Raw genomic sequence first — 72089 nt, forward strand, 5'->3', positions numbered from 1 at the left:
AATCGGCCCGTCCTCCTGCAGTAGTGCAGGAGGTCCAGAACCAGGAAGATGTTGTCAAATATCGTCCGGTTCAGGACCGTGTAGGACTGGTCGGAGAGGATCACGTCTCCCAGCATAGAATTGATCCTCAGGGAGGCGGCCTTGGCCATGATTTTGTAGTATGTGCATAGCAGAGAGACAGAGTGCCAGATCTTGAGGCAGCGCAGATCCCATTTCTTGGGCAACAGCATGATGACCTCCTGTCTCATCAAAAGGGGCATCTCCCCGGTCTCATAGGCTTCCTCCAGGACCCGCGCAAAGGCGGACCCCAGTAAGTCCCAAAACTTTTTGAAGAACTTTGGCCCTCTCGTTCACGCTCTCAGGATCCGTCAGAAGGGAGCCGTCCTCCGTCGGGAGGCAGGTAATGTTCTTACCGTCTCCCCTTTTTCTCTAATGCATAGAAGAAGGGTGTGCCATGGTCCATCTCCCGAATGAACTGGACCCGCGCGTGCACAAACGCCCCCCGGGACCGCTGGAGCGGCAGGTCCCGCAAGGTGCTCTTCTCCTCGTATACGAGCTGCTCGAGTTGGTCCCCATGAGACTGTCGACTCCTTTTCCATCCGCTCGATCCGTGAGTCATAAGAACATAAGAACATAAAGAACATAAGAAAGTTTACAAACAAGAGGAGGCCATTTGGCCCATCTTACTCGTTTGGTTGTTAGTAGCTTATTGATCCCAAAATCTCATCAAGCAGCTTCTTGAAGGATCCCAGGGTGTCAGCTTCAACAACATTACTGGGGAGTTGATTCCAGACCCTCACAATTCTCTGTGTAAAAAAGTGCCTCCTATTTTCTGTTCTGAATGCCCCTTTGTCTAAACTCCATTTGTGACCCCTGGTCCTTGTTTCTTTTTTCAGGCTGAAAAAGTCCCTTGGGTCGACACTGTCAATACCTTTTAGAATTTTGAATGCTTGAATTAGGTCGCCGCATAGTCTTCTTTGTTCAAGACTGAACAGATTCAATTCTTTTAGCCTGTCTGCATATGACATGCCTTTTAAGCCCGGAATAATTCTGGTCGCTCTTCTGTGCACTCTTTCTAGAGCAGCAATATCTTTTTATAGCGAGGTGACCAGAACTGCACACAATATTCAAGATGAGGTCTTACTAGTGCATTGTACAGTTTTAACATTACTTCCCTTGATTTAAATTCAACACTTTTCACAATGTATCTGAGCATCTTGTTAGCCTTTTTTATAGCTTCCCCACATTGTCTAGATGAAGACATTTCTGAGTCAACGAAAACTCCTAGGTCTTTTTCATAGATTCCTTCTCCAATTTCAATATCTCCCATATGATATTTATAATGTACATTTTAATTTCCTGCGTGCAGTACCTTACACTTTTCTCTATTAAATGTCATTTGCCATGTGTCTGCCCAGTTCTGAATCTTGTCTAGATCATTTTGAATGACCTTTGCTGCTGCAACAGTGTTTGCCACTCCTCCTATTTTTGTGTCGTCTGCAAATTTAACAAGTTTGCTTACTATACCAGAATCTAAATCATTAATGTAGATTAGGAATAGCAGAGGACCTAATACTGATCCCTGTGGTACACCACTGGTTACCACACTCCATTCTGAGGTTTTTCCTCTAATCAGTACTTTCTGTTTTCTACATGTTAACCACTCCCTAATCCATGTACATGCGTTTCCTTGAATCCCAACTGCGTTCAGTTTGAGAATTAATCTTTTGTGCGGGACTTTGTCAAAAGCTTTCTGGAAATCTAAATAAACCATGTCATGTGCTTTGCAATTATCCATTATCGATGTTGCATCCTCAAAAAAATCAAGCAAGTTAGTTAGACACGATCTCCCTTTCCTAAAACCATGCTGACCCTGGACCCTGTTACCATATAGGTAATTTTCCATTTTGGATCTTATTATAGTTTCCATAAGTTTGCATATAATAGAAGTCAGGCTTACAGGTCTGTAGTTACCTGGTTCAGTTTTGTTTCCCTTTTTGTGGATCGGTATTACATTTGCAATTTTCCAGTCTGTCGGTACCACCCCTGTGTCAAGAGACTGCTGCATGATCTTGGTTAGCGGTTTGTAAATTTACTTCTTTCATTTATTTGAGTACTACTGGGAGGATCTCATCCGGCCCTGGGGATTTGTTTATTTTAAGAGCTCCTAGTCCCTTTAACACTTCTGCCTCAGTTATGCTAAAGTTATTTAAAACTGGATAGGAACTGGATGACATGTGGGGCATGTTGTTAGTATCGTCCTTTGTAAAAACTTGTGAAAAGTAATCATTTAATATATTTGCTATTTTTTTTCTTCATCTACGATTTTGCCATTTGTATCTCTTAAACATTTAATCTCCTCTTTAAATGTTCGTTTGCTGTTGTTATATTTGAAAAACATTTTGGAATTGGTTTTAGCCGCCTTAGCAATATTCATTTCTATTTCTCTCTTGGCGTTTCTAACTTCCTTTTTGACTTGCGTTTGCAGTTCCGTGTACTCTTTTTAGGTCCTTTTTTAATGCTCTATAAAGTGCCTTTTTTCGCTGAATATTTTTTTTAATTGATCTATTAAACCATTTTGGCCATTTAGTTTTACATTTAGATTTGTCTACTTTAGGGATGTAATTTAGCGGTCTATAGCATGCTCCTATTGTTATGCCCTTTGATTTTTTGTCTGTTATTCTGACCCATACTGATTCGGTTTTATTTTCTTTGTCCAGGTTTAACACCTGGGCTTCAAGACTGTTTCTTATGTATAGCGCTACCCCTCCTCCTCTTCTGTCCTGCCTGTCTTTCCTATACAGTGTATACCCACAAATATTATATTCATCCCCATCACTCTCAGACAACCACGTTTCAGTAACACCTATCACAACATAGTTACTTGTTAGTGCAGTAGCTTCAAGTTCTAGAATTGTTTCTGATGCTTCTAGCATTTAGATAAATACATTTAATGGTTGTCTTACCTGAGTTGTTGTTCTTGTTTTGATCCGGTCTCCCCCTCTTCCTTTCTAGTTTAAATACTTCAGGACCAGTATGCACAGGACCAGTATTTCACGCTGGCAGATGGACAGTCCCACCAGGCCAAAGGTCAAGTTCGTCTCACTTACCTTCTACAAGCAGAGGTATGGTTTATAGGCACCTATGTTCTGGAGGATCGTCATCTAACATTCCCTCTTGTCCTAGGCTTGGATTTCCTGGGGAAAACTCATACCCAGATTGACATTGTCAATAGGCATTATGGTGTTAAACACCAGAAGGATTTCTCCTACCATCCTTTTTTGCCACAGTACGAGTGGGAATCTTCGTGGCACAGGTTTTCACCAAGGGTCTGTCTCTACTTCCATATGGCTGGCCACCCACCTACTACCTCTCATCCTAAGCCAACCCAACCTCCGAAGGAGACCATGAACATCACTTCATCTGAACCATCTCTTGATGAGCTACAACTCCAGAAGCTCCAGCAGAAGTGGTCATTGGTCTGCAGTGATCATCTAGGAATGACCACAGTCACCCATCACTCTATCCCCACGGAGGATGAAGTCCCTGCCTGAGGTCCACCATATCGAGTGTCGCTGCTGAAAAAGGCTTTGATCAAGGAACTCCGTCCAAGACATGCTTCTGGACGGAGTTATCAAACCATCTACCTCCCAATGGTCCTCTCCGGTAGTGCGCACACAGAAGAAAGATGGAGGATACAGGTTCTGTGTGGACTACAGGAAATTGAATGCCAAGACCATCTTTGACGCATACCCCATGCCCCTCATTCATGACATCCTGGAGTCCCTGAGTGGTGCCGCAGTATTCAGCTCCCTTGATCTACGATCAGGTTACTGACAATTGGCGATGGATGCAGGAAGTAGAGCGAAGATTGCATTTACCACACCCTTTGGTTTATATCAGTTTAAAGTAATGTCATTTGGGTTAAAAAATGCCACAGCCACTTTTCAACGGCTGATGGAGAGGGAGTTAGGAGACCTTCGAGGGAAGATCTGTTTTGTCTACATTGATGACATAATTGTCTATTCGTCAAACCCAGCACAGCATCTTTAAGACCTTGAAGCTGTCTTCCACAAACTTCATCTGGCCCGCCTGACTCTCAATCTCAAAAAATGCCACTTCCTCAAACACACTCTCCATTTCCTCGGTCATGTGGTTTCAGGTGAGGGTGTAGCTGTTGATCCCCACAAGCTCCAAGCCATCAAAGAATATCCCATACCTACCAACTTGAAGGAGGTTCAACAGTTCCTAGGTTTGGCCGGGTGGTACCACAAGTACATTCACAGGTTTGTGGATATCACTGCACCCTAAACAACTTGAAAAAGAAGGATGTCCCCTGGAAATGGACAGGAGAGTGCCAGAAAAGTTTCAAACTCCTACAAGAAGCTTTGATCAGTCCTCCAGTCCTTGCTCACCCAGACATCAATAAGACATTCCGAGTCTTCATTGATGCCAGCGATGTAGGACTAGGAGCAGTTCTGACCCAGCTAGAAGGAGAGGATGAAAAAGTAATAGCCTATGCCTCAAAATTATTGATTTCTGCCGAAAAGAACTACTTCACTTCTGAAAAGGAGTGTCTCGCTGTTGTGTGAGCAGTAGAGAAATGGCGGCATTATCTGGAGGGGTGGAGTTTGAGGTAGTCGCAGACCACGCTGCACTCTCCTGGGCATTCAATAACCCAAAAACCTCTTCCAGACTGACCCGCTGGACACTGTCTACAACAATTCACTTTTACCGTTATTTACAGGAAAGGTAGTCTTAACCTGGTACCTGATGCACTCTCCTGAGCTCCTCTTGTACCGCCTTCAACTCCCTCTGCAACAGTATGTGTCAGCAATGCCTCTACAAGTAGCATGGACCTTCCTACCACCATGGACCAGATTTCAGCCGCTCAGTCCAAAGACCCAACTATCTCTGATATCATCTGTGACATTGGTTCAAAGACTGACAGTTATATCACATCACCTTCATCCAACAGCAGGGACTGGTGTATCGCCGGGTGTCCATCCCTAAACAAGGATTCCGATACCAGTTGGTTATTCTGGAACAGCTGACGGATTCCTTTCTCCTACATTAACATGAAAACCCTTTGGGAAGTCACCTGGGCAGGATGAAGACCTTGTTGCACATATTGGAGGTTGCATGGTGGCCATCCATTCGTAAAGATACATGGCGCCACATAAAGGAGTGTCACACCTGCCAGAGGTACAAACCTTCCAACACCAAACCAGCAGCTCAACTCCAGTCCACTACCGTGAAGGAGCCCGGAGAGATGTTGCATCTGGACCTTATGGGACCTTTGCTGAGAAGTAAAAAAGATAACGCTTACATCCTGGTAATTGTTGATTACTTCACAAAGTGGGTTGAGCTGTTTCCATTGCGGGACAGTAAGACCACCAAGATTGTGAACATTTTGACGCAGGAAATCTTCACCCGATGGGGAACCCCGCGACATATTCTTTCAGACCGTGGACCTCAGTTACTTGCAGAGGTGTGCAAAACCTGGGGAGTCATACAAAAACTCACCACAAGCTACCACCCCACAGACCAACCTGATGGAACGGGTGAACTGCACCTTAAAAACCATGGTGGTATCCTTCGTTGGAAAAAACACATCAGCTGTGGGATCAGTGGCTACCTGAGTTCCATTTCGCCCTCAACACCGCCAAACATGAAACCACTGGCTTCTCTCCTGCAGTATTAGTACTCGGAAGGACCATCAGAGGCCCATTGGATCAATTAATCGCTGTTGCTCCTGCTCCATCCACTGATCCCTACCAACTGCTAGATCGCCAGCAGCAAATTGCCAAAGAGTTATGGGATCATGTTTCCAAAGCTCAGAAACGGCAAGCTCGGAATTAACGCCCGGAGAGCACACTATCAGTATGAAGAAAGTGAGTTAGTCTGGATAAGATCTCACCCCTTATCTGATGACTCTGGAAAGTATTCTGCTAAACTTGCCCCTAAATGGTTTGGGCCGGCTCTTGTAAACAAGAGACTTGGACCCAACAACTACAAAGTCAAGTGGGGGGACTCCAATTCTATTAAAGAGGATACAGTCAATATTGTTAATCTAAAACGCTATTATGGCGTTCGTCCCTTGCACCTCCAGTGTGGAGGGGGGGAATATGTAGCAATTCACTTGCTCCATAATGTGGGTGTAAGTTTCACCCACTTGTCCCTTTTATTAGGGTCAGCCAGGTTAAAACTCAGTTTCCCATAGTTCCTTTCTATGACCATCTGTTCATCCTCTCCCCCCATTGGCTCATTCAGATATCCACTCCTCCAATCTCAGAGCACCTTGGAAGCCAGTACTGGTATTAAAGCTGGCTGGCTAGGCCAAGGAGGACTCCATTTTCTCTTGAGGAATCCATTTACAAACAAACAGCATATTACTTAATTACAGTGTAACTTTAACTTTTAGATAAATACGGGTGCATCTATTTACTCTTCTGATAATCTTGTACTTTGTCTAAACCTTTCTTTTTTGTTTACACTGTTACTGTTTAAGTTTAGTTGCTGTTCAAGGTCTGTTTAGGGTTTGTTTTTCTTAGTGTGTTCAGTCTCCTTTTTGTTCCTGATTCTCCTGATATTTTCCAAATGGCTGTTCACCACTCAACCCGGTTCTACTCAACAGACTCAACATTTTCTACAATCATTATTTTTTCATCAATATTCATCCATCATCATCAGTACAGGACTCTATCCGGGACTTCATTATTTGTTGGTGAGATTATTCCTTTTCTGTCTGCTGGTTTTATTCTACTTTGATACTTTGGTTCTTGTAATTTTGGTTTTGTTCTTTTTGTTACTTTGGATTTCATGTGCATTGCTTCACTGGACTTGTTAGGCCTAAATTTCATTTATCATCCATTGCCATCAAGACTGGCTTTTTGTTTGGTTCCCCATATAATTATTCATTCACCTTCGTCTCTTTTGTATTGGTGTGTGTGGGGGGGTTTATTGGAGGCCCACCAGACACCACATTCATTTTGCTTTAGTGTTAGTTTGTTTGGATGTTTGTTTAGTTCATATTACTTTCTTACTCACTTGTACCTTCCATAAATGTTCTCTGCAATAAGTTGTTGTCCTTATATTTCATTTATTACATTATAGTTTACAACAATAAACCATTTGTTCATGAAATTGACACCTCTGACGTCCCTGATTTTACTGTCTGTCACTCTTGCTGGCTTAGTTATAGATATTGGGCCAGTAGTATCTCCTTAGGGAGGACAGTACAACTGCTTCTCAGTTGTGCAGAGTGGTCATTACAAGGTAGAGAGTAGAGACTAATCTGATTACAGCTAAACACATTGCGGACTTGTAAATAAAAATAATAAAGTAGAATACTGTTCTTTATAATCAAAATACAACTGGTTTCTGTGTGGTCGTAAAATGTGACTGCTCCTGGGGCTTTTAGGTATAATGTAATATATATAATTTATTTCTGCACCTGTGTTTCATGCTCTGTGAGAATATTTAATACATATGGACAGAAAGGTATATGAACGTGCAACCCCATATGTGTTTCGCGACTGGGGAAAATTACACTTTAAAACCAAAAATCACCAAAATGACTGCCGCGTGGACTTCTAGTGTTAATCATAACAACAATACCTTCATGAGTTTTTATGCATCTTTATTGTTTCGCCATCTTGAACACATTGCCTAACTAACATAAAATCACCACCCCCAGCTCTCTAGGGGCCAACTACCAATAATAACAGGGAGTGTCTGCTAATATGTTACATTCCTACAAAATCACATCTCCCTCACTTAAAAGAAAAGTTCTGTATTACTTTCAAAACAGTCTGAAAGTTGAAAGTAAATTGAGTTTCTCACAGGCGCTTAAGCCTAGATTTGGTTGCACCTCTTTCTCTACAATTAACAGAGACATCTTGAACTGCTGGCCTTTGTGCTTCAGAGCTTCCATGCAGCTCCCTTTTAACTGGAATATTATCTCCTATATAATCAGTTACTTTGATCTTGGCTGGAGAATTTTAGGTTTTAGATTTTATAATCTTGCAATGAAATCAGGATCACCTGTGCTCCTGTATCAAGCTTGAATGTTATGAACACTGTTGCTGTGTCAGATTTATTGGCAATTCAAATGTTTGCAGTTTGAACTTTGTATACTACAGATAGCGCAGTCAGTCACACACTGTACTGTAATACAGGCCTTAATGGCTTCAGATCTGTTTACTTATCAAGTCCATTAATGACACATCACACACTGAGTAAATAATGTTCAGTGCTATTTCCGTTTGTTTTCTTTCAGGTTAAGCAAAGCCTAGCGCATTGTATCATTGTATCTTGCGCTAGCCTGACACTGCAAGGTGAGGTGCGACCACTGTGTTCAAGGTGTAAACGGAATTGCATAAGCATTATTTCAAGATTGCTCTCATGTGTTTATTTTGACAGGATTCTTTTGAATTTGCATTCAAGCTTGAGAGATGCATTTAACTCAAAAGGTTTATCAATCAACTCACAGTGGTAATATTGACTGATTATTATTTCTATTTAAAACTCTTTATTCCAGGATGAATCACACTGAAGCTATACAGTTGAGGATAATAAAAAGGGTTACATTCAGCCACCTCTCACCCTCAGAGAATGTATATCAACATGAGTTGCATGTTTCTAACCCACCATGCAACTCATTTTAAATTCCATCATGTCTAAGTTACTGTGTTGTTTTTTTACCAGTTTTTCACTTTGACTCACATGAAGCACATGACCCTACATGATGCCTTGGGGTTTACAAATCATGAATATGAAATAAATACCCTAGCACTGTCTAGTTATAGTACATTATAGTATACAGTTATAGTATAGGTATACAGTGTCAGGTTATTGATATCATATTCAGGATTTATTCACAGGCTATGCCATATACACCAGTGTTGTACATATTATACTACAACACTAGCCTGCACTAATCAGTTATTGGGCAAATTAACCAACAACATCGTTTGGGCATGAATACAATTAAAGCCCAATAAATCAAAGAGCATCTCTATAATTAAAGGTAAAGTAGTAGATAAAAGGTTCTACATTAATGGTGAGGTAATGCCAACAGTGCCTGAGAAGTCAGTGAAAAGTCTTGGGAGATGGTACGATGGGGATCTAAAGGACACAGTTTGTGTGGGAGAAGTTAGACAACAAGCAGTGAAAGGGTTGAAAAGCATAGACAGCAACGCTTTCCCGGGAAAACTGAAAATCTTGTGCTTTCAGTTTGGTCTAATGCCAAGGCTGCTGTGGCCACTGACTGTGTACAAGTTTTCCTTGACAACAGTTGAGAAGCTGGAAGCTTTAATCAGTTCATACGTCAGGAAATGGTTGGGAGTTCCACGCTGCCTCAGCAGAGTGGGACTTTATGGTAAAGAAATACTGCAGCTACCAATCTCTGCTCTAACCGAGGAGTTTAAGTGCGCCAAAGTTCGACTGGAAATAACGTTAGTACATTCAAGCGACAAATGTGTTAGAGAGACAGCACCTATGTTAAAAACTGGAAGAAAGTGGGTGGCATTGAAAGCCGTGGAAGATGCTAAGGCTGCTCTTCAAATCAGTGATGGGGCAAGTTCAGCATGGAAGAGGGGGTATTGGTCTCAATTCAGCTTCTCCTACATGGCACAAGGCAATCCCAGCTCAACGGAGGAAGGTGGTAGTCAACGAGGTGCAAAAGCAGGAGGAGAGGATGAGGTGAGAAAAGGCCATTTCCCAGGCCAAGCAGGGAGAATGGATGAGATGGGAGAGTGTGGAACAACGTAAGATCGGCTGGCAAGACCTATGGACAATGGAACAAAGCAGGATCAGTTTCCTCATCAGATCAACATATGATGTTCTCCCATCACCACAGAACCTAAACCTCTGGGTGGGTGAGGATCACTCATGTCTTTTGTTTTCATCACCTGCAACATTAAGGCACATTGACAGGATATAAGGTGGGTCTTAGCTAAGGATAGTTTACTTGGCACCATGTTGTTTGTGATGTTTGGCCTTAGCATTGGAAGACAAGCGTAACCTGACGAATAAGTTGCCACCAGTTCCATCAAAGCATTACACACAAAAGACAACATTCCTCCATCCAGGAGAGCAACCACAAAGAAAAGGTGTTAAAACCAAGCCTCACCCAGGACAACTGGAAGCTGCTAGAGACTGGAAAATGCTGGCAGATGTTGGTCAACGGCTTATTTTTCCACCTGAGATTGCCACCACTAACCTTCGACCAGACATTGTCTTGTGATCTGGATCAGCATGTCTTGTTCATATGGTAGAGTTAACAGTGCCACTGGAGGATGCTGTGAATGAGGCATATGAGAGGAAGAAACTTCTGTATGCTCAACTAGCTGCTGAACCGGAACAGCGAGGATGGAGAGTCCGGGTTTACCCAGTGGAGATAAGAACATAAGAAAGTTTACAAACGAGAGGAGGCCATTTGGCCCATCTTGCTCGTTTGGTTGTTAGTAGCTTATTGATCCCAGAATCTCATCAAGCAGCTTCTTGAAGGATCCCAAGGTGTCAGCTTCAACAACATTACTAGGGAGTTGATTCTAGACCCTCACGATTCTCTGTGTAAAAAAGTGCCTCCTATTTTCTGTTCTGAATGCCCCTTTGTCTAATTTCCATTTGTGACCCTTGGTCCTTGTTTCTTTTTTCAGGTCAAAAAAGTCCCTTGAGTCGACATTGTCAATACCTTAAATTTTGAATGCTTGAATTAGGTCGCCGCATAGTCTTCTTTGTTCAAGACTGAATAGATTCAATTCTTTTAGCCTGTCTGCATATGACATGCCTTTTAAGCCCGGAATAATTCTGGTCGCTCTTCTTTGCACTCTTTCTAGAGTAGCAATATCCTTTTTGTAGCGAGGTGACCAGAACTGAACACAATATTCAAGATGAGGTCTTAATAGTGCATTGTACAGTTTTAACATTACTTCCCATGATTTAAATTCAACACTTTTCACAATGTATCCAAGCATCTTGTTGGTCTTTTTTTTATAGCTTCCCCACATTGTCTAGATGAAGACATTTCTGAGTCAACAAAAACTCCTAGGTCTTTTTCAGATTCCTTCTCCAATTTCAATATCTCCCATATGATATTTATAATGTACATTTTTATTTCCTGCGTGCAGTACCTTACACTTTTCTCTATTAAATGTCATTTCCCATGTGTCTGCCCAGTTCTGAATCTTGTCTAGATCATTTTGAATGACCTTTGCTGCTGCAACAGTGTATGCCACTCCTCCTATTTTTGTGTCATCTGTGAATTTAACAAGTTTGCTTACTATACCAGAATCTAAATCATTAATGTAGATTAGGAATAGCAGAGGACCTAATACTGATCCCTGTGGTACTCCACTGGTTAGAGATTCTGGTAGTGGAAGCCCTTTCAGGATTAGAGAAATGTGCGAGTTGCCGAGTGTAGATCTGGGATGCCGGAAATGAGTTTGTAGAAAAACTGGATGCCGGAAATTGAAATATTGATGGAGGAAACTGTTATAGCTCCATTCTTAAGGGACATAATATAGGGTGATACTACAGGCATTGAAAATGAAGGGAACAGAATGCAATTCCAAGATGACCAGTATATTTGCAGTGAGTAGGGAGTGATGGTGAGAAGAGTTGTTTCTTGAGCCTGCAGAATTAGGGAATGCAGCAGGTGGCTCACATGAATATCCGGTCTGAAAAGGGAGGAAACTGAGTTGGCAAGAGGTCGTCTTCAGGAGCTAATGCTCTGAATCTCTGCATTTGGAAACGAGAGAATCAGCAATTACATTCAGGTGGCTGAGAATGTGTTGAACTAATTAATTAACAAATTAACTGATGAGTAACAGGTAACCAAATAATCCTTCTGAATATTTTCATTATATGGTGGGAGGATGAACGACCTTTGTTAATTTGGACTGTAGCTGAATTATCTGAGTGGAGCAAAATAGATTTTTTTGGGCCCAGGAGACCCCCATACCCAGCAACTGGATACATTTCGTACAATGACGAGGAGTGATCGGGGATAGGAATATGAGGAATTCCTCGTGCCATGGAGCAGAAAACCATTTTGCCTTGTAGTATCCTCCAAAGCCAAGTGAGCTGCATCTGTCAACAGTTGAATATCTTCGTGCAGCAGGAGACACTCGACGTAAAAGTAATGCCGTTCCAGACTTTTACTAGGAGCTCCCACAGACAGAGTTCCTTGCGGCCAAAAGGATCCATGAGTATGACATCGTTGAGGGAATCAACAGAAGGGATCAAGAGAAGGTAGGAGACAGCTCTTTCTTGAGAGATTATCCTCATTGCTTAGTTTAAATGGGCTAGGAGAGACAGAAGACTGTGTTTGTAGGTCGACCGGACAGAAAAGTGGAAATAGAAACAATACGGTTGCTCCTCGAGGCTGAAAAAGATTGGGAATCCTGGGTGAGAAACTTGATGGAAGTGAGAGGACCTAAGGTCTCTTCTGATGCTAGGAGGATGCCGAGATTTGAAAATAATGATATGAGGATTGTTATTTTCTGGGCAGGGGAAGCGTGGGGAAAATCAAATTGAAGAAAATCATCCAGGAGATTCAGCACAAAAGGAATGCGGTAGTTATTAAGGACTATCCAGCACAGCGCTTCTGACAAGGTATTGATTATCTATGGGCTGCTTTTGCAACCAAAAGTCAGACAAACAGAAAAATAAAATTTGAAAAGCCACTGTACTCTGAAGAGGTGCCTAAGGGCAGGCTCAATGGGCATAATTAAAAAATGTATTTGATATATCAGCTTTAAACCCATGGCTGGCTTTCCCAGCAATTTTGATTAATATGGCATAGTCGATTTTTGAATATTGCAGGGGGAAATCTTCGAGAGGGTGTGGTGGAGTTATGGTGAGCAGAAATGAAGGAAGTTACAGGCGGAATAGTACAGTTTACTTTGTTGAAGTTATTACAAATCTGGCAGCCCACAGAGTATGCAGTATTGCAGCCCTGGCCGTCTTTTGATCTGGAGGGGATGAAAAGATGAGGAGGATTGCGAGGGAGGGACATGAGGGGACGGGGTGGAGGGTCAGTGAGGTGAGCAGTTGAATCGCATGCCGAGCATACTAGAAGCTGAAGACCTGTGAAAAACAGGGGAATATGTATTGGTCCAGTGCACCCTAGCAGATGCTCTGGTTCTATTGTTGGAGATGGGCAATGGCTTTGGCAGAAAATACTTTGCAGTATTCAAAGAAATGGGAACCTCCGAATCTAACTGAGAAGTCTAAAATGATCACCATACAATAACCAACTAACACCGTCGGTCGGGATAGAACTCACATATGATGGCCCTGAAATGGCCGAGAGCTAGAATGAACTCGGAAATGGTAAGTGTTTTGAATAAACTGCTGATGAGCTGAAAAAAGAAAAGCATCTCACAGAGAAGGGGCCACTATGGAGCCTGCTGGACACCTGCAATGAGGGAAGAGAAGCTTAAAGGTTATAGTTGGAGGAGAAGGGACCACCATGGGAGCCGCTGGATGCCCATAATGGCCAGGGATGTCACTGCAGGGGCTTGCTGGATGCCTGCAGTGAGGAGGAACAGAAAGAAAAGCATTTCACAGAGAAAGGACCACTATGGGGGGCTTGCTAGACGCCTGCAGTGAGGGGGAAGGAGAAGGGACTACTGTAGGGGCCTGCTGGACACCCATAGTGGCCAGGGAGGTTACTGCAGGGTCCTGCTGGACACCTGCAGTGAGGGGAAGGAGAAAGGACCACCATGGGGGCTTACTGGATGCCCATAGTGGCCAGAGAGGTCACTGCAGGGGCCTGCTGGATGCCTGCAGTGAGGAGGAACAGAAAGAAAAGCATTTCACAGAGAAAGGACCACTATGGGGGGCTTGCTAGACGCCTGCAGTGAGGGGGAAGGAGAAGGGACTACTGTAGGGGCCTGCTGGACACCCATAGTGGCCAGGGAGGTTACTGCAGGGTCCTGCTGGACACCTGCAGTGAGGGGAAGGAGAAAGGACCACCATGGGGGCTTGGACTGGATGCCCATAGTGGCCAGAGAGGTCACTGCAGGGGCCTGCTGGATGCCTGCAGTGAGGAGGAACAGAAAGAAAAGCATTTCACAGAGAAAGGACCACTATGGGGGGCTTGCTAGACGCCTGCAGTGAGGGGGAAGGAGAAGGGACTACTGTAGGGGCCTGCTGGACACCCATAGTGGCCAGGGAGGTTACTGCAGGGTCCTGCTGGACACCTGCAGTGAGGGGAAGGAGAAAGGACCACCATGGGGGCTTACTGGATGCCCATAGTGGCCAGAGAGGTCACTGCAGGGGCCTGCTGGATGCCTGCAGTGAGGAGGAACAGAAAGAAAAGCATTTCATAGAGAAAGGACCACTATGGGGGCCTGCTGGATGCCTGCAGTGAGGGGAGGGAAGCTGAGAGGTTATAGTTGAGGTCACTGCAGGGACCTGCTGGACACCTGCAGTGAGGGGAAGGAGAAAGGACCACCATGGGGGCTTACTGGATGCCCATAGTGGCCAGAGAGGTCACTGCAGGGGCCTGCTGGATGCCTGCAGTGAGGAGGAACAGAAAGAAAAGCATTTCATAGAGAAAGGACCACTATGGGGGCCTGCTGGATGCCTGCAGTGAGGGGAGGGAAGCTGAGAGGTTATAGTTGAGGTCACTGCAGGGACCTGCTGGACTCATGTAGTGAGGGGATAGGGTTACCATACGTCCAAATTTTTTTTTGTTTTTTCCCCGGACATGTCCTCTTTTTTGGCCTTCCGATCTCTGTATCACAGTAATCCTGATCGCATTTTGACGTTTTGAAAAACCCAATTTCACAATATAATCCTGATCAAATATGGAAATCAAATTACCATAGTTGTGCACAGCATTGCATACAGAAAACTGGAATGTGAAATGTGTCTACAGATGCCTCAACTGTACCCCCCATAGATGGGGATACATTCAGCAGGAATAATAAACTACACAGAGATACAGTTCCTGGCACATTGCTCCAGCGTTGAGGGGATGCGTTCAGCAGGAATAATAAACTACACAGAGGTACAGATCATGGCACATTGCTCCAGCGTTGAAAGGTGTTGTAGCTTGTCTGATGCTGCCACAGTAAACCTGCTGGCTCCATCTTCATTATAGTACTTCTTTACAATGTGAAGAAACTACCTTCAGCTTATTTAAAGAGATTTAAAGGGAATCATTACCAGGCTGTGGTTTTTAATCAGATCTACACCAAAAATCACCTAATCTGCAAAGATTTACATGTGCAGAGTAATTGCTGAAAGAAGTCCATTCAGCAGTTTGTATTTACTCCCACCACCAAGTCAAGGGCAAGGTGACCCGTCCAACTCCCCAGGGGTGTGTAGTACAGCATATTGTATTTGCAATGTTAATAGCTGGCCTCAGAGCCAAGCAAATCAGTGGGGCATTGTGGCAAAGTGGTGAGTGGATACAGGTGAGTGCAGTGCAGAGTGGATTAATCACACTTTCAGGTGCAAGGGTGTTTCATAATAAATGATAATGTCCAGAGCTCGAAGGCAAACGCCAGTAAATAATAAATGTTGGAGTGATATAGCAGTGTGTATCACCCATATTTGTACTCCCCGGGTTTGACCCGCAACCAACCACGCCGTTTCCCGCCCAGGTCATTGAGTTCAGGCACCGTAGCTCCGTCCATTTTCTAGCTGGCCGACTTACACCTACCCACGGGGAATAAAGTGTCATGCTTTTTAGTCCAGGGTACTTTGGTTCCCTTTACCTAGTGCTTTCATAGATCGAGAGGGAGATCTAACACCAAGTATCATTCAATTTCTGTCACAGGCACTTAACGTATTTGATTCATTTCGTCACTGTCAGTTCTCTTAAACTACATATTTGAATACTGCTTTTCTGATCATGCATTTTCCATCAGCTTGTTAAAGCCTTTTGTGCATTTATGTATTCAGTCTTTCTAGGATCCTCATTGAAGACATGGGGTCGCTTCCAGGTCGTTGTCTGTGTCACACTACGTGGCAAACATACCAGTCTTGACTTTGCATCTTCACTAAACATCTACCCTTCACTCCTGGCCTCCTACAGACGTTACATAATACATCTGACTATAATCCAATGCACTTGTGATTTTATACAATCATCTACAGCCCTTCAGGCTGCATGATCACATGACTACGAGGAGCCTCTGTACCTGCATGCACTTGTTAAAAATGACCCCAAGCCCTGCTGATGAGCCAGCCAACACGGGTCTTTACAGCTTATTACCAACCAGTCCAGACAACACAACAGATTACAAGGTTAAACTGCAGCTTGCTGGTAACACATCACAATGGAAAATCTGACAGTGCTATATACCGGTGTGGGCCCATGAAGAGGGTGTGTAGGAATCACAGGTGTGGCCATTCCACAGTTAGGTAATTGGTGCTTATTGGGGAGTGGACACATGTACAAAAGGAGCCAGAAATCATTTTTTTTGTTGGAGGGAGGTAGATGAGTGTTTTTGACCTGTGTGGATATAGTAGTGAACTTTATAATGAAGACGAATGCCCAGACGATATTGTGTTGTAGGACATATTCCCTGAATATGATAATACATGAACGTGTATTAGAAATGTAACTGGATTCATTAATGAAACTGTATGTCTTGAGAAACAGAGCAAACTGCTGTGTCTTGAGAAGGGGGCCTCTGGCTTGCAGACATACTGAACTATGTGACCTACTGATTAAAGGACTGGCGCCTGAACTGGATTAGGTTGAGCGGACAGTTGAATTATGTATAGATAATTCAAACGTGCAACAACAATCGTTTTGATGCAAGGAAGACAAACTAGCAATGTCCCGGTGGAAAAGGACATTAAAACATTAAAGGACTGGGAGTTTAAAGAGGCAAGATACACAATGATACATGATCTTGTGAAAGTAGCTAATTAGCAGAATGAAAAAGACAAAACTGAATTGAACATTTTGCAATCCATATCAAATACTAAACAAGGTGCTGTCACGCTAAGCAAAGCTGCAACTCCGGGACTAAAAACGGAATCAAGACGGGACCTGAAAAGACCAAAGACAAAGCAGCAAGCTGCCAGCAAGTTAACGACCACAAGCAATGAGACTGAGCCCCGGCTGCAGGACTGCCGTAAAACTTACAGCGACTGTTATCAGACAAACCAGTCTGGGTCTGCTGTACACCTAAAACCACAGTATTCAAAAGAAACTGTGCTGTAGCTAAAAGATTCAACGAAGAGGTCAGAGTGGACGGGTGCTGTTGTGGATCTTATACAGAGGATTGGAGCCTTTGTTACAGTTGTTTGTTGAGCTTTGTTGCCGAGTTTGAACCAAAGTGGGATTGAAGACTTGGTTGCAGAAAGGAAAGTTTTGTGCTGGACACTTCAACAGATTGAGTTTCCAAACCAGCAGACCAAAAGTCTAAGCTTCAAGGAACCGTTGAGTATAACTGAAGTTTCCTTTCATGGAACTAAATTAACTAATTGTAACACATTCACTTAGAATTGAACTGTTAATTATTTAGTTTGCACACTTTGCATGTGAAATAACTTTTAGTGAAACTTGATGAAGTAACTATAAGTAATCTACCTCATATTGTTATATGAAGAATTTATTTAAAAGTAAACATGCCATATACTTAATCTATACACCATTAATAAGCTTAATGTGATACATTCTTAAGATTGTATGCATTATCTCAGGTGTACTCTGTGCTTGGAGGTGGGCGTGTGTGTGAACAAGTGACTAGCTAAGTCACAGCCTGCTTGCTTGCTGCTGACGTGGCAGGAGACAGGCGGTGTCATATTTCAATTGGCTGCTAGTCAAGCATGAGTGCAGTGAGGGTTTTTTTAATTGTGTTTTGTGCTTACAGACTAGAATATTTACTTTTTAAATTTTCTTCCTTGTGTCTGCGCGTGAATGTGTTCATAGTAAATCCTTGATCTTTAAATTTCATATTGTTGGTAAGAGAACTAATCAACCCAGATGAACATTAAATAATCAATCAATTACTGAATTGTTCCTAGAGTATTGTTCGGTGTAAACCTTTTGTTTTGGCCCTTGTGCCTTTTTCTTTAATAAGTGTATGCTTTGCGGTTTAAATTGCAGCTTCTGTAGAGACTCAAATTCTGTCTGGTAACATTTTGGGTGGTGACACTATCCTGTCACCACAGGTAAAATTCCCATTGGGGAGGATGCATGAGTTTTACATGTGTTTATTGAAACCTTTATTTCATATTAGTTGCTGAGAAAAATCTAGTGATTTGTTTCTTAAGTAACAGAAACACCTAGGATAACCAATGGAATAGTCTATTATACAAAAAAGAGAAGCACACACTCTTCAGGGAATCATGAAGATCTGAAAAGGTAACAGATGTTTCAGTCTTTTATTAAACAGTTACATGGCAGCACCAAGCTCCCAGACTTCTCAACAGCAACTTACTGCACACAAACAAAACTCTACTGGCTTCACTTCACAGCAGGAGCTGTGAACACCAGCATCCCCCACCCTGAATTGTTTTAAAGATTTACAAAACAAAGTTTAACAGCCAGTACACTTCAATAAAAGACTAGCGTGAACGTTGTGTGTTTTTTGTAAACTTGAATGTATCAAACACATTTTGTTTAAAAAAAAAAACAAAACAACAATGATACAAAATGACTGCGTTAAAAGCAGTGTTTTAAAAGAAAATGAACCAAATTCCCTACCAGCTCCAAACGCTATATCCTACAACATGGTTCCACAGTCCTGTTCAGCTTGGAGCATCAAAAATAAAGAAACGGTTTGCTTGAGACACTAGAAGAAACCTTTAAAAACAGGAAGAAATGCTTCCTTCGCTGCTGGCTGGCTGGCTCTTCACATGTCCATTTCAAACTGGTCACTTTCGTCAGCTAGAAAAAAAAAAAGAAATCAAGTTAGTGCTTCGTTGGGTGAAGACACAGGGGCTCAATTTTAATTACCTAAGCAGTGGCAGATCTAAATATTACCGCCTTTAAATAAAAGAAACACACAATCCCACTGGGGTCTCAGGCAGGGCGATGCACTGTCCCTCTTAGCATCCTTAAATACAAGAAACACAATCCCACTAGGGTCTCAGGCAGGGCGATGCACTGTCCCTCTTAGCATCTTTAAATACAAGAAACATAGCGGAGACAGGCCTGGGATTTAGCAAGATTAGGGACAGGCATATTTAGATCAATACAATAGATAGTGAACAGTTCAGGAGATTCTTCATCTCTAGAAAGTGATTCGGTTTCCACTGGACTGCATACATAGCATCTAGTATGTTTCTAATAAAGGTAGCATGAAGTTGGCAGGCGGTTCTAATTGCTTTTTAGGATACTGATATTCTTGATTCAGTGACTACATTTCATAAATTTAAAGGAGTGGCGTGATCTCCTCAATAAGGTTAGATTGGAAGTCCACACCATTCGTAAGATTTGCGCATATACCGTGATTAAATGAACTCTTCATATAGACCTATTGTGAAATGCAGCAGCCTGGCTCCAGCCTACATTCTCTGATACGCTTGGGATCTATCTATTTTCAGGAAGGTGCTGCACATTAAGCAGCTTTTTCATGCCTGAAGCGCTCTGTACCCACGCAGACCAAGGCTTCAATCTAGATTGGCAACAGTGTGGAGAGACCAAACAGGGCCAAGCCCCAGGGTGGGGATACAAACACAAGTGCTGCTTCCGCTCTGCGGCCTGGAAATTAGCTCTGTATGTCCCTGGCTTAATGTTTTCCTGAACTCAAGCCAAAAGCAAGCATTACCAAAATCAGAGTTACTCTCAAATAGATTCACAGAGTTTCTTCACTAGCTCAAACTGTGCACTGTTCTTCCTATTAATTATAAAGTGCTGTAAACCTTTACATAAAAAGCTAGAAGGGCTGCTGTGGGACTGGACAAAAAGCCCAGCCACCATTAGGAGGGTCTGGAAGGCACAGATTTGACAATCTCAAATATGCAATGTAAAACAGCATGGCATTATCAGGACTGGGCGGGGACACAAATATCTACGTAAAGCAGCTCCTTCACTGCTACAGAGGGGCAGTCAACTTGTCTGTTTTAGCTGAACAGACATCACTCACATGACACTGCTTATTGTGCTGGGAGGGCGTTTGAAATAGCTGAATGACGTTTACGGGGAGGAAAACAACCTGAAAGTGCCATGTTGAAAGCTCCGGCCCCTCCTTCCTCTGAGCAAATCGGGTTCTGATAAACAACAGAGAGCAGACCCCCAAGCTGGGCCCTCCACAGCATGTGACCAAATATCTACGTAAAGCAGCTCCTTCACTGCTACAGAGGGGCAGTCAACTTGTCTGTTTTAGCTGAACAGACATCACTCACATGACACTGCTTATTGTGCTGGGAGGGCGTTTGAAATAGCTGAATGACGTTTACGGGGAGGAAAACAACCTGAAAGTGCCATGTTGAAAGCTCCGGCCCCTCCTTCCTCTGAGCAAATCGGGTTCTGATAAACAACAGAGAGCAGACCCCCAAGCTGGGCCCTCCACAGCATGTGACCAGGAGCAGCAGGGAGGGAGGAACACTGAAATTACACAACTTATTTACACAAAGTTCAGTGCTTCAGAGACACTCCTGTAGAATATCTAGCACTCCACCCAGTTACTGGAGAAGTCTTCCAGCATGGAGTTTTATTATAGGGTCAGAAGTTTGCAGAGTGCTGTAACGCTGCCAGCGTTTGCAGCTCTTCTGTCAGCTACTGCTAAGAGCCAGCACACAAAACTCCTCGCTTTTATTTTGGTTTTCTTCTGCTGATTCTTAATGCAACAGATCACCAGGTGTAGTCTTAGACATACTAAAAGAAACATAATAAATTCAATGGCAAACGTTTTGAAAATAAGTCTCTCATGGTCTTAAACTTTGTGATATTGACTGTTTAATAAATGGAATATATACTATACTCGGTGGCAGCTGGTGGCCAAAATTTTGGGGTGTTCACATCTCGGATGTAGCTGACGGGGTCTGTGGGGGTGATGTCCTGGGGGCCGACCACAGTGGTAGATGCACTATCTAGTGGATCTGTTTCTTGCTGGAAGCGATACAAAAAGTTTGCTCTGCGATGTCTTACCATGGCAACCTTTTCAATTACTTTATTTTTAAGTCAAGAATGTCAGTCATTGCGTCTTTTTCAATTGATAACATGGCTAAAGCATTTAATCGTTCAGTTTTCATACTGTTTCTCAAGAAGGTTTTTATCCATTTCAGAGTTTTGAGTAATTAATAACTATCTTCAGTAGTTTTGTAATCTCCGGAAATGTTTTGTCCAAGTTGTTATATATATATCAGTTCAAGCATACTTAATGCATTTTCAGAACTTTTAAAATCTTTAGTTTCATACACTGTTTTTAAGAATGCATAAAGAGGTCTTTCCAAACATTGGATATGCTTGAACTGTTTCTTCTAGTACACTGTCTGGGAAAGCTAGCTGATACTCATCAAAACGGTCACTGCAGCAATTTTTCAGCAACAAGTGCTTTCTGAAGGCAAACCATTCCTAGGCAATATTCAGTGGTATTTGGGTCTCTTCTTTTTCGCATTGATGGCATGTTCTCAGGGAGGCTGGATTCTAGTGTTCCAACAGATGCTTGGATGCCCTGAATGCTTTCAACAAATTGAGTGACCGCTGCATTAGCATCAACAGACGTGATATTTCTAGCCTGAATTTTTCCATAAAAAATATCCACTTTCAGCATTATCTTTTGGAACAAGTACAGGAAGTACAGAAACTCTCTGTCCAAAACTCTACGGCAAAAACCATTTGCTTCCAGCAGATGTTCCCGCTGTTCAAACACTGTCCTCACTGCTCGACTACAAAAATTCCACCTTTTCTGAGGAGCAGTTGGAAGTCTTTTCTTTACATCTTCATCTAAAACAGCAGTTCTCTTTGGAAAGCGAGGGGAAAATGTTGAAAAACTGATAACTGATTATCACAATAGTAGAGTTGTTTCTCAATTAGTTTTTTAACAGAATAAAAATAAAAAAAATAATAGTTCTGTCTTTCTCTGTGGGATATGGTATGCAACACAAGAAGCTACAGACCTTAAAAAAAGAGCAAGATTTTAGCAAGAATGAAAAAACTTACTAGCAATACAGGTGGAAGAAAAATAATCTTAATGACATTCTCCTTATTACAATCATTAATAGTTGCAAAAGAAATGATACTTTAAGTCTGTCAAAATGGGACTGCAAGCTTTTTTCTTCCCCCTGCTTTATTTACACATTTTATTTATTTAAATGTACTTAGAAACAGTACATAATTACAAAATATGAAGCAACTACTTATTTCAATACATTTAAAGTATTTGCTTTATACACATACTGCTAACTATTCTCAATTATTTTTCAAATAGTCTCCAAAATAAATAAATTATTATTCGCATGTTCCTGCTTTTGTTGTTGTGCTTTTGCCACATCCTGCAGATTGGATGTACATCCTATGGTGCTGTATTTCTAGTAAATATTGATGATTGCACCACACATTGTCACAGCATTCCTCTCCCTGTGACGTTAGGATTTTAATACCATTGCAGTTCAGTAAAAGTTGTGCACAGCAATTGAATGCGAGGGGTAATTATGCCTTGGTAGCATCAAGAGAAAAAAACAAAAAACAAAAAAAGAAAAACCACAGCATTTGCAACAAGCCTAGCAAGTTTAACATACTACAGGAGCGTTACTAAAATATATATTCCAAACAGATTACAGTACCTTGGAATGTAAACTATATAAACTAGACACAAGTTTACGAAAAACATCATCTTTTTTTTTTAAATTCAGTGACAGCATTGCAAGATGCATTGCATCTTGATAATAATACCGTACCACCTAACCTTCACTAGTCTGTAAAACACAATGTAAAAACCCCGGCCTAAAACAACATCATATAATAATAATAATAATAATAATAATAAAAATAATAATAGTAATGTTGATTTACTTATCACAAATTGCAAAATATTAACGATACGATTATCACGAATATTCGTAATCACGATATATCGTACTATCGAAAAATCGTTTCTTCAATAGTTTCCATGGCCTGGTCAGTCTTTGAAACAAAACTTACCAGTCCAAGAAACACACAAGGATTAGATGATGATGTTTCATCATGACCTCACAGGACCAATTCAAAAGCTCCACAGAACTTTATACACTCAATGATGCGTGTATGTATGTGTCGGTTTATAGACACTTCTTCATTGTGCTTCTTTATGGTGTTTTGGTAAGCACTGCCAAGTTGGACAGCAATATTCACTCTACTTTTTTTTTTTTTTTTTTTTTTATGAAACCTCATGCTTCTTTGAAGGACAGATGTTGCAGGTCTGTAACATGCTGCATCAGTGTCACTCCAATCCTTAGCAAAAAGGATTCAAGGAAAGCAAAGCAGTGCATTGTGGCTTTCACTTGCATAAACCCATGGCCACGGCTTATACCAGGACTTGTTAAATATTCAAGTGTATGCTCATCCTCTGTCACTGTTCACCTGCACTAATTTTATGGGAGGTCTGCTGGGTCCCAACCTTTTAATTTGGAGTTTCTGCACTTCCTTTTATTGAACACATTGAGAGACTCCCAGCCAAAATGTTTGTCACTGAACTAAAAACTATGACTAAGACTAAGAGTTACAGATGCTATTACCAAATCTGTACATTTTTATGCTAACCAGTTTTGAACAAAAGTGAAGCGTGCACAGATTTCCTGTCTAACCTGCAGCCAACCCCAACATCCTCACACCCGCCCTGTCTGTGCCTGACCTGCCTCCTCACACCCAGCCTGTCTCTGACCTGCACCCTCACATCACACCTGTGTGACCTGCACCCAGCCTGTGCGTGACCTCCACCCTGCCCCCCACACCCTGCATGAGCATGACTGGCACCCTGCCTCCTCACACCCAGCCTGTGACTGACCTCCACCCCCACATCCCGCCTGTCCCTGACCTCCACCCTGCATCCTCACACCTTGCCTGTGCCTGACCTCCACCCTGCATCCTCACACCTCGCCTATGCGTGACCTCCACCCTGCCTCCTCACATTCAGCCTGTGTCTCACCTGCCCCCTCACACCCTGCATGAGCATGACCTCCACCCTCACATCCCGCCTGTGCCTGACCTCCACCTTGCATCCTCACACCTTGCCTATGCTTAACCTCCACCCTGCATCCTCACACCTTACCTGTGCCTGACCTCCACCCTGCCTCCTCACACCCCGCCTATGCGTGACCTCCACTCTGCCTCCTCACATTCAGCCTGTGTCTGACCTGCCCCCTCACACCCTGCATAAGCATGACCTACACCCTCACATCCCGCCTGTGCCTGACCTCCACCCTGCATCCTCACACCCTGCATCCTCACACCTTGCCTGTGTCTGACCTCCACCCTGCATCCTCACACCTCGCCTGTGCCTGACATCCACCCTGCATCCTCATGCCTCGCCTGTGCCTGACCTGAACCCTACCTCCTCACACCCCGCCTATGCGTGACCTCCACCCTGCCTCCTCACACCCCGCCTATGCGTGACCTCCACCCTGCCTCCTCACATTCAGCCTGTGCCTGACCTCCACCCTGCATCCACATACCTTGCCTGTGCCTGACCTCCACCCTGCATCCTCACGCCTCGCCTGTGCCTGACCTGAACCCTGCCTCCTCACACCCCGCCTATGCGTGACCTCCACCCTGCCTCCTCACATTCAGCCTGTGTCTGACCTGCCCCCTCACAGCCTGTCTGTGCCTGACCTCCACCCTGCCCCCTCACACCAGTCCTGTGACTGACCTGTACCCCCACATCCTGCCTGTGTGACCTGTATTCCGCCTGTGCCTGACCTCCACCCTGCCTGGCCTGCCCTCAGCCCCCTCGCACCCTGCCTGTGCCTACCTGCACCCTGCCCCCTCACACCCCGCCTGTGTCTGACCTGCACCTGCCCCCTCACACCCTGCCTGTGTCTGACCTGGCAGGTCCTTATCGGGCTCCTCCTCTTTCAGCTCCTCCAGCTTGGATAGGGGGGGTTGCTGCGTCACAGTTACCCCCGGGATCTGCGGCAGGCAGCAGGGGGGAGTCCGAGCGAGCGGAGAGTTCCGGCACTCCAGGAGAAACTTGCGCTCGTAAATGATCCTGGTCCCTGAAGAACGGGGGGGGGGGGGGGGGGGGGGGGGGTAGAACTAGTAGAGGTTAAATACACGCAGAATGATTCTAGGAATAGGTTCTGTTCAGGGAACAGAACACACACAATCACTTATCACAAATGTACTTTAATGAGGACTACTGGATATCACTTGGGCTCAGAAGATTGGGACAGGCTTATCAATTTTTTTGTTAAAGGTAAAATACTGTCAGTGTTACAATGGTTAATTCTAAAAAGTATCTTGTCCAAGATACTTGTCTGCATCCACATGTTGTACAATACTAGACATGCTCATAGTTTTGAACAAGAACTCAATGTTCCCTTCAATACATACAGTAAACTGAAAAACACAACAGAATAAATGCGCAGGTCGCTCACTGACCCTGCTGGAAAGGCTAGCAGATAAGAACATAAGAAAGTTTACAAACGAGAGGAGGCCATTCAGCCCATCTTGCTCGTTTGGTTGTTAGTAGTTATTGATCCCAGAATCTCATCAAGCAGCTTCTTGAAGTATCCCAGGGTGTCAGCTTCAACAACATTACTGGGGAGTTGATTCCAGACCCTCACAATTCTCTGTGTAAAAAAGTGCCTCCTATTTTCTGTTCTGAATGCCCCTTTCTCTAATCTTCATTTGTGACCCCTGGTCCTTGTTTCTTTTTTCAGGCTGAAAAAGTCCCTTGGGTCGACACTGTCAATACCTCTTAGAATTTTGAATGCTTGAATTAGGTCGCCACGTAGTCTTCTTTGTTCAAGACTGAACAGATTCAATTCTTTTAGCCTGTCTGCATATGACATGCCTTTTAAGCCCGGAATAATTCTGGTCGCTCTTCTTTGCACTCTTTCTAGAGCAGCAATATCTTTTTTATAGCGAGGTGACCAGAATGTACATGTGTTTCCTTGAATCCCAACTGCGTTCAGTTTGAGAATTAATCTTTTGTGCGGGACTTTGTCAAAAGCTTTCTGGAAATCTAAATAAACCATGTCATATGCTTTGCAATTATCCATTATCGATGTTGCATCCTCAAAATAATCAAGCAAGTTAGTTAGACACGATCTCCCTTTCCTAAAACCATGTTGACTGTCTCCCAGGACCCTGTTACCATACAGGTAATTTTCCATTTTGGATCTTATTATAGTTTCCATAAGTTTGCATATAATAGAAGTCAGGCTTACTGGTCTGTAGTTACCTGGTTCAGTTTTGTTTCCCTTTTTGTGGATCGGTATTACGTTTGCAATTTTCCAGTCTGTCGGTACCACCCCTGTGTCAAGAGACTGCTGCATGATCTTGGTTAGCGGTTTGTAAATTACTTCTTTCATTTCTTTGAGTACTACTGGGAGGATCTCATCCGGCCCAGGGGATTTGTTTATTTTAAGAGCTCCTAGTCCCTTTAGCACCTCTGCCTCAGTTATGCTAAAGTTATTTGAAACTGGATAGGAACTGGATGCCACTGATCAACACAAAAAAAGTCCATAATGTCAAAATGAAAAATAAAATCTACAAATTGTTCTACATTAATCACAAATTTAAAACAGAAAATAATTGATTGCGTTAATATTCACCCCCTTTGCTATGACACACCTAAACAAGCTCTGGTGCAACCAATTGTCTTTAGAAATCACATAATTGGTTGAATGGGGTCCACTTGTGTGCAATTAAGGTGTTTCACATGATTTCAGGTTAAATACACCTGTCTCTGGGAGGTCCCACAGTTCGTTAGTGTATTTCCTAACAAAAACTACATCATGAAGACGAAGGAACATTCAAAACAAAAATCTGGAATAAGGTTCTTCAAAAGCACCAATCAGGGGTAGGATATAAGAACATTTCCAAGGCATTGAATATCCCCCGGAGCACAGTAAAGTCCATTATTAAGAAATGGAGAGAATATGGCACAAGTGTAAATCTGTCTAGAACAGGCTGTCCTCAAAAACTGAGTATCCGGGCAAGAAGAGCATTAGTCAGGGAGGCCACCAAGAGGCCCGTGGCAACTCTAAGGGAGTTACAGTCTTCCACGGCTGAGCTAGGAGACACTGTGCATATGGCAACAATAGCCGGGTGCATCACAAAACTGGCCTTTATGGGAGAGTGGAAAAAAAGCCATTGTTGAAAAAAACTCACATCAAATCTCAGCTAGAGTTTGGCAGAAGGCATGTGGGAGACTCTGAGACCAAGTGGAAGAAGATTCTATTGTCTGATGTGACCAAAATAGAGCTTTTTGGCCTCAACTCTAAGCGCTATGTTTGAACATAAGAACATAAGAAAGTTTACAAACGAGAGGAGGCCATTCGGCCCATCTTGCTCGTTTGGTTGTTAGTAGCTTATTGATCCCAAAATCTCATCAAGCAGCTTCTTGAAGGATCCCAGGGTGTCAGCTTCAACAACATTACTGGGGAGTTGATTCCAGACCCTCACAATTCTCTGTGTAAAAAAGTGTCTCCTATTTTCTGTTCTGAATGCCCCTTTGTCTAATCTCCATTTGTGACCCCTGGTCCTTGTTTCTTTTTTCAGGCTGAAAAAGTCCCTTGGGTCGACACTGTCAATACCTTTTAGAATTGATGAGGCATCATTGTGAATAGCTGATGAATTCAAGAGACAAAGCTACTCAAACACACTCAAGCACAAAACATAGGCCCACCCAGCTAAACTTCCTGTGTAAGGGAAGCAATGCTACCAGATCAAATCCATTAATAACCAGCAGAACTAACTGTTAACTGTTTTTCAGCATCATATTAAAATGTCATTTGAAGTCAGACATCCCAGGTGTTGACCAGTTTCAGTCACAAGCTATTGCATCAAGCTGGTATATCTCCCCATAGCATAGTACAAGCGGTCTTCTTTCACAGTGGAATGTGTTTATCGTTCCCTGCATTCGTAAACATTGTATGAATGTGGAAGCACAATCCTACTACAAGAGGCATTCGATGCAAAGGAATGTGCTGGTAGACAGTGTGAGCACTCTGATAAGCCAGGTCACACACACACACACTATAGCACTCACTGCTGTGGTTCAGTGTTAGTTCTGTGTATTGCTGCATGAACAGTCACACTTCTTGTTTTGAGGTGCTGAAGATAGAAGTACTCCATAGAAAAATAGACTTTGAATGCTGATGTAACAGCGCTGTGGTATTCCCTGTAAAATATTATGAATACAAACATTTTATTTGGTTGACATTTAGTTTTGCTTCTGAGCTGCTCCCAAGCTTAGATAAAGTCAAGCTGTGAGCATAGCTTGGGAAACTATATTTACAGGATCAAAACAAACTGGTGGTTAATGGGTTATCTTCATACGTGTGATCGAGGCTGTTCATCACATACTGAACTATATATATGCTATGAGAAGCGTCAGAATCCGGTCAATCTGAAGTTTTGCCAGTAAATGTCAACTAAGGTGGTAAGTCTGCAATTATGAAGAAACAGATTGCGTTGCAGACATTTACTGGTTAATCTTATGATTTACAGAAGCTTATTTGTAAATACAGGTATGTCATTGAATAATTATTTACTCCTGCATATAAATTGTCAATTAACAAAATAATCATTAATGTCGAACAATATATGTATTTCTGCATACACGTTTTCCTTTAACAAAAGAATCACTAATGATCTTACAGTAATGCACAATTGAGCAATTTAAACTAGTTCAACATGGCACTGAACAATGCTGTAATCCACTTCTGTAGAAAAAACAACATTCTGGTACATTTGCATACAATTCACAAAGGTGCTGAAGGACATTGTTGTACTCCAATAAGTAGTTTGATGAAAATAACATTCTGTTAAATGCAAATGAAATCATTTAGGACCTCAGTTTTTTTTTAACAGAATTTTTTGGTTATCACACAAAATGCCACAGACAGGCAGCGAATAAATACTTATTGCTGCATGACTCTTGTGGCACTTGGAGTACAGACTCTTAAAGCATTACAATGCACGAAAGCGATTAGACAGACATTCAGTCACTAGCCAAAGGCACTTGGTTATTCTTGAGATTTACTGGTAAAATGTCTGAAGTAAAGCGTATATTCAATATTCAGACTTTTACTGTAACATCTATACTCTATAGAAGAATGTTTAAAACTCCATGCGTGCCAATGTTGTTCACAGAATTCCAGATATTCTCTGAAAATGTTTCACTTGGAGGAGATGGCATTGTCTCCCGCGATGGCTGGCAGCAAGTGTGGCTGAACGGGACTTGTTCAATGAAACAAGAGCCTCCAGTCTGTTCCACTCCCAGTGGCTCTGAGCCAGGGCCAGCCTGCGTGTGCTCATGTTTTCTACATTTACAGCAAATCACAAGATAACAGCTTAAGGGCTCAGTGGTGTGGGGGCTTACTCAGTGCTAGGAGGGGCATGAAGGGCGTCCCCTAGGTCCTGCCCACAATCAAGAGTGAGTGGCAGTGTGCTCAAGGCAGGTCGCTTGCAATGCAGTACAAGGAAACTTGCATGGAACTTACTGCACTACAGTCAGAAATAAAAGAACTGTGTATGTATTATTTATTTATGTTTCATATTTTTATGTGAACAGGGAGCCAAGTTGAGACCTCCAATCTAATTTCATGTGTAACCTGTGTGGGACTGAAATCCAGCCCCACAGAGGTGAAGTTCATTGTTTTCTATTGAAGTAGCCCCTGTGACCTCACCCATATCAGATACTCCCGAGAATGACAGAAACAAGATGATCGGGTCAACTGAACAGGGTGGATGACAATTTACATATTTTACAGACAATAATATACTGAAGTCTCAAATGAAAGGTGAAATTTGATTTTCATAGCATGTGCCTTATTTGAATGGTATTCAGATCCTCCAATGTTTACTGTGAAGAGCCAAGTGTACAGCTATTAGTGAGGGATGGGGAGAACCCTGCTCTCTCCCGTCAGCCTGTTCACAGTACAGACCTATCAGGAGGGGGAGAATCCTGCTCCCTCCCTTCAGCCTGTTCACAGTACAGACCTATCAGGAGGGGGAGAAACCCTGCTCTCTCCCTTCAACCTGTTCACAGTACAGCCTTTCAGGAAAGGGAAAACCCTGCTCCCTCCCTTCAGCCTGTTCACAGTACAGACCTATCAGGAGGGAGAGAACCCTGCTCCCTCCCTTCAGCCTGTTCACAGTACAGACCTATCAGGAGAGGGAGAACGGTGCTCCCTCCCTTCAGCCTGTTCACAGTACAGACCTGCTGCCTCCCTCCAACCTGTTCACAATATAGACCAGCTCCCTCCCTCCCTCCAGCCTGTTCACAGTACAGACCAGCTCCCTCCCTCCCTCCAGCCTGTTCACAGTAGACATGCTCCCTCCCTCCCTCCAGCCTGTTCACGGTACAGACTTGCTCCCTCCCTCCAGCCTGTTCACAGTACAGACCAGCTCCCTCCCTCCCTCCAGCCTGTTCACAGTACAGACCAGCTACTGCAAGATCGGGTCGGATCGGGGCGGCTTCCTGCGGCCACTTGCTGGCTTTTGTGAATTGCATGAAAATGGAATTGAAATTTCAGGGCACTTGTGCTAAAAATAAAGCAGCGCCACCCAGCAAATGGCAATGTGTGAAGAATGCAAAGAATGGAAAGGGTGGATTAAGACTTCAAAATGACAAATGTGAATCGATATTGAAAATACCTTATAGAATAAACCTTAATTAAACTGGGCTCAGGCTAACCTTTTTTCTTTGTTCTATCTTGAGTCTCCTCTTATAAAAATGAGTAACTCCTTTGTTTATGGTTAGGACTTCTGGTCTTTACTAATTACATTTTTCTGTGGTTTTTGTTTATTGCTATTTTTGAGTTTTACATAAATCTTTTCTTTTCACTTTTTATACTGTATGCAATTACTGTTTTCGGTTACTTTCTGAAATTCTTTGCTGCTTTTTTTTTCTGTCAACAATGTATAATAACTCGACAGGAGTTGCACACTTCAACCTTCTTTCCTTTGCTGTCGTCCACAATGAAATCCTTATGCACAAAGCCATATTCTTGGTATTTGTGTTTAGACATTTTTTTTACATTTCGCAACAATTTGCAATTCTAAACTCCACGAGCATGTAAATATTCCCTATTGAACTGTAATATAGCTTTAAATCTCAGGAGCAAGAACAATGTTCTGTTTCTAATTGCAATCTTGTTTTAAATCTCGTAATTGTGCTACAATCCTCCAATAAAAATGTAGGAATTTGATGCGACTTATTAGTGGGGTCGGTTTAAAGTATTCAGAACGAATCAATGATAGGTACAAGTCAGGAAGGCGGGACATTGCCCAACTGCACTGGGAAAGGTTTTTTTTTTTTTTATATACTAGGTGTATTGTTCTCACCCACACCCCACCCACCAGTGTTTCTCCAGTGTTTATTGGATATACACACATTTTATTTATTTATTTTCTGTATCAGGGGTGTTATCAGATTTTTACTGGTTAAAACCAAAAATCAGAAACCCTATTTATAATACATGATTTGACAGTGTAAAAACAATATTTTTGTAAGTCAACAAAAAATAAGTTGTAGTTCCCATGATAACCACCAGGTTCAGCACTTGTTATCTTTTCTATGTAGGCATTTCAACACAACTTGTGGTTAGTTAAGTATTGTAATGCACAGTAGAGAAATTAGTGCAAACAAAGTTTATCAGCCATTTCCCTAGTTTCCATAGTAACATATAATCGGAGATTAAATCAGATAAAGTTACAGAAAGATAGATTAAAAAAACAAACCAAAAAAAAGAAGCATTTTACTGTTTCTATAAAAAAAGTAACCCAAACTAATTTGAACTCAAATATATTAAGAAAACAGTTGTGGTGAAAAACGAGGTAAACGTTCTTAGTCCTTTTCTAAACAAGACCAGTGCGACTGTGTTGCATAATCCGCCATTCACTGGCTTTCACAGAAGGCAAAATGTAAATTTAGAGCAAAACGTCCACGTGTTAGAGATAAATGCAGCACCTCAACACAGGCGCACCGAGCCCAAAAAAAGCAAAGAGAAACTTTGAGAAAGTAATCGTGTGCAAAACTGCAAAAACTTCGTTCCCCATAGTCATGTGGGGGAAATACGAGTACATTTTCTGTCGTGTATACGTTCATTCAAGCACCAACTTTAACGAATCTCCAGGAATTATTATAACTCATAAATAGTATGTATTTATTAACGTTTAAAAAGTATTTTCTCTAAACGCCCGTCCCTGGCAATGTAAACACACACTGTTCAGAATGCGCATAAACGAGCAGATACTTCAATGCACCACAATTAAAGTAATCGTATTATACTTTAATATTTTGCGCTGGTGGTATTTTCAGAACATAAGCACGCACGTAGACAACAAGCTATCACGTGGTTTTATGTTACTGTATTTGTTACAAACTTCATACGAATCGCCGCCATAAGATAACATTTCGAAGAGATACGTGTTTACTTGCACGGTGCGCAGGATGTCTTCTTACCTCCTGGAGTTGTGGAGAACAGGGTTCCTCCTGGCGTTGAGCTGAAGCGGTCTGGGAGCTGGGTCCAGTCTTTCACATGAACAACTCGGGTCGGAATAGGGCAGCTCTTCCTTTGCTGGCAGTTTGCAGACATGCTGGTTATTCAGAACTTTTCATACACAGCAATATGTATATATATGTATATATATATATATATATATATATGTATATATAGTTTTTTTTTTTCTTTTTACAAAAAACAGACTTATTTCTGACATACAATGTATAAGCAAAACCTGCGTTACGGTAAAGAAAAACGGAGTGTATTGCTAGATCAAGCTACGATATTAAAATGTTGGTAAGCGCTTGCAATCTCTTGCTAAACTAATCAGCTTCCCTTACTGTTAAATTAACTGTCGAACTATGCTATAGCGGCGCGCGTACACAGACTGCTCAATCCATTACAGTTAGCAGCAGCAACAACAACAACAACACTGGGCCCCTGAACACTGCGAGCCAGTTGGATTTTGTGGGCGGGCTCCTAAACCGTGTCTCAGCTGCTCCTTCGTGCTCCATGCAGGACAGAGCGTCCATTCCCGGGTGGGGGTGGTATAGATAACTACTCTTAACATGTATATAATCACTCTGTTAAAACCTAACACAACAAGAAAGATTTCACATATTTTTTTTTTATTATTATTTAACAGCTGTACTACATCCAGTACTATATCAACACATCTGTAATTAAAAAAAAATAACATCTTAGAGTTTTATTAAACTCAACAACCAGTTCCTTTATCTCTTTTTCAGTTGTTTTGTTTTGTATTGTGGAAACACGAAGGAAAAAAACAGATACGTATAATTGAAGTAGACTGTAAACCTGAGTCTATTCATTATCTGAAATCACTTTGCAATAGCCATGTAGCCTCCTCCACTTTACTATTCTCATAAACTTCGCTATTGGTAGTTTGAATCATCTCAGCTGATGGCTGAAAGGTATACCACACCTTCTTGGCCTGTCATAATCCAAACTTCATATTCAGTAGCTGCTGAACTGTGCTGTCAAGGAGATGATTGTGCTAAATCCTTACTCAACCTCAGCGCTAGTAGGGGGTAGTGACAGTACAGTCAGCATGAAGTCTGACAATCTGCAGTCAGAAGTGTACCTGATTCATTTCTCAAACCACCAGCCTTCACCCAACACTCTTTGGGAGCTGACCCTGCTCAACAGGAGCACTAAGTTATGGCAGTATAACATCCACTGATCAACTGGCTGCTCCTTGCCTTCACAAATGCAGGAAATCTTTCCAGCAAGGGGAAGCAGGACCCAGGTCTATCAGAACATGTAGAGATACTATATGTTTAATGAATATATAAACATATAGTATCACTGCATGTTCTGATTATATATATATATATATATATATATATATATATATACACACACAGTGGCTTGCGAAAGTATTGACCCCCCTTGGCATTTTTCCTGTTTTGTTGCCTTACAACCTGGAATGAAAATGGATTTTTATTTGGATTTCATGTAATGGACATACACAAAATAGTCCAAATTGGTGAAGTGAAATGAAAAAAATAACTTGTTTCAAAAAATTCTAAAAAATAAATAACGGAAAAGTGGTGCGTGCATATGTATTCACCCCCTTTGCTATTAAGCCTCTAAATAAGATCTGGTGCAACCAATTACCCTCAGAAGTCACATAATTAGTTAAATAAAGTCCACCTGTGTGCAATCTAAGTGTCACATGATCTGTCACATGATCTCAGTATATACACCTGTTCTGAAAGGCCCCAGAGTCTGCAACACCACTAAGCAAGGGGCACCACCAAGCAAGCGGCACCATAAAGACCAAAGAGCTCTCCAAACAGGTCAGGGACAAAGTTGTGGAGAAGTACAGGTCAGGGTTGGGTTATAAAAAAATATCTGAAACTTTGAACATCCCACGGAGCACCATTAAAGCCATTATTAAAAAATGGAAAGAATATGGCACCACAACAAACCTGGCAAGAGAGGGCTGCCCACCAAAACTCACGGACCAGGCAAGGAGGGCATTAATCAGAGAGGCAACAAAGAGACCAAAGATAACCCTGAAGGAGCTGCAAAGCTCCACAGCGGAGATTGGAGTATCTGTCCATAGGACCACTTTAAGCCATACACTCCACAGAGCTGGGCTTTATGGAAGAGTGGCCAGAAAAAAGCCATTGCTTAAAGAAAAAAATAAGCAAACACGTTTGGTGTTCGCCAAAAGGCATGTGGGAGACTCCCCAAACATATGGAAGAAGGTACTCTGGTCAGATGAGACTAAAATTGAGCTTTTTGGCCATCAAGGAAAACGCTATGTCTGGCGCAAACCCAACACCTCTCATCACCCCGAGAACACCATCCCCACAGTGAAGCATGGTGGTGGCAGCATCATGCTGTGGGGATGTTTTTCATCGGCAGGGACTGGGAAACTGGTCAGAATTGAAGGAATGATGGATGGCGCTAAATACAGGGAAATTCTTGAGGGAAACCTGTTTCAGTCTTCCAGAGATTTGAGACTGGGACGGAGGTTCACCTTCCAGCAGGACAATGACCCTAAGCATACCGCTAAAGCAACACTCGAGTGGTTTACGGGGAAACATTTAAATGTCTTGGAATGGTCTAGTCAAAGCCCAGACCTCAATCCAATTGAGAATCTGTGGTATGACTTAAAGATTGCTGTACATCAGCAGAACCCATCCAACTTGAAGGAGCTGGAGCAGTTTTGCCTTGAAGAATGGACAAAAATCCCAGTGGCTAGATGTGCCAAGCTTATAGATGCATACCCCAAGAGACTTGCAGCTCTAATTGCTGCAAAAGGTGGCTCTACAAAGTATTGACTTTGGGGGGGTGAATACTTATGCACGCTCAAGTTTTCTGTTTTTTTGTCTTATTTCTTGTATGTTTCACAATAAAAAATATTTAGCATCTTCAAAGTGGTAGGCATGTTGTGTAAATCAAATGATACAAACCCCTAAAAATCCATTTTAATTCCAGGTTGTAAGGCAACAAAATAGGAAAAATGCCAAGGGGTCAATACTTTCGCAAGCCACTGTATATACATATAGCTTTCAGCAATCCTTTTTCAAGAAATGATATGCTTTTTTAGCAGTACTGTAATGTACTATCTATAACAAAAACATTGTCAATGTAAAAAAACAAGTTAGAAAAACACAACAGCCATTTAAAGTGGTGATATAAAACACAAAAGCCCAAGTTAGGAGAAGCAATTGGGACAACCTTGTCAAGCATCAAGCAAATAGACACAATTGGAAAGGTGCTGGGGCCCAACATTCACACAATTGTTGCTTCTAACTTGTCTTCTTTTTTTGATCGCTCCACTTCACATTGAAATACTCATTCCCTTGTCAGCTGAATAAAGATGCTAAGACACATGTGCCAAAGAAAGTGCTCAACACAGACTGGAGTGTTCTTGGTTTTCCTTACAAGCACTATTACAGAGAGAAAGACAGTCAGAGAATGGATTAGGCATCATCACAGGCGCAGACAACTGTGCTTTGGGTAGACAAACTGACAACATGCAGGTAAGGCACAGGTAGATCAGGGCACACATGGACAGACATTTAGCTCATACATACAGGAATAGCTGAAAGAGCATGAAGCAATATATTTCCAACAATGAAGATGATGAACAAGACCAATAATGGCAATGAGTGCAAGGGATAATGAGAATCCAAGATAAGTGTATGGGAAGTCGTTGATGGAGCAGTGAGGTCGCAAGCCCTGCACACGGGTAATATGTAGTTTTATTGTATATTTTTGGGTTAAATGTTGTAAATAAATTGATTTAATTGTTTAACTGCTGTGGCACTCTGCCAGGGACGATTACCTGTCTGCATGGAGCAGCAGCTGAAAGCAATCAGGTGTTCCAGCAGGCAGGTTGGTGTATCTCAGTGGAGCGTCAGTATAAAAACATAGCGATCACTGTGATCGGGGCTGCTGCAAGGCCTGCCATTTTCACAGCACCTTTGATTTATAGTTTGTTGTATTGTGTTTTTTTTTTTTTTTGTGTTTGTACAGTCTTGTATTGTCCTCTACACTACCATTGCTGGTAGTGTCATATAACATTATTGTTTACTTTTTGTTGTGTATATTAATATTACTAACTTGTTTTTTTTTACATTGATAATGTTTTTGTTATAGATATCACTTTTGTTACTTTATCAAATAATGAATAATGCTTTTTAAAACCCCAAAAGTAATGACTAAAGCTAAGGTTTACAATTTTAGAAAAGCAAACTATGAAGGTATGAAACAGAGACTAACAGAAATAGTTTGGAGTAAAATAGAGTAAACATCCACAGAAAAAGGATGGCTGGTCTTCAAAAATGTAGTACTAGAGGCGCAAAACAATTACATCCCTAAAGTTGACAAATCTAAATGTAAAACTAAATTGCCAAAATGGTTTAATAGACCAATTAAAAAAAAAATTCAACGAAAAAAGGCACTATACAGAGGGTTAAAAAGGGACCAAAAAGAAAGTACACAGAAAGTGTACACGGAACTGCAAATGCAGGTCAAAAAGGAAGTTAGAAAGGCCAAGAGAGAAATAGAAATGAACATTGCTAAGGGGGCTAAAACCAATTCCAAAATGTTTTTAACAGAAAGAGAACATTCAAAGAGGAGGGTAAATGTCTAAGAGATACAAATGGCAAAATCAAAGGTGAAGAAAAAAAAATAGCAAATATGTTAAATGATTACTTTTCACAAGTTTTTACAAAGGAGGATACGGACAACATGCCCCACATGTCATCCAGTTCCTATCCAGTTTTAAATAACTTTAGCATCACCAAGGCAGAAGTGTTAAAGGGACTAGGAGCTCTTAAAATAAACAAATCCCCTGGGCCAGATGAGATCCTCCCAATAGTACTCAAAGAAATGAAAGAAGTTATTTACAAACCGCTAACCAAGATCATGCAGCAGTCTCTTGACACAGGGGTTGTACCGACAGACTGGAAAATTGCAAACGTAATACAGATCCACACAAAGGGAAACAAAACTGAACCAGGTAACTACAGACCAATAAGCCTGACTTATATGCAAACTTATGGAAACTATAATAAGATCCAAAATGGAAAATTACCTATATGGTAACAGTATCCTGGGAGACAGTCAACATGGTTTTAGGAAAGGGAGATTTTGTCTAACTAACCTGCTTGATTTTTTTGAGGATACAACATCGATAATGGATAATTGCAAAGCATATGACATGGTTTATTTAGATTTCCAGAAAACTTTTGACAAAGTTCCACATAAAAGATTAATTCTCAAACTGAACACAGTAGGGATTCAAGGAAACACATGTACATGGATTAGGGAGTGGTTAACATGTAGAAAACAGAAAGTACTGATTAGAGGAGAAACCTCAGAATGGAGTGAGGTAACCAGTGGAGTACCACAGGGATCAGTACTAGATCCTCTGCTATTCCTAATCTACATTAATGATTTATATTCTGGTATAGTAAGCAAACTTGTTAAATTTGCAGACGACACAAAAATAGAAAGAGTGGCAAACACTGTTGCAGCAGCAAAGGTCATTCAAAATGATCTAGACAAGATTCAGAACTGGGCAGACACATGGCAAATGACATTTAATAGAGAAAAGTGTAAGGTATTGCACGCAGGAAATACAAATGTGCATTATAAATATTATATGGGAGATACTGAAATTAAAGAAGGACTCTATGAAAAGACTTAGGAGTTTTTGTTGACTCAGAAATGTCTTCATCTAGACAGTGTGGGGAAGCTATAAAAAAAAAAGGCCAACAAGATGCTCGGTGAAATGCTTGATTTAAATTCAACACTTTTCATAAGAACATAAGAACATAAGAAAGTTTACAAACGAGAGGAGGCCATTCGGCCCATCTTGCTCGTTTGGTTGTTAGTAGCTTATTGATCCCAAAATCTCATCAAGCAGCTTCTTGAAGGATCCCAGGGTGTCAGCTTCAACAACATTACTGGGGAGTTGATTCCAGACCCTCACAATTCTCTGTGTAAAAAAGTGTCTCCTATTTTCTGTTCTGAATGCCCCTTTTTCTAAACTCCATTTGTGACCCCTGGTCCTTGTTTCTTTTTTCAGGCTGAAAAAGTCCCTTGGGTCGACACTGTCAATACCTTTTAGAATTTTGAATGCTTGAATTAGGTCGCCACGTAGTCTTCTTTGTTCAAGACTGAACAGATTCAATTCTTTTAGCCTGTCTGCATATGACATGCCTTTTAAGCCCGGAATAATTCTGGTCGCTCTTCTTTGCACTCTTTCTAGAGCAGCAATATCTTTTTTATAGCGAGGTGACCAGAACTGCACACAATATTCAAGATGAGGTCTTACAAGTGCATTGTACAGTTTTAACATTACTTCCCTTGATTTAAATTCAACACTTTTCACAATGTATCCGAGTATCTTGTTAGCCTTTTTTATAGCTTCCCCACATTGCCTAGATGAAGACATTTCTGAGTCAACAAAAACTCCTAGGTCTTTTTCATAGATTCCTTCTCCAATTTCAATATCTCCCATATGATATTTATAATGTACATTTTTATTTCCTGCGTGCAGTACCTTACACTTTTCTCTATTAAATGTCATTTGCCATGTGTCTGCCCAGTTCTGAATCTTGTCTAGATCATTTTGAATGACCTTTGCTGCTGCAACAGTGTTTGCCACTCCTCCTACTTTTGTGTCGTCTGCAAATTTAACAAGTTTGCTTACTATACCAGAATCTAAATCATTAATGTAGATTAGGAATAGCAGAGGACCTAATACTGATCCCTGTGGTACACCACTGGTTACCTCACTCCATTCTGAGGTTTTTCCTCTAATCAGTACTTTCTGTTTTCTACATGTTAACCACTCCCTAATCCATGTACATGTGTTTCCTTGAATCCCAACTGCGTTCAGTTTGAGAATTAATCTTTTGTGCGGGACTTTGTCAAAAGCTTTCTGGAAATCTAAATAAACCATGTCATATGCTTTGCAATTATCCATTATCGATGTTGCATCCTCAAAAAAATCAAGCAAGTTAGTTAGACACGATCTCCCTTTCCTAAAACCATGTTGACTGTCTCCCAGGACCCTGTTACCATATAGGTAATTTTCCATTTTGGATCTTATTATAGTTTCCATAAGTTTGCATATAATAGAAGTCAGGCTTACTGGTCTGTAGTTACCTGGTTCAGTTTTGTTTCCCTTTTTGTGGATCGGTATTACGTTTGCAATTTTCCAGTCTGTCGGTACCACCCCTGTGTCAAGAGACTGCTGCATGATCTTGGTTAGCGGTTTGTAAATTACTTCTTTCATTTCTTTGAGTACTACTGGGAGGATCTCATCCGGCCCAGGGGATTTGTTTATTTTAAGAGCTCCTAGTCCCTTTAACACTTCTGCCTCAGTTATGCTAAAGTTATTTAAAACTGGATAGGAACTGGATGACATGTGGGGCATGTTGTCAGTATCTTCCTTTGTAAAAACTTGTGAAAAGTAATCATTTAACATATTTGCTATTTTTTTTTCTTCCTCTATGATTTTGCCATTTGTATCTCTTAAACATTTAATCTCCTCTTTGAATGTTCTCTTGCTGTTGTAATATTGGAAAAACATTTTGGAATTGGTTTTAGCTCCCTTAGCAATGTTCATTTCTATTTCTCTCTTGGCCTTTCTAACTTCCTTTTTGACTTGCATTTGCAGTTCTGTGTACTCTTTCTGTGTACTTTCTTTTTGGTCCTTTTTTAATGCTCTGTAAAGTGCCTTTTTTCGCTGAATATTTTTTTTAATTGATCTATTAAACCATTTTGGCAATTTAGTTTTACATTTAGATTTGTCTACTTTAGGGATATAATTGTTTTGCGCCTCTAGTACTACATTTTTGAAGAACAACCATCCTTCTTCTGTGGGTGTTTTCTCTATTTTACTCCAATCTACTTCTGTTAGTCTCTGTTTCATGCCTTCATAGTTTGCTTTTCTAAAATTGTAAACCTTAGCTTTAGTCTTTACTTTTGAGGATTTAAAAAACACTTCAAATGAGACCATGTTGTGGTCTGAGTTTGCCAGTGGTTCTCTGACCTCTGTTTTAGTTATTCTATCTTCGTTATTTGAAAAGACTAAATCAAGGCATGCCTCCCCTCTAGTGGGTGCCTTGACAAATTGTGTTAGGAAGCAGTCATTTGTCATTTCCACCATTTCTATTTCATCCTTCGCGCTACCCACCGGGTTTTCCCATTTTATTTGGGGGAAGTTGAAATCCCCCATTAGTATGGCTTCTCCTTTGCTACACACATTTCTAATGTCATTGTATAACAGATTATTGTGCTCACCATCTGAATCTGGCGGTCTATAGCATGCTCCTATTATTATGCCCTTTTGAATTTTTGTCTGTTATTCTGACCCATATTGATTCGGTTTTATTTTCTTTGTCCAGGTTTAACACCTGGGCTTCAAGACTGTTTCTTATGTATAGCGCTACCCCTCCTCCTCTTCTGTCCTGCCTGTCTTTCCTATACAGTGTATACCCACAAATATTATATTCGTCCCCATCACTCTCAGATAACCACATTTCTGTAACACCTATCACATCATAGTTACCTGTTAGTGCAGTAGCTTCAAGTTCTAGAATTTTGTTTCTGATACTTCTAGAATTTAGATAAATACATTTAATGGTTGTCTTACCTGAGTTGTTGTTCTTGTTTTGATGCGGTCTCCCTTCTGTTTTTTTGTTGATTTCTCCCCCCTTCCTTTCTAGTTTAAATGCTTCCGAACCTGCTCGAGGATCTTTTCTCCAAGTAGACTAGTTCCCTTGTTATTTAAATGCAGTCCATCCCGTCATTCAACACTTTTCACATGATGCTTGTGAAAAGTGTTGAATTTAAATCAAGGGAAGTAATGCTAAAACTGTACAATGCATTAGTAAGACCTCATCTTGAATATTGTGTTCAGTTCTGGTCACCTCGCTACAGAAAGGATATTGCTGCTCTAGAAAGTGCAAAGAAGAGCGACCAGAATTATTCCAAGTTTAAAAGGCATGTGTGACAAAGTGCCTGCCCCTGTGTGTATTTTCTGTATATGTTGTGTGTGGTGTGTTAAATGTTGGTGTATAGACACTGATACATGGGATATAAACGGGTCCGTGTTTCACGTGTGTTTAAAAATATATATTTATATTTAGGCACGAGGATTGCACAGCACTTCACGTGCAAGTAAAAAGTAATATGTGAGCATGGGCAATTGCACTTTATTAATTCACGTGCAGTTGTACCGAGACTCCAATTGAATGATTGATTAGCAGTCGAGTCTTGGTACAGCTGCATAAAAGCAACATGTTTTCACCCACTCGGGGTTGTGTGTTTGGTGAGTGGAGAACGGGTGTGGAGAGGAGAGAATTAAGAACGAGAAAACTTAAAGTAATTTATATGACTGTTGTTTTCACTCACCTTGTTTGTCTGTTAGTCCACTGTTTGTGTAAGTGTTAGTCCATTTTGTTTGTCTGTTTATTTTGGCTTCACGTCCCGTGTGCTGTTTTTGTTACAACCTTTTTATTTACTGTTCTGTTTATTTATTAAATGCTGAGTGAAAAGCATTCGCTCAGCTCCACCAAACTCCACCTCTCTGTTTATTTCCTGCTTCTGGTCTGACATCCCCCATTCAGGCCATCTTTGTGACACATGTCATATGCAGACAGCTTAACATAATTGAATTTGTTCAGTCTTGAACAAAGAAGACTATGTGGTGACCTAATTCAAGCATTACAAATTCTAAAAGGTATTGACAATGTCGACCCAAGGGACTTTTTCGATGTGAAAAAAGAAACAAGGACCAGGGGTAACAAATGGAGATTAGACAAAGGGGCATTCAGAACAGAAAATAGGAGGCACTTTTTTACACAGAGAATCGTGAGGGTCTGGAATCAACTCCCCAGTAATGTTGTTGAAGCCGACACCCTGGGATCCTTCAAGAAGCTGCTTGATGACATTTTGGGATCAATGAGCTACTAACAGCCAAACGAACAAGATGGGCCGAATGGCCTCCTCTCATTTGTAAACTTTCTTATGTTCTTCTTATGTTCTTATTCGAAAGAATAACATCACAAGTGTAATGGTTAATGGAAAAAATAACTTGTGATTATATTGAAATCTCTGAATATGTCACTGAATTCTCCAGAAAGCTTATGTACTTACAATTTATCTAAAGAAAATACTTTATTTTTCTCAGGGATTAGAAAATGTAACTCCCCTGTTTTGGTTGATAGTGTTAAAGTATTGTGATAAGGATATGGGATGGAGGAGGTCTCTGCAGCAATAAAAAAAAACTTGCATGTGGTAAGTCACCTGGCCCTGATGGCCTTCCAATTGAATTGGATCAGTGTTTTCAGAAGGAATTGGATCAGTGTTTTCAGAAGGAATTGGATCAGTGTTTTCAGAATGAATTGGATCAGTGTTTTCAGAATGAATTGGATCTGTGTTTTAAATTCAGATTATAAAATTATTGCTTTAATTATGTCAAACAAATTGAAATGCACCTTACCCTATTTAATAAATGAACCTCAGTCAGTTTGTCTTGGGCAGATATATAATTAATAATATCCGACTGGTTTTTGACATGTTGGATTATGAACATGTGATTTGATTCTGTAAAGCATTATTTTTTTATTTAAAATGTTGGAATATTTTCAATGTGGTAACCAATTCATGAATTATATTAGGATTCTATACAAAGACAACAATAGCTAATTTGGCCTGTCTAATGGTACGTCATCCAGATTTAATATAATAAGAGGTATCCTACAAGATTGCCCTTTGTCCCCCTTTCTTTTTGTTTTGGCTATGGAGACACTCTCCATCTTAATAAGATACAATAATTCATTTGAAGGGGTTAATATTGGTGATCGTCCATTTCTTATTAGCCAACTTGCCGATGACACAACTCTTCTCCTAAAAGATAAAGAGCAGGTTGCTGGAGCTCTAAATACCCTACACAGTTATATAAAGGTGTGTGATAAAGTAAAATATTCAGGGATATATGTATGTAAAAATTAAACCCATAGAATCAAGCATAACTTCTCTTCCAGGATAGAAAGGGCCTCTCAGATATTTAATATCTAGCTTCAAAGAGATCTCACTTTACAAGGGAGGGTTTTACTCTCCAAAGTGGAAGGGATATCCAGGTTGGTTTATCCGGCTTTAATGCTTTCTACAACCTCTTATGGTCAGATAAAGTAAATAAAGTCATTTTTAACTTCATATGGAGAAATAAAAATCATAAAATTAAAAAAAAACTGTCATATCCAATAAATATTGTAAAGGTGGATTAAACATTATAAATTTCACAAATTTAGAGAACACTTTGAGTAAAATGAATCAGGAAGGCCTTGTCAGGGGATGACTCAATGTGGTTTCAATTATGGGGGTCTGAGCTGCTTGCTTAAATGTGACTTTGATAATCAGAAATTACCAGGTAAACTGGATTCTATCTTGAGGTACTGAAAGCAGCAAGATTGCTTTTTGTCACAACTTCTCTCCTCACAGACCTCCTATCTGGAACAATAGATGCATATTGTACAAAAGGAAATCTATATTTAAACACAAATGGTTTGCTAATAATATAATATTTGTTTATGATCTGTTAAAAGCCAATGGTGACCCTCTAAATTACTTAGAATTTTTGGATAAATGTAATGTTCCAGTGACTCCAAAAGAATATGCATTAGTATTTGACACCATTCCTAGCAGCCTTTTTCACCTCTGTAAATCATCATTTGAATACAATCTTCTAGACCCTACCTTTCTAGATTTGCGTATTCAAATGTTAGTTTATTTGATTCCAAGTGCAGTAATAGATTTGTAAGACAGCACTTCTCAGACTTAGATTATACAAGACCTAAAGCTTGTGTCCTGGAACTCATTACTGAAGGTATTCTTTTCTTTGTACTATCGACTTTAATAGCCTTTACATATTGAAAAGCCCTTCATTGTGCAATTTTGTTTTTTTGATTATTACTGTATCTTACTATATTAAAGAAAATAATTGAAAAAGAGAGGTGTCTCTGCAGACTAGCGGCCTCTAGTGGCTACTACATCCGACGCTCACCACTCAGAACTAAAAGGTAATATGCAGTAATGTATTCACCTATATTTCATAAATGCATTCATCATTTCTGTATTTTCCTCACTTTATTGTTTTTAAAATGACCTATTAGAGCTTAACGAGCAAACGTTTATCAGAATGTTCTGTTTTTGAGTGTGTGTGTGTTAAGTGTACCGTTCCCCATTCAGTTACCAAAACATTTATTTCCGAATCTTTTTTGGTTACTTTAACAGACTTACAAATATACATACATGTATTGTTATTCACATTGCTATGTTCAAATTGTACGCGGTATGACTTGGATTAAAATACAAAACATCACTAAAAAATCTATTTAAATCCACTAATAGTAATAATGTTTCGTTTAATTAAGCTTTATGCACAAAAGTAGTATTAAAATCTATCAGTTGTATGGTTAAAATGTTGATATATCATGCAGAGTTTCTGCGGATGCAATATTGAAACTTTTTTCCCATGACATAAGTATGAGTGTAGCGATGTACTATTTCTATGCTGGACACAGAATTATAAAACAGTTGAAGTGAAGACTACATGTATGGATCTCATTAGGTTGTGTATTCAATTGTTTTTTTGTTTTTTTTTAATAACAGAAACAAAACAAAAAATACTAAAATAAACTATTTATAACATTGCCAATGCTTGCACATTAAAATAATAATAAAATAGCTAAGAAAAAGTTACTACAATATCGTTATCTAAAAATAAATACATACCAAAAATAGAAGCTATTATGAAGGTAAAATGGAAAGGAAGCCCCAGTCATTTAAACATCAGCGTAGCCAAATTGGCAGCAGTTGTACTCCATGCTGTTCCAGCAGGCAGGTTGGCGTATCTCAGCGGAGCATCAGTATAAAAAAAGTCTCCTGTGTGTTCTCCTCGGCCGCCTGAGGCAAGTATGCCAGTACACTACCACAAGCAGGCATTGCAGATCCAGGGCTGGGGTGTTGGAGCTTTATAGTTCTGTATAGTTCTCAGGCATGCCTTATTAATCCTGGCTGTGGAGAATTCCAAAAAACAATGTTTCTAGAGTCCGAGAGCCAGGTAGCAATCATAGGAGGAGTAGGGTCTATACAAAGCTGTAAAATGGATTTCTTGGCTGCAGTTAACCCTGCCAGCAGTATCCTGCTCTGGTGTAGAGAAAGGCCCAGGGAGGAGTCATTATTCAATAGAAATACAACCAGATTTTTTATGATCTGAACCTCAGTCAGCTCAGCAATAGTTTGAGCTACACTGTCCCAGAACGCAGTCACAATCGGACATTCCCAAAACATGTGTAGGTATGTGCCCACTGCACCAGCCTGACAAACTGCACAGAGCGGACTAGGGGACCTTTTCATTTTAAACAGTATGTATGGAGTAGCATATGCTTTATGGATAAGTTTACAGTGTATTAATTGGTGAGCTGGGTTCTTGGAAGCTAAAAACATATTGTTCCATACATTGTTCCAATCAAGAGAAAAGCCCAGCTTTTTCATTTCACGCTCCCAAATATTTGTAACGGGTAGAGTATTACATGCTTGTTTCAGCAAGTGTCCATAAATAGTTGAGACTGTCCCTCTTGAACAGCTGTCTTTCACCAGCCAGTCTACCAAAGGATGAGGATATACATCTGAGTCCCAAGGAACCCCATAGACACGAAAAAGCAGACCTTAGTCTAAATATAGAAAATAAGAGAAACCTGGGAGTGTGTCTTCCTTGAGTTCCTGGAACGTTCGAAGGCCTTTACAGTTAAAAATATATTTAAAACTATGCACACTGCTATTTGACCAGACAGGGTATATAAAAGGCTTACCTCCTGTCAGTAAAATGATTATTTTTCCAAATAGGAGACAAATGAGAAAACTTAATAAATGTAATTAATTAATAAACCTCCCATAAATTTTTTCACATCGTACCAAGCTTTTAATTAATTTGCAACAATATGGCCAAATTTGAAATTTTAAGTTTTTCTTGGAGATGCCAGTATAGTCCTGCACTCTATGTGGGTGAACTATAACTGCTTCCAAATTGTGCCTGACGGCCTTTGAGTCTATGTTGTTCCATGTTTTTAAGACTCTAACTTGAAAAGCCCAATAGTATAGTTTAAGATCAGGAAGAGACAATCCACCGTTGACCTTTGTGCGTTGCAATGCCGTTAGACGAATGCGGGGACGTTTTTCATTCCAAATAAATTTAGATATAATAGAATTGGCTTCCTTAAAAAAAGTAGAATATGGGGATAGGGGTAACATAGAAAATAAAAAATTAACTCTCGTAATATGTTCATTTTAAATCGTGGCTATCCTGCCTTGTAAAGATAAATGCAAGGGAGACCATCTCTGCAGGTCTTGTTTAATTTTGTCGAATAAAGTAGTGTAATTAACTTTGTTTGTAAGTTGCAGAGAGGGGTGAATCTGTATTCCAAATATATAAATTTATTATCAGTTGGGATTGTAATAGGGAGTACTGCATTCCTTGCAGCTAGATTTAGAGGCATTACAATTGATTTAGCCCAATTATTTTTATAACCAGATATACTGCCAAATTTAATAAATAGTGCTAGACAACGAGGAGTTGATTCTGAGATATTTGACAGATATAAAAGAATGTCATCTGCGTAAAGAGAAATGTAATGTTTTGGGCCTGTGGTTGTTATTGGAGAGATATCTATATCTAACAGCTTGAGTTAGCGGTTCCAACGATAGAGCAAATAGCAATGGGGAGAGAGGACATCCTTGACGTGTTCCCCATTGAAGTTTAAAAGGGGAGGATTGACAGCTACCAGTCATCACAGATGCCAAAGAATTGTTATATGGTACTTGCACCATATGAATAAAACCTGGACCAAATCCAAAGCTTCCAAGACCAACCAGTGGTCATGCCACTCAATTTGATCGAATGCCTTTTCCGCATCCAGGGAAAAAACTGCACAAGATTCAAAGTGGGAGGCAGCATCACAAATGACATGCAGTAATCTACGAATATTGTGAGAAGCTAGACGCCCTGTCATGAAGCCTGTTTGATCAAAGTGGATCAAACTACCAATATATTGTTCTAATCTAGAAGCCATGACCTTAACATTGAGCTTTGCATCAGTGCATATAAGGGAAATTGGACGCTAACTGGAACATTCATTTGGATCTTTTTTTTTCAATAATAGTGAGATTAAGGCTGTATTTTGATTCCTGTGAAAAGAGCTTGTTCCAATAGCGTAGTTTATAGAGTTCAATATAAGAGGACCAGCTATATCCCATATTGCTAGCAAGAACTCAGGGTGGAGGCCATCTAAGCCCGGAGACTTATGCTTTTGCATAGATTTAATTCTCTGTTTTAATTCTTCTAAGGTAATAGGTGTATCAAGAAGTTTACTTTGATCAGGATCCAGTTTAGGTAGATTTAGTTCAATTAAAAATTTGTTACAAGCAGCGTGATCTGTAGTGGTCTCTGGTGTATACAATTTGGAATAGTATTCTTGAAATGTTTTATTAATTTCTTTAGGTTTTGTAACCAATACATTATTTACAGTTTTAACCGTCCTAATTGCTGCCAAACATTCATTATGCTTTAGTCTCATAGCAGGTAATCTACTAGCTCTTTCCCCGTGGTAATAATAATTTTGCTTGGTGTGATGAATGAGGAATTCTGCTCGCAATAACATCAGAGCTTTAAATTTGGTTTTGAGAATATTTAATTGTTTTGCTCTATCATTAGAAAAAGCCTGCTTCTGTCCTTTCTCTAAAATTTGAATTTGGGTTTCAAGGTTAATAATTTGTTTGTTTCTAGAGGTGTGTATATGGGAAGAAAATGCAGTGCAATTACCGCTCAGAAAACACTTAGAAACTTCCCAAAGAACCTGAGGATTCTTAGTAGAACTGAGATTAAATTAATAAATACTTGTAGTTTATTATTAAATTGTGTAATAAACTCTGAATATTGTAAAAAATAAGTATTAAAACGCCATAGCTTTGCCTGTGGAGGGTAATATATTACATAGTACAGGGGAATGATCCGAAATCAATATTGGCAGTATGTCAATTTGTCACATATTCAATAAGTGTAGATGAGGTAAGAATATAGTCAATCCGAGAATAGGTTTTGTGTCGAGCAGAAAAGGTGGTGTAGTCCTTTGCATTATTCTTCAAACGCCAAATATCCTGCAAAATAGTATCTCTAATAAAATTATTAAAAACCACTGACGAATTCAAACAATTATCAGCTGAATTGGGATTAGGTTGATCTAAAACCGGATTACTTACTGCATTGAAATCTCCTCCTATTATTACCTGGTGCTCGGAGAAATCTAGACAAGCATTCGCTATACCAGGAAGAAAGTGAATATCATAGTCATCAGGGGCATAAATAGAAACAAAAGCAAATTTAACATTGTTCAAGGAATCTAGCAAATAAACAAAACACCCTGAGTCATCACTCCCAGATCCTTCAACAGAAAGTTTTCGTTTTCTATTTACCAATATAAGAACCCCCTTAGTTTTATTAGTTGCAGAAGAGTATGCTGCAACACGAAAGTGTTTATTTTGAAACTGGTGAATGTCCTCAGATTTAAGATGAGATTCCTGTATTAATGCAATTGATATCCTTTTACAGTGCAAAAAATCTAAACACTTTGTGCGTTTAACAGGCGTATTTAAGCCACGGACGTTCAAAGATAGAATATTAATATCAGCCATCATGGTGGATCAACAAACAAAAACCTCTCTCTCAGGAAAACAAACACAATTAAGACAGATATAGCATGTATTCTACTAGTTGCAGCAAAGAGCACATTGTGTGAAAAGATAATATACCAGTTGAAATAGATATCGGACAGATATGGTATGCAAAACAGTACAATATAATTATAGGCAAGCACTGGCAAATAGAACAACAATAAAGAACAGATTCGAGGAAAGTCAACACTGAGACATATTAACAATAAACACAAGGCAGTCAGCAGAGAGGTATAAATGACTATCTTATCTGCCAAAAACATAAAACTTTGTTGATTCGTGACCCCTCAACACAGCAAGGTAACATTCTGATCTCTAAACCCCCGCCCGGACTCCAAGTAAACCACAAGACAAAAAACATCTGTATATCGGTTTATTATTTTATTACCTTATACAACTAGCCCCAAGAAGAAAAAAAAAGTACTTTACAGTATAGCACAAATGCAACCACAAAAACAAATAATTTGTCAATAAGCAATGAGTAATGTCAGTGTTGTCAAACCTTAAGTCCCGGTTAACTTCAGACATCGTTTCACAGTTCAGATCCCTTGCTGAGTTGCATCCATTGCTGAAACAGGACATGCAGACTCCAAAGAGAACGCAAAATCTAACTTCTATAGGTGTTTTAAATAGCCAGCGTTTCCCCCCATGAAACACTTACCTTAACCAGAGCTGGATAAATCAGGAAAGACTTGATCCCCTTCTGAATCAGACGTTTCCTGGCTTGCGCCATATCCTGTCTCTTCTGAGCTGTGACATTGCTCTAATCCAGGAAAAAGTAAATTGAACAGCTACCATGCTGCAGGGTGGTGCTGGTCAGAGCTCCAGCGAGAATGGCTTGGCGGTCGTTGTAACGCAGCAGCTTGAAAATCAAGGTGCGCTGCCTATTTCTATGGCCTTCCTTTCCACTGTAGATGCGGTGGGCTCTTTCGATCTCAATAGGTCTGCCCTCCAAAGCCGGAATCCATTTAGGAAGATTACTTTGGAGGAATTTGATAGATTATTTTGCCGCTGTTTGTCCTTGTACTGGACCAGTTTCTCCTGCAATCTATCAACAGTAAGTCTGGTATCAGCTGACTCCTGTTTGACCGCCCGAACAGTTACCTACATATTGTCAAACTTAGAAGTAAATGTCTTCAAATCCTTTTCCAAGGATTCGAGCCTCTCTGTTAAACCATGAAGTTCTTCCCAAATCACTTCCCTCATTAGGGGCTGCAAATCCGCAATGATAGCACGCAGCTGTGACTCGGGGAGATAGGTACTCGTATCCTTTAACTTTTTCTTTAATGGTAAGGAACTCATGTCTTTATCACATTTCATTGCCATCTCTGATATTTTATAATAACTTTTATTGAATTAACTGGCTGATAAATGCCTAGATAAAGTTTAAAGGAAAAAAAATAACTGTCGGGTGGAAGGGAACAGCAGACTCAGGCGTCCACCCCTGTCTGCAGGTCACATGATCTCTTGTGTATTTAATCTTAAGTGTAACAGCTATTGTGTAACTACTGTTAAATTTCTTACTTAACTTTAACAAACTCTTTATTTCAGTTACATATTGCTGCCTCGGTGCGAAAAAAGATGGCTAGGGGGAAATACGTTTCGGAGGACACGTGTGTCAGCCGCCATTTCCCGAGTCGTCAGGGGGTTGCGGCAGTAAACCAGGATTATTAATGCATAAGAACATAAGAAAGTTTACAAACGAGAGGAGGCCATTCAGCCCATCTTGCTCATTTGGTTGTTAGTAGCTTATTGATCCCAGAATCTCATCAAGCAGCTTCTTGAAGGATCCCAGGGTATCAGATTCAACAACATTACTGGGGAGTTGATTCCAGACCCTCACGATTCTCTGTGTAATGAAGTGCCTCCTATTTTCTGTTCTGAATGCCCCTTTGTCTAATCTCCATTTGTGACCCCTGGTCCTTGTTTCTTTTTTCAGGTCGAAAAAGTCCCTTGGGTCGACATTGTCAATACCTTTTAGAATTTTGAATGCTTGAATTAGGTCGCCACGTAGTCTTCTTTGTTCAAGACTGAACAAATTCAATTCTTTTAGCCTGTCTGCATATGACATGCCTTTTAAACCTGGAATAATTCTGGTCGCTCTTCTTTGCACTCTTTCTAGAGCAGCAATATATTTTTTTATAGTGAGGTGACCAGAACTGAACACAATATTCAAGATGAGGCCTTTCTAATGCATTGTACAGTTTTAACATTACCTCCCTTGATTTAAATTCAACACTTTTCATAATGTGTCCGAGCATCTTGTTGGCCTTTTTTATATCTTCCCCACATTGCCTAGATGAAGACATTTCTGTGTCAACAAAAACTCCTAGGTCTTTTTCATAGTCTTTCATTAATTTTAGTATCTCCCATATGATATTTATGATGCATATTTTTATTTCCTGCGTGCAGAACCTTACACTTTTCTCTATTAAATGTCATTTGTCATGTGTCTGCCCAGTTCTGAATCTTGTCTTCTTCTTGATAATTTTGAATGACATTTGCTGCTGCAACAGTGTTTGCCACGCCTCCTATTTTTGTGTCGTCTGTGAATTTAACAAGTTTGCTTACTATACCAGAATCTAAATCATTAATGTAGATTAGGAATAGAAGAGGATCTAGTACTGATCCCTGTGGTACTCCACTGGTTACCTAACTCCATTCTAAGGTTTCTCTTCTAATCGGTACTTTCTCTTTTCTACATGTTAACCACTCCCTAATCCATGTACATGTGTTTCCTTGAATCCCTACTGTGTTCAGTTTCAGAATTAATCTTTTATGCGGGTGTGGAAGGGTGGTGGGTAATTCAGTGACTCAGGAGACAGACAGATGAACTTGACAACACCGCACAGGTGCCCAGTTTTATTGCAAGGTGTTTTTTCTTTAGCCCGCAGAGGGTGCTTGGTCCGTGGTCTGCTTACCAACTATGGTAAACAGAACCACGGAATAATGGTATATAACAGTGTATAACGGGAATGGTAAACAGTCCAGGTGCACTCACTAGTGCTTCAAAACAATAATACAAAAATCAAAGGCACAAAGAAACAGGGAAAATAAAACGGTAACAAAACTACAAAGAAAAGGTGCTGCACTTTGCAGCGATATCCCGGTCGCCGCTGCCTGTGCGACCCGGATCACCGACCTACGCTGCCAGCTGACTAGCCTGCTCGGCTACAATATTCCGGGGTCTGCCCAAGGGTTCCCGGCCCTCACTGTCTCGCTTTGAAACTCTCAATGTCGTTCTCTCCCAACTGGTTCTCGGTCCTGGACCAGCGCTTCTGCACTCTCAGCGCGTTTAAAAGGGCAGACCTGAGGAAACAGCAGGGCATTATCTTATAGGACTAACAATTCCCAATACTCGCCTCTCAGCCATTCAGAGAGGGGGAACGTCCACACACCCACTTTCCCACCTCCCCGTGTCACTGCCATGACTCACATGTTGGACGGCTGCCGCCCTCTTCCTGCAGCACTGTGAACACGCAAGCAGAGTCAGCACAGATCTCCCCCTGTTACATATCCTTCCCCTCAGAATGACACCACCGGTTCATTCGAAAATCCTACACCCCCATGCCTTCCCGAGAGAAAAAGTCTGTGTTTTGATGCAGCTTTCCTGCTCGGTGGACTACCCTGAAGGCATACGGCACGCGGGCTCATCGTGTGATTCTGGCGTTGCTATCTTTCATCCAATGAAGCCATGCTAAGGGGGCATGATCTGTAATTAGGGTGAAGTGTCGCCCCAGGAAGTAGTACTGGAGTGATTCGACTGCCTATTTTACTGCGAGACACTCCTTCTCGATGGTGCTATAATTTTTCTCACAGGGAAGGAGCTTCCTGCTGATATACAGGACTGGGTGCTCACTTCCCCGAACCTCCTGCGACAACACTGCCCCGAGATCTGTCTCTGACGCATCCATCTGCATGGTGAACCTCTTACCAAAATCCAGGCTGCATAGCACTGGCTTACTACACAGCCTCCAAGGCGAGAAAGGCCCTCTGACACGACTCCGTCCACTGAACCGTATTTGGGGCAGCCTTCCGGGTGAGGTCTGTCAAGGAACAGCGATAGTAGCGAAGCTCGGGATGAACTTTCTATAATAACCCGCTAGTCCCAAGAAAGAGCGCACCTGGGTTTTAGTTGTAGGAACCGACCAGTCAGCCAAGGCTTTCATCTTAGCAACCAGCGGTCTGATCTGGCCGCCCCCTACTCGATACCCCAAATACTCCGACTCACTCTTCCCAATGGCACACTTCTTTGGCTTAACAGTGAGCCCCGCCTCCCGCAAGGATTGCAGCACCACCGCCACTTTACTCAGATGACTCAGCCAATCCTCACTGTGGATAACCACGTCATCTATGTAAGCAGTGGTGTACTGCTGATGGGGCCGCAAGATGTGATCCATCATCTTCTGGAAAGTGACGGGTGCTCTGTGCAACCCAAAGGGCATGGTCCTAAATTGGTACAACCCGAAGGGAGTCGAAAACGCCATCCTCTCTCTAGATTCCGCAGTCAGGGGTATCTGCCAGTACCCCTTCGTTAAATCCAATGTCGTCATAAAATGAGTTATGCCTAGACGCTCCAGCAACTCATATACCCGGGGCATCGGATAAGCGTCAAATTTCGATTTCTCATTGATTCATCTGAAGTCAATGCAAAATTGAGTTGACCCGTCTGGCTTATCGACTAAAACGACCGGACTGTTCCAGTCACTTTGGGACTCTTCTATTACCCCCAGTCTCAGTATTTCATCAATTTCCGCTTTTATTACCTGTGTTTTACGCTCAGGTATACGGTAAGGCCTCTGGCGAACTAGCGCCACTGGCTCAATACCAGACCATGAGCCTAACATTTCTGCGTTGGTGTCAAATTCTCAGCAATCTGTACCGATCCTTTTCTTGTCAACACAGAAAGATCAGGTGTATGTTTCCTAGCTGTTTGTTGCCACAACTCACCGGGGAGGTTCAAGCAGCTGCGAGGACGCTGTCCCCGGATCATATGCTGGATTACCCCCTGCTGAAGGCAGCCATCCTAAATCGCGTGGGGGCCACACCGGAGGCCTACCGGAAGAAATTCCGGGAGGAGCAATTTGCTGCGGGGGATCACACCCGAGCTATTGCCCACCGGTTAAAGGATTATGCCATGGGCTGGCTGAACAAGGACACGGTCACCAAAGCCAGGTTGGTGGAGCTGATCGTGGTGGATAGGTTTCTGGAATGTCTGGCACCGGGACCTCGGCTATGGGTCCAGCGACAGGCACCAGATACTCTGGATCGGGCAGTCGAACTGGCGGAACAGTACCAGGAGGCGAAGCCAACGCCTGCGAGACCGTCTGGGAGGAGCGCGGCTACCGGATTGACCCCTCAACTGGCCCCGGAGAGGAAGAGGGGACTGGGGGGAAGGGGTAGTCCAGAATTTGGTCGGGGGTGTCGGCGGGAGCTCCCGGCCCAGGAACTGGGGCAGGGTGGGGATACCCATAGGCTGCTGCAGTGTCGGACCAGGGTCTCGCACGGACACCTTATCGGCGAACCCCTTTTATGGCTCCAGTGTTTCCCCCTGTTGCCAAAACTTCGGGGAGAGAAACCAGCCCACCGAGGTGTTGGAAGTGCAGGGAGGTGGGCCACCTTGCCCGGGACTGCCCCGTGATGGAGTGTGACCTCAGCCGACCAGGTAGGCGCGTTCAATTACCTCAGTCACTTCAGCACATGGGTTTTGTTATTCCTGTGACGGGGGATGGTACAAAAACCAAGGCTCTCCTGGATTCAGGGTGTGGTCAGTCTCTAGTACAGGAGAGCCTAATCTCACCGGGGCATAAATGTATATTGGGACGGGTGCATATTAAATGTATTCATGGGGATGTCCGCTCCTATCCCAAGATCAATGTGTGTATGACTATTGGCCAGCAGGTGACGCAGGTGCAGGTAGGATTATGTCCTCGATTGCCGGTACCAGTAGTTCTGGGACGGGACTGTGAGCAGTTTAAAGATTGGTTGACTGCCCTGACAGTCCCGTCCTCTTTATTGGCTAAGAAAGAGGAAGTAATTGGAGAGATTTTTCCCTTTCGCGATCCAGAATGGTTTTGCCATAAATTTAAACCCTGTAAAACTAAATGGGAGCGCCGGATCGCTACGAATGAGGGCTGGCAATGGAGGGAGTCGGAGAAGTTTCAGGTGGGGGCGATTGGTGAAGAGTCTGGGGGGGAGGTCCCGGAGCCAGCGCAGGGGTCTGGCTCGGCTGCCTCTGCTCGGGACCAACCTGACCCCGAGTTGGAAGCCATGGGAGCTGATTTCTTAGCTCGCTCCCGTGACTTCTGACTCAAGCAAGGGCGTGACGACGTGCTGGGCAGGCTCTTTGACCAAGCAGCGGTGGTTAATGGTCGGGTGGTTGAGCCCAGACGTGCCGCCACGTACCCCCACTTTGAAATTGATCGAGACCTGCTGTACCGTGTTAATAAATTACCCCAGACCGGTGAAGTGCGTCATCAGTTGTTCATTCCTCAGCCCTTTAAGGAGGATTTGTTGCAGCTGGCTCATGCTATTCCCCTGTCTGGTCATTTGGGAAGGGATAAAACCAAAGCAAGGCTTGTGTCAAGGTTCTTCTGGCTGGGGCTGGATGTCAATGTCAAGAGGTTTTGTGAGCAGTGTGGGGAATGTCAAAAGGAAGCAAATTGCTCCTCCCGGAATTTCTTCCAGTAGCCCTCCGGTGTGGCCCCCACGCGATTTAGGATGGCTGCCTTCAGCAAGGGGTAATCCAGCATGTGTTCCGGGGACAGCGTCCTCGCAGCTGCTTGAGCCTCCCCGGTGAGTTGTGGCAACAAACAGCTAGCCCACTGGGCTTGGGGCCACCCGGCCGAGATCGCCATAGCCTCGAACACCTCCAAATAGGCGTCAGGTCGATCCTCGGCCGTCATTTTGGTAGGTCTCTGTATGGAGTGGTCTGGAGCTGCGGGTCTAGCTGCCACCTGCACCGCGGCAGTGAGAGTCTGGCGCAGGAGGTCCATCAGGGCTACAAATTGGGTGGCATCCATAGCTTCTGTGTTCTGGTTCTGTGGGTGCACTGCTTTTACAGGCAATGCCAGTGAATCCCACTTCTTATACAATGTGTGGAAGGGTGGTGGGTAATTCACTGACTCAGGAGACAGACAGATGAACTTGACAACACCGCACAGGTGTCCAGTTTATTGCAGGGTGTTTTGGGTTTCTTTAGCCTGCAGAGGGCACTGTTGGTCCGTGGTCTGCTTACCAACTATGGTAAACAGAACCACAGGAATACCAAGCAATGGTAAACAGTCCAGGCGCACTCGCAGGTGCTTCAAAACAATAATACAAAAAAATACAAAAGGCACAAAGAAAATAAAAAAATAAAACGGTAACAAAACACAAGAAAAGGTGCTGCACTTTGCAGCGATATCCCGGTCGCCGCTGCCCGTGCGTCCCAGATCACCGACCTACGCTGCCGGCTAACTAGCCTGCTCTGTTACAATATTCCGGGGTCTGCCCAAGGGTTCCCGGCCCTCACTGTCTCGCTCTGAAACTCTTAGTCTCGTTCTCTCTCGATTGGTTCTCGGTCCTGGACAGCGCTTCCAAACTCTCGGCGCGTTTAAAAGGGCAGACCTGAGGAAACAGCAGAGCATTATCTTATAGGGCTAACAATTCCCAACTCGCCTCTCAGCCATTCAGAGAGGGGGAAGTCCACACATCCACTTTCCCACCTCCCCGTGTCACTGCCATGACTCACAGGTGGTTGTTGGACGACTGCCGCCCTCTTCCTGCAGCACTGTGAACACGCCAGCAGAGTCAGCACAGATCTCCCCCTGCTACAGCAGGACTTTGTCAAAAGTTTTCTGGAAATCTAAATAAACCATGTCATATGCTTTGCAATTATTCATTATCGATGTTGCATCCTCAAAAAAGTCAAGCAGGTTAGTTAGACACGATCTCCCTTTTCTAAAACCATGTTGACTGTCACTGTTATCATATAGGTAATTTTCCATTTTGGATCTTATTATAGTTTCCATAAGTTTGCTTATAATAGAAGTCAGGCTTAATGGTCTGTAGTTACCTGGTTCAGTTTTGTTTCCCTTTTTGTGGATCCGTATTACGTTTGCAATTTTCCAGTCTGTCGATACCACCCCTGTGTCAAGAGACACAGTAAAGTCGTTACAAATTCCTGCTGCCAATGCAAATATATCTGTAGTTGCTCTCAAATCAAAACACAAAAATATCAAGATTTCTCGAAAAATTATTGTAATAGTAATATTATAAGACAGCAGACTATATCTTCACGTAGACAGCCAGATGGCAGTTCTCCAAGAAATTGATAAGATTACAACAGAGATTTGGATAACACGTATCTAGACTTCAAGAACAATATTTTATTCAAATACATACTTCTGTAAACTCAGCAGAGGTAGAGATAACAAACAGGCTTATATACATATATAACATAGCGTATTGTAGGTTATTACCATAACCCTTGTTCCCTGAAAGAGAATGACAACCATTACCAAATGAGAAGAGCCTCTCTGACCGTCAATCACTGAGCATATATAAAAAAGCTGCCCTATCAGGACCCTGCTCTGAGGACACAACCTCAAAGGGTAATGGTTGTCATTCTCTTTCAGGGAACCAGGGTTATGGTAATAACCCAACATTCCCTTTCAATTCAAATGACAACTATTACCGAATGGGAAAGCTGTACCAAAGCTGTCGTGGCTCCAGATTACCGATAGTACAGCCCCACAGCAATAACCTCAGATACCACATGACGCCTAAGGGCATGCCGCCTGCAAAGCTCTAGAGCCCAGAGAGGGTCTTGTTTGGTTTGTAAAATCAAGGTGGTAAAAACGTACAAATGTCTGACTACCTGTCCATGTAGGAGCATTGCATAACTCATCTAAGGAGGCGCCATGAAGGAAAGCCCATGAAGTTGCCTGTCCCCTGGTAGAATGGGCCGTAATGTCCCCCGGTAACGGGGAGTCCATCTGCTCATACGCCAAGTGTATAGCATCTGCCACCCAGTGCGCTAGACGTTGCTTCGATGGGGCCTGACCTCTAGGGCGGGACCCATAGCAGACAAACAGCTGGTTGGACTGTCTCCAGGATGCCGTCCTATTCAAATAACAGTGCAGAGCCCGAACTGAGCATTCGGAGAGCAAACCAGGGGCATCTCAGCCATCTGGCTGCAACCAGCAGAACCTGTGCTCTCTCCACCCTGATCCTCTCTAGTGTCAGGGGTAATAATGGTAACGGAGGGAATGTATAATATAGGCCCTCTGGCCAGGGGTGAGCTAGCGTGTCTTCTCTCAGGGTACTCCCGTCTCTCTACATGGCGAACCATAGGGGGCAATGAATGGACTCTCAAAACTTCTCCCAAATCTGTTTCACCACTTGAGGATACAGTCTCCATTCTGAGCTGTCTGGAGCTCTTCTGCACAGGAGGTCTTCTGCCTTGTTGTCCACACCGGGGAGGTGACATGCCCTGATGGAATGCAAGTTTCTGTGTGTCCAGGACAGGAGTCGTGCGCAGCGTGGTGAAGGCCTGGCCACCGCAGGCTGCCTTGGTGGTTTACGTAGGCTACCGCTGTAGTATTGTCCGTCCGGACCAGCACATGTGCACTAACTGCAGGCGAAAATGAGATAACACCAGATTCACTGCTTGCAGCTCTTGGGTATTTATGTGCGCTTGCTGCCAATGTCCCTTCCACTGACCTCTTATTCCTCTCCCATTCCAGACCACTCTCCAGCCCAGGCTGTAGGCATCTGTAGTGACCACTTCTCTTCTGTGAGGGGATCCGAGGTGAAGATTGCCAGGACGGAGCCACCACTCCAGTATCTTCCGGCATTGTCTGGACATTCGCACCAGCCGGTAGCAATCTCAGACCAGGTGCACCTTGAGTGTATTTACCCAAGCTTGAAGCGGGCACATTCTCAGCAGCCCTAATGGAAAGATAGCCGAGATGGCTGCCATCACCCCCAACAACCTTTAATATAGTTTGACCTGTAGGAGAGCGTCCTCTCTGAATAGGGAGAGTATGGTCTCCAACGACCGAATCCTGTCTTCCAACAGTGACACAAGCATTCTCACAGAGTTCAGCTTGATCCCCAGGAATACTGTGGACTGAGACAGAACAAAGTTCTGTTGATGTAGTGAGAGACCTAGCTTCGTCACATGATCTATGACCTGTTTTGTGTGTGCCTCTGCACGTGCTTTTGAATGCACGCAAACTAGCCAATCATCCAGATAGTACAGGATCCGAATAGCCCGCAGCCTGAGTGGAGCCAGTGCTGCAGCCATACAAGTTGAGGACCCTGAGGTCCATAATTGGTCTCAAACCGCCGTCCCTTTTGAGCACCAGGAAGTACCTGGAGTAAAAGCCGCTGAGGGCATCTCTTGGACTTACCAAGCATAAGGCGTTCTTCTTTTGAAAATTGGCGATCTCCTGTTGAAGGAGTATCACCCTCGCTGGTTCGACGGTGGTGAGGAGCACACCCTTGAAGGGTGGCAGACCTATGCGGAATTGTAGAGCATATCCGTGTCTCATTGTCGATAACACCCAGGAGTCATGGGTCGTTGTCTTTGGTCAGTCCGGTTGTGGGTGGCAGCTGGGGCCCCTCAGGGGCGGTCTCCCTTGGGCTTGGGAGGGGGCGGGTCTTTCTTAGGCCCGGGCCTCGGTCTCCAGCCAGAGAACCAGTTACCCTGCCGCTGACTCTGCCTCTTTCTCTGCCTGCTTGCCTACTCTGGAGTGGAGAGCGGTGTTCAGTCCCTTTCGCCCCAGCAGGCTGCGAATGCCACCTTGGGCACTGACGGAAGGCGGAAGGCACGAAAACTTGGAGGCAACCTCTGTGGCCTTGTGGTACTGCTCAAGGCTCACATCAATGGTCGCTCCAAAACTCGCTCCGGTTTAATGGGGCGTCCAATAGTGCCTCTTTCTCGGTCTCTACAACCTTGGCTGGTGTCAGCCACAAATGAAGGTGGGCAGCCACCATCGCCACCAGCGACCTCCTTGATGCCTGACTTAACTCCCCCATTAGGTCAGTTATTTCCTTAGATACCGCCTGGAGCTCCCCTGTGTCCACTTCTGTAGCTCTTTCCTGCAGCCTCTCTGCCAACTGTTTCTGGTAGAGCACCAGTATGGCCAAGGCATTTGCTGCTCGGACTGACAGCGCTGCCGATGCGTAAGCTTTTTTGAGCATCGCATCTGTTGTCCTGCAAGGCTTGGACAGGAAGGTTGGGTCCTTATCCCCCATAGTGAAGGTGGAACCTTGCACCAAAACCATGACTGTGTCCCCAGTAGAGGGGAATGTGCCTAGGCCCGCTTCTTGGGCTCCTGCAGTATGAAGCAGAGGCTCTGCTGTTCTGGAGGCTGAGGGTGCAGATGCTGGGTAGCTCCAGGAGGAGCACCAATTCCAGGAAGTCCTGGCATAAAAGGAGGGCATACTGTGGGTGCCCTTTCTGTTGGAGGAAGCGGTTCCCCTTTCCCTCCTGTTCTGCCGGGAATATCGGTAGCTGTAGCTGCACGCTGCATTAGAGCCTCTTCCCTCTGCGACACGTGGCAAGGGTGGTAAGGAGCCCCCCACCGTGGCCTGCCCAATGGAGGTGGCTGGGTCTGAGACGTCCGATCTGGATGCCATGAAGGACAGCTCGTCTGGGCTAGGGGGTCTAGGTAGGTGGTAGGGGGCAGCCTGCCCTCTTACTTTAATTGAGTCTCCAGCATGGTCTGCTGAGCCCTTACAGTCTCTGCTCTTTCCACGAAGTGCTGCTCGGCCGAGCTTGGGCGCCTTCAAGGCGACTGTGACGGGGATTGTCTGCGCCTGCGTGGGGAAGGGGAACAGTGCCTGAGCAGCGACTACTGGGGAAGGGGAGCAGGGCCTGCGTGGCCGCCTGTCCCCTGGTGATCGTCCCCTCAAGAGGTACCTTCTCGGCAGTGACCATCTCGCCTCAGAGGTGTCTGTGCCTCTGTATCGGTGGTGGGGAAGGGGAGGGTGACCCAGGTGATCATGAGAGCTCCCTGGTCACTGTAGCAGGGAAGGGGGTCCTGGATGACCTTTGCAGGCTGTAGACGCTTTAGAGCAATTCACTGGTGCCAAATTAGTCAGTGCTGGGATCGGCATCGAGGCGAGTGATGTCGGTGCCGAGTCGGTGCAGAGTCAATCGGCGCTGAGGTCGGTGCCAATGTGTAGTGTGTTTGGTATCAGGCTGTAGACGGCCTCGAAGCTATTCACCTGTGCCGAGGAAAGAGCTATGTTTTTTTTTTTTGGTTACTGCGAGCCCGCGGAGTCTCCTCACACGGTATATCAACTACACAAGGCCTCATGCAGTGAAAAAAGAGTAATGGCCACCGCCAGTCTCATAAGAGGGGTCGAAACCAGCTCTAGTCAGTAAAATGACATGAGAATTAGGCGAGAGCACTCTTTAGTAATGCTCGAAAGTGCGATTTTACTGTGGAATTTTTATAAATTTGCAGGTAAAACCCAATAAACCAGCCAGTTTCGGTTCAAGCAAGCAAACGCAATCTGACCTGTCTCAATGAATTGAGAGAGAAAATGGCGATGTGCTACTGTGAGGAGGTCCCTCTTCAATAGGAGGTGGGAGGGACTTCCCCCTCACAGCAGTGCCCTGATAGGGCAGCTTTTTAATATACACTCAGTGATTGACGGTGAGAGAGGCGTGATTGATGATGCTGTGAGTGATAATATGGTAGGGGAAAGCTGAATTATTATTGTTGTTTTTCATTATTAGTTATTGTGAAGTTCCAATATTGTTAAATGAATTACCTTGTAATTGTTATTACCCTTCTGGTGTTATTTGTGTAATATGTGGATGTCACCTTGAGAGGCAGAGTAGTGCTCTGGGGTGGGGAAGGGCTGTCTGTGGTAGTAGGTGCGTTGATTTGATGTTAGCTGATAACTAATAACATTAATCGCGAGATCCTTTTTGTGTGTCTTCAGTAATTCTCGTGCTCGCTACAGTATTAAAAATTTATAAATAAATTAAAAACAGCAAACTAGAAAAGAACATGTCTTATTAATTAATTTGGCTGTTTTGTTTACCTACACAGCAATTCATATTTATATGCTTATTAATTAAGTATTTATATATATATATATATATATATATATATATATATATAATATATATATTATAGTGAGGAAAGGATAGCGGCACCTTTAAGAAATGTCGGCGCTAAGGAAGAAACTACACAACCCAGAAATCCGAGTGCCAATTAAGTGGGTGGGATTTCTGGGTTTAAAAAGAAGCAGGACAAAGCCATAGAGGTATGGGGAACACGGTCCTGATGTTATAGAAGGAGGCGGCGTTTAACTTCGATGTGTGTTAAACTATATAGCCGGCGTTTAAAACTAAGTGCGATTTTTTCCTCTCGTTTAGGTAGTCTTTGTTTTGGTTGTATAAGTTTATTTATTTTCTTTTGTCGGGTGTTATCTGAAGAAGTTGGATTTCTTAACAAACAAAAAAAAAAAGAAACTTGCGGTGTTTGGCGCTGTATGGTTGTGCGCCGTCACAACAAGTGTGTGACTTTATTCGCTTTATAACCCGGAGGGTTTAACCGTTTACGTAGAGCAGAGACGGAAAGAAAAATAATCAGAAAGAACAGACTTGTGAGGCTGGATGTGCAAACGTGATTTATTTTTAAAACAGGCACAATACATTGGGCATATGGTAAACACAGGGACAATGAATGCTGGCTTCAAAAGGAATACAATTTACTTCTGTGGACGACCGGGAGTTGGCTGCCGGAGTTCCTTTTCCACAGCCTGGATATAACGAATTCCATCTTCGTTCTCTTCCATGGACGTCTGGGTTCGTATATGTTGTGTTCCAGGACAATTTCAGCAGAAGAAGCTTGTCTCATACTTACCTGTGTTTCAAGATAACTTCAGGAGAGGGAGTCTGTTTTATGTTCGCTTTGTTGCAGGACAACTCCAGCAGAGGGAGCTTGTCTCATACTTACCTGTGTTCCAGGATAACTACAGCAGAGGGAGCCGGTCTGGTATCTACCTGTATTTTAGGACAACTCCAGCAGAGGGATACTGTCATGTGCTTACCTGAGTCACTGGAACACTCCAGGAGAGGGAGCCCATCCTATAATTACCTGTGACTCAGGACAGCTTCAGGGAAGAGAGCTGACCCAATCCTTTCCTAAGACTGACTCGCATCACTCAAGGGATCCTGGGACTATGTGTCCATCTTCACGCCATGAAGTAGCTTAGAGAGGGTTGAAGAAGTGAGTTAGTCAGTGGCCCGGACAGGGCATGAACTTTAACAAACTTTTTAATTTGTTGTAAATATTGTAAATAAACGTACTTGCCTGCAAACTTGTTGCGTTTGTGCCTGTTGGGAGTGGGAAGACGGTGATTCAGCAGCGTGTGGCTACTGGTCCTTTTACTATATACTATATATATATATATATATATATATATATATATATATATATATATATATATATATATATATATATATATATATATATATATATATATATATATAAAATAATATATATAACTCCTCATACAGTGGCTTGTGAAAGTATTGACCCCCCTTGGCATTTTTCCTATTTCGCAAGCCACTGAAATATATAGGAACAGTCCTCCTGACTGGAGGGTCAGTTAAAAACCCGACTGTATAAATGGGTGATTGTATTTTACAATTGTAAGTTGGCCTGAATAAGTGTGTCTAATAATAATATGTGTGCCTGGTTAGTATTTGGATGGGAGACTGCCTTGCAATACTAGATACTTTAAACTTTTCTTTGGAGTTTTACTCAGTGGTGTAGTCGAGGGTAGACGCCGTTTACCTGCATATACCCACTTTGAATTTGAGCAATATATCATTGACCTACTTCTCATATAAGGGATGCAGAGTTTACTCACTTCTACTTTCATGTGATGTGCAAATCCTGTGTTAAAGACAATGTATTTGAAATGCGAGCATCTGAGTTGTGTTCAGAGAATGTGAGCAGATCGAAGCGGTGACAGTTCCGTTCACCGCTCATAATAATGTGAAGACTTGATTTGATAAACACCATAATTGTAGATGAGGTGTGTGTTGTGTTCAGTTAATCGTGATCGATTAAATGAAAGAGGTGAGCAGCATATAAAGAGACTGATACTGGAATGAGAGCTGACCTACGTATATAGAAGGGGAGCGGAGCGAGATTATTGACTGAAAGGTTTACCAGTGGAGCCAAACGAGTGCAACGGAGGGTGGCTATCGGTAAAGAAAGCTGCTTGTTGCGGATCTGGGTTGCTGGGCGGAGCATTTAGTTGTGTACTTCGGCTGTAGAAACTGGAGGTGGGGTGTCCTCCGTGGCTATTGCAGACACTGTGATACAGAAGTTCAGTCTCGCTCTCTTCCCCTTTCTCTTTAATTAATCTGTGTTGACTGGCATTTTTTATTTTGTAATATGTGGAGTGTTGAAGTGGTTTTAGTGTAATGCAGTCTGTCTATAAATTATTACTCACAGCGTAGGTACATGAAATTGGCGATAGTTTAAACTAAATTAGTTGCCTGACTTATAGTAAAAACCCCATCAATTGTGTTCTCTTTTTTTAAGCTAAATAGTACACTGTAGTTTAACTGAGTGATTTTGAGTTATCAATTATATTTTACACTGTTATTGTAAACGATTTGATAATTATTTGTGTGTGTTTAATTATGTGATTGCTGTGGTTTTTATTTGATTTGTGTTTATTGGTTTGATACTCCTGGGTGTGTCTTGATATTGACGGCTTTTTGCTAGTCTGGGATTGTGCAATAACTACTTTATTAAGAGGGGATCTGTATAATTGTTGTAATTCATGTACCGCATTTTATTTATATAAAAGATATTATAAAAACTATATCTGGTGTTGTGTATGGTTTGAACCTCTACCCTCCTGACTCTTTGAGGATCTCAAAAAAAAAAAAACGGACCTTCCCGATTTAAATAAAGGTGGTGGCAGCTAATTACGCTACTGGAATCCAGTTGGCCCTAAGGCCCTAAAGTAGGTCAGTTACAATAATATCCTCGGCTCTTTCTTTCATTCCGCTCTGCTCCCCTGACAGACAAATTATATATATATATATATATATATATATATATATATATATATATATATATATATATATATATATATATATATATATATATATATATATATATATATATATTAGCTCAAAGAGCCAGCTGCCCAACGTTTTGATATGTTGTACATATCTTTCTCAAGGGAGCCTGTGTTTGAATCAAAACATTGGAGGTATTTATAGGTGTTTGACAGCATGACAACTACTTGTTATTGTTTATATTCAAATCCATGATTTATTCTTACATGATGTAATGGTGTTCTATATGTGACATCACTTTTACTTATATCTTTAAATCTATATTAATTCTAATTAACATTATTTTATATAAACTTATATTTATATTATCATGCAATGCTGGCTCTGAGGATCAGCCTTGATTTGGCCTCCCCAGCGCATCAGCATGCACAACTTTTGAATTAATTTTGTTTGTTTAATTATTTTTAACTTTTATATATATATATTATTGGAATTAATTAGTTCATTCTTTTCTGTTGAGTCCCGCTGGCATAATTGTGTTCAGTCTATTTATCCATTTACTTTCTTTTATTCTTCTATACGTTGCATTATCTAATTTTAGTTGTTCTAATACTACAAACTTTGTATCATTTATGTCATGTCCTTGACTGGTGAAGTGCTGTATTATTGGTTCATTCATTTTTTTATTTCTAATTATTGAAAGGTGGTTCTGAATTATTTTATATAAAGTTGTTCCAGTCTCTCCAACATTTTATTTCATCACATTTTTCACAGGCTATTCCATAAACAACATTGCTATTTTTACAGTAGGTATTAGTTTTTAGTGGATATGTGGTGTTATGTTTAATTATATTTCTACTTCTGTCTATGTATTTACAAACTTTACATGTACTAGTGCAAGTATTTGTAGAACCTATTTTGTCAATTATTCGTTTGTTTACTGTGAACTAGAATATCACCTAAATTAGCTTCTCTTTTGAATGCTACAACTGGGGCCTTAAACACTTTTTTTTCAATTTTTCTGAATTATGTAGAATACGCAAGTGTTTCCAAACTATCTTGGGCAAAAGTTTAGAGTACGTCATTACTAATGGGACTCGCTTGACCTTTTTATCTCTTTTTATAATCTAGTAGATCATCTCTTTTTAGTTTATCCACTTTTCTTAACTCTGTCTCTATAATTCTTTCTTTGTATCCTCTTTTTTTAAGATGTGTTTTTAATGTCTTTGTTTTACATAGTCACTTTCTTTAGAGCATATTCTTCATATTCTTATTCCTAAACCCTTTGGGATTGCCCTTTTAGTGTGTATTGGATGTGCAGAGGACATGTGTAAATACTGGTGCATGTCAGTAGGTTTATAGAAGAGGTCAGTCTCAATTGAACCTTCAAGTTTTGCTACGGTACGTAAAAATTCTATTTATTTTCTTGTCCATTGAAGGTCCACCTTAATATTGCTGTGTATTTCGTTTGCCATTTTATGAAACTGGAAAAGATTCTTCTCCATGTGTCCAAACCCCAAAAATATCATCTACAAACCGAATGTATTCTAAAGGTTCTCTTTCTGATTTTCTAAGTAATTGTTCTTCCCATTTCCCCATGTATGTTCTGGCAAAATGCATTCCTAGTTTAGATCCTATTGCGGTACTATCATTTTGTTTGTAATTTTTATCAACAGATGTAAAATAACTGTTTTCTAAAACTACATTGATCATGTTCAGCACCTCTGCTGTGGGTATTGATTTATCTAGTCTATTATCTAGTGGTTTTTGACAAGCTTCTAAAGTTTCTTTACGAGGGACACTTGGATACAAGGATTTTACATCCATGCAAAATAACTGTATTCTCTGGAAGGTTGTGCTTTAGTGATTCAAGTCTTTTTAAAAAATGTGTTGTATCCTTAACATAGCTTGGTAATTTCTCAACGTGTGACCTAAGTTGTTTTCTGCTATTTCAGCTGTTATGTGTGTTGTATTATTAATTGTGCTGACTATCATTCGCATAGGGTGATTTTCTTTGTGCATTTTAGGATTATAAACTAGCTGTTTTTCCCCCATTGTGTTGCCGATTGCGGATGAAAATATGTATTGTACATTCAGAACTTTTTAATTGCATACCTTGACCCAAGTAAAATAAATAAAATAAATAAATAAATAAATAATAAATTAAAAAAAAACCTAGCTATGCAAAAAAGCAGACATAAAGTGCTCAGAGAAGTTGTAGTGGTGGCTAAAAGACTAGCTGCATTACTGTGTGTTTAAAATGAAAGGGACTGCACCTTTAATGAGCCTCCCAGCTCCACCCTCTAGAAGATCGAGGTCATTTTACCAGCACAAAAGGACGGCGTGTGTAAGTGCACTCTCTCTTCCTGATTCAGCAGTAGGGTTGCCAGTTCCACTTTAAAACCGCGGAATTGGGCTTCTTTTCATGCTTGGTCGCTTATGTTGAAAATTGTTAACAATGCAAAAGTATTTTCAATTAAATATAATTTTTGTATACAAAATCAAAACACATTAGGACCTATCTACCAGGTTTTTGTTTTCTCTGTAAGACACGGGGTCTTGCAGCATATCAACATTAGTCCACTTGATGCGTGTAACTAGTGGATTAAGCAGGTTTAGTCCACTTGTTTGGACGAAAGTTAGTACCCTTGTTAATCCCGATTGCTGCGTACCGGACAATAATCACCACAGGTGGATCATCTGCTAAATCGGACTAAACAAGATCCTGATTGCAGAGTATCAAATCGGACGTGACGATCCTGTTCTGGTGGACTAATTTAGTATTGTGAAGTATAAGACTAACTTGGTACGCTTGCTCTTTCTACGTTTATACAGTACTTTTTTTAAACAGACAGCTCCATTATTCTCTGAAATGACATCTGAAAATTAGTGAAATGAAAGGTGGAGGTAGCTCCTGCTGCTCTGTTCCTGGCAGTGGAAGCAGTGGAGGTGGGCGCAGCGTGTAGCCTCCTGCTGATGGAGGTGGGAGCGGCGTGTAGTCTATCCTTGTTACAGGGGACTGGTGCGGCTCTCCCTCACTTGCAGGGGGCGAAACCAGCAGACATTCTTCCTTTGTTGGTGGAGATGGGGACAGCAGACATTCTTTCTCTGCTGGTGGTGGTGGAAAAAGCTGTCCGTCGGGCTTTGGATTCCCGTGGTCCGCCCCCCGTCCGCCCCCCCCCCCCTGTCTGGGTGCTGGATGCTCACGGTCACCCCCGTCTGGGCACTGGATGCACAGGCTCCTCCCACTTGGGTATTAGTTCACCCTCTGCATATTGCGTGGGGCATAGGGCCAACGTGTGCCCACATACCCCATGGCCTGAGGCACAACTCTGCCGTAAGGTACTTGAAAAAGGCCTCAAGCTGTCGTCACCGACCTCCTTTTGCAGTTGCTGCTGCAGCTTTCTTCTTCCACTCCTTCTCCTCACCTTCCTCTCCTGAGCCGGTTCCTCTGCCTTCTCTTGGAAGGGGCATACAGCCACACATACCTCTACACCCCACAGGCAAGGCACTAGCCTTGGTCCTCCACACCACGGAGTAGCTCCTGAGTGCAGCCATCTCTCCAACCTTCCTTTTTTTCTCCTCAAAAAAACACTGCGGTTCCCGCTCTGGTCTGGTCTGCACATCTAGGAGGTACTGGTAATCCCATAATGACATCACGTGTCACAAAGACGGCTGTAGTGGGTGACGTCAGACCAGAAACAGGGAGCAACACAGAGAGGTGGAGTTTGGTGAAGCTGAGCGCTTGGTTGCACTCAGTATTTAATAGGTAAACAGACAGCAAATAAAAAGGTTGTAACAAAACACTGACAGTAAAACAGGACATGGTAGTTGCGGCCAAAATAAATAGACAAATAAAACGTACTAACACTAAATGAAACGCACTGATACACAGGGACGAATACTAAACAAAACAAGTACCGTGCTTGTCCTCCAGCATGATGTAGCAATTGATTTAATTTACTATTTTTACTATTTTTACTATTTAATTAAAATGGATTTTTATTTGGATTTCATGTAACGGACATACACAAAATAGTCCAAATTGGTGAAGTGAAATGAAAAAAATAACTTGTTTCAAAAAATTCTAAAAAATAAATAATGGAAAAGTGGTGTGTGCATATGTATTCACCCCCTTTGCTATTAAGCCTCTAAATAAGATCTGGTGCAACCAATTACCTTCAGAAGTTACATAATTTTAAATAAAGTCCACCTGTGTGCAATCTAAGTGTCACATGATCTGTCACATGATCTTAATATATATACACCTGTTCTGAAAGGCCCCAGAGTCTGCAACACCACTAAGCAAGGGGCACCACCAAGCAAGCGGCACCATGAAGACCAAGGAGCTCTCCAAACAGGTCAGGGACAAAATTGTGGAGAAGTACAGATCAGGGTTGGGTTATAAAAAAATATCAGAAACTTTGAACATCCCACGGAGCACCATTAAAGCCATTATTAAAAAATGGAAAGAATATGGCACCACAACAAACCTGGCAGCCCAATACTTTCGCAAGCCACTGTATACATTTTAAACCACTCATGTTACATAGACCCATTTATATCCTGTGTGCCAATGACTATATACCAACATTAACACACTACATACAACATAAAACACAAATAAATAGCACAGGGGCGGGGAACTTTGCCACAACAGCGCATTCCCGGAAGTCAACATAAGAGATTGAGCTGGGAAATTTGCAGACGTAAATATGGCCATCTTATTTTTTTTGCAACACTGTTGGTACTCTACCTATTGCATAAGATAAGATAAAGGCATGTGTTGACAGTGTAGTCGGTTACTGTGGAAAGAAGCGATATAAGTTTTATCGTTTTAATGAAAGCAGTACAATGAAGAAATACTTACCATTCATGACTGACCCATCATCATCATTGTCAAAAGTGTTGGTGTATTCAGTGCATTCCCCATTGCTATTTTCCGGGCTGGAAATCGCCGTAGGTCCCATAGAATCCAAGATTCGTGGTGGGTTTACCTCTGGTCTGCTGCTCAGTATTTGAGAGTTCTCTGAAAAACTTGCAGGTTTTTCTCTGAACTCCACTCAAAAGGACGTATCTGATAGCCCCTTGCACCACAGAGAAAACATGGACATAAATGATCCAGAGTTCAAGAATATCACAGACATTTGCAGAGCTTTTTGAGATGTTATAGTAATAAAATAATGTCTTGGATCGCATTATTGAAGAGTTTGGCCATAAAACGAGTGATCAGGAGAGGATTTATCAGTATGCACGTCTATAAAGAGGTATGTGAAAAATACAGTGAACAAGGGGTGGGGCTTAGCTGAAGATACAATACTTTTGTAATTCAATGACTTTTAAACCTGTTTTACTCTGAAAAAAAAAAATTTAAAACAGCGCGTTTTGGACCTGACACGTCTGACAAGTTCTGAATAAATGGACAGCTAAGGGTTAATTTCTGCATCGTCCCAGTTGCTATCTCTTAAAACCGACATTGTTTGATCTACTACGCTCGACCTAATAGGAGAGTGGTTTGAGCTATTTTACGGCATTGACGCGATAAGGCTGGCCCAGGGCCTGTGTTGTGTTCACACATACAGATAGGCCCGCCCTGAGGTTAAATTTCACCCTGGTCTAAACTTCACCCGGCCCAGGGCCGCCTTTTCATTTTTCATACAATTGCAGTAGAAAAAATAAGACAGAACGCAACGAAGATTAGGCAAGTGGCTATCTAAAACAGGGGTTCAGTCATTGAGGCTGTAAACTTATCTAGAGCCATGGGAGTGACTCTGCCCACTTAGAACAATAAAGGCTGGAGAAAAACAACTGTGACTCTATAACTTCAGACAGTGAAGCAGTCAAACTGTGTTCTTGTTACAGGAGAGAAAAGCATAGCAAATGAAGGTGGGTTTAGTAAAGCAACAACAGGCTGGATAATTGAAAGCTCACAAGCTGACACTCACCTTGTACTGGAGTCAGGATGGCGTCCTCTTGTGAGAGCTGAGGGAAGTGCATACTGTACGTGAATATATCAAGTAGCTGTTATCTCAGTTTGTCAGATTTGTAAGTTTGTGTGTTACACAGTAAGTTGAGATCTGCTCTTTTATGTACTATTACATCCACTTGAGGTCTGGAACTTGAACTGTGTTTCAGTGGTAGGGCTCATTGATTTGACAGTACCACTGAACAGGGAAATGGCATGGAACAATGTACAGCATGTTTAGCTTGACTCCACCTCATAAGATGTTCACTGGATTTCATTCTCCTTTGAACTACTGATAATCAAAATCCAAAGCTGTTAACGCTTACCTTTTACGAAACAATAAAAGCCAATGGAAAGCTATGTGTATTACAGCTAGCACTTGGATATAAGACACCCAGATACTCGTCAGTCAAATTTTACCGTCTGTATTAAGAAACAAATCAATTCCCGTTATATATGTAACACATTAATGGACTTACCTGTCACACACAATTTCCAATTCTGTCACAAGTTTTCTGATAACAAAGCCCATCTCTTCAATGTTACAATTTATTTGTTTATCTGTCACAGGCTAAGCCTGTGTTTTTTTTTTCTTTTTTACTCCCATGTTAAATCAGTCTGTTTTTATTGAGCAGTTAGCTTTACCTGATGAAAATTCAGCAAAAACAAAGGTAAGGAGACCAGCTACTGTAATGT

General features: G+C 41.9%; 1 protein-coding gene across 1 annotated transcript; it reads right to left on the bottom strand.

The window, feature by feature from the left end:
* Positions 1–18349: 18349 nt before the first annotated feature.
* LOC121297120 (eukaryotic translation initiation factor 4E-binding protein 3-like) lies at positions 18350–33045 on the bottom strand. The gene is made up of 3 exons (XM_041223178.1): positions 32541–33045; positions 24946–25116; positions 18350–18868 (listed from the first exon to the last, which is right to left on the bottom strand). Exons 1-3 carry the CDS (start codon positions 32671–32673, stop codon positions 18834–18836), a joined length of 339 nt encoding a protein of 112 aa, XP_041079112.1. The 5' UTR covers positions 32674–33045; the 3' UTR covers positions 18350–18833.
* Positions 33046–72089: the final 39044 nt, after the last annotated feature.

Source organism: Polyodon spathula, chromosome 22, assembly GCF_017654505.1.
Source record: "Polyodon spathula isolate WHYD16114869_AA chromosome 22, ASM1765450v1, whole genome shotgun sequence".
NCBI lineage: Eukaryota > Metazoa > Chordata > Actinopteri > Acipenseriformes > Polyodontidae > Polyodon > Polyodon spathula.

Excerpts from the sequence above, each read along its gene's own strand:
- LOC121297120 (XM_041223178.1), bottom strand. The coding sequence starts at position 32,673 with ATGTCTGCAAACTGCCAGCAAAGGAAGAGCTGCCCTATTCCGACCCGA. Across the intron at positions 25,117-32,540 it reads GTTCTCCACAACTCCAGGAG|GGACCAGGATCATTTACGAG; the intron begins GTAAGAAGACAT and ends CCCGTTCTTCAG. Across the intron at positions 18,869-24,945 it reads GCCCGATAAGGACCTGCCAG|CTGACGAAAGTGACCAGTTT; the intron begins GTCAGACACAGG and ends TTTTTTTTCTAG.